Below are 72,089 nucleotides of genomic sequence, written 5' to 3'. Positions count from 1 at the left end.
AAATTTACGAAACTAGAAAGCTCATTCACTTACGAGTCTAACCATATCAAATTTACTAAAATCCGACACCAAATGGTCCTCAAATCCACAATTCAAACTTCCAAATCCCTAGCCTCCAACTTCCAATTTTCACCTTAAATACACATTAACTAGTTGGAAAAATACATGGCAAGGCAAGATTATTGACCAAAAATAAGCACAAGGAACTTACGTCAAGAAATGACTCGAAAATGCTCTCAAAAATCACCCTACCCCGAGTTTGCAAAACCAAAAATGATAAAAATCGCGAAGCCCTTCAGTTTTAATCACTGCCCAGGTATTTCCGCACCTGCAGAACCTGCGCTCGCACCTGCGGGTGCGCTTGTGCAGAAAATGTACGCATCTGCGCAACTCACTTACCCCCTCTGCCTTCGCACCAGCGACGAAAGGGCCGCACCTGCGCGCTCGTGCCTGCGGACATCCCTTCTGCTTCTGCGCATCTTGTGCATTTGCGAACAGCCTTGCGCATTTGCGGGCATACCAGATACGAAAACTTCCTCGCACCTGCAACCCCAGGCCAAATCTCCACTTTCTCGCATCTGCGCCTACAAGCCTCGCTTCTACGAGGCCGCACCTGCGGACTCCCCACCGCAGGTGCGAAAACACCAGAACTAGCAAAAAAAAATCAGAAATTCCTCTAAGTCCAAGCTTTCCCCCGTTAAGCATCCGAAACACACCCGAGGCCCCCGGGACCTCAACCAAACATGCCAACAAATCCTAAAACACCATACAAACATATTTGAGCCTTCAAACCACATCGAACAACACCGAAATTATGAATTAAGGACGGATTCAAGCCTAAGAATTTAAAATCTTCCAAATTCTACAACCGACGCCGAACCACATCAAATCTTGTCTGAATGACCTCAAATTTTACACACAGGTCACAAATGACACTACGAACCTACAGCAACTTTCGGAATTCCATTCCGAGCTTGATATCAAAGTTTTTACTATCGGCCGAAATCGCCAAAAAACTAACTTTCGCCAATTCAAGCCTAAATCTACTACAGACCTGCAAAGCACACTCCGGACGCGCTTCTAACCCCAAAATCACTCAACGGAGCTAACAGAGTCGACAGAATTCCATTCCGGATCCGTGTTCACACAGTTCCAACTACGGTCCAAACTCCAAGGCTTAAACTCATAACTAGGGACTAAGTGTCCCAAAACTCTCAGAATCTCATAACCAATCACTCCAGAAAGTCCCAAAAGTAGAAACAAATATGGGGAAGGCAGATATTAGGGGATCAGGGCTCTAAATCTCAAAACGACCGGCCGGGTTTTTACATCCTCCCCCTCTTAAAACAACCATTTGTCCTCGAACGAGTATAAAGACATACCTGAAACTGTGAAAAGATGGGGGTACCGGCTGCGCATAACCTGCTCGGTCTCCTAAGTCACCTCCTCGACCGGCTGACCTCTCCACTGGACCTTTACCGAAGCAATATTCTTTGACTTGAGCTTTCTGACCTACCTTTCCAAAATGGATACTGTCTCCTCAACATAAGATAAATCTTTGTCCAACTGGACTGAGCTGAAATCCAATACATTAGTCGGATCACCGTGATACTTCTGGAGCATAGATACGTGGAATACCGGGTGAACTCCTGCTAGGCTGGGAGGCAAGGAAAGCTCATAAGCAACCTCCCCAACTCACCGCAATATCTCAAAAGGACCAATGAACCTCGGGCTCAGCTTTCCCTTCTTCCCGAACCCCATGATGCCCTTCATAGGCGATACCCGAAGCAAGACCCGCTCACCAACCATAAATGCCAAGTCACGAACCTTCCGGAATGCATAACTCTTCTGCCCGGACTGGGCTGTGCGAAGTCTCTCCTAAATCACCTTCACCTTATCCAGGGCATCCTGGACCAAGTCTGTACCCAACAGTCGGGCCTCGCCCGGCTCAAACCATCCCATTGGGGACCGACACCACCTACCATACAAAGCCTCATATGGTGCCATCTGAATGCTGGACTGGTAACTGTTGTTGTAAGCAAACTCTACAAGTGGCAAGTATTGGTCCCATGACCATTCGAACTCCATCACACAGGCACGAAGCATATCCCCAAGAATCTGAATCGTGCGCTCGGACTGCTCGTTTGTCTGAGGATGAAAGGTTGTGCTCAACTCCACCCTAGTACCCAACTCCTGCTGTACGGCTCTCCAAAACCATGATGTGAACTGTGTACCTCTGTCTGAAATGATGGATACCGGAATACTATGAAGGCGGACAATCTCTCTGATGTAAATCTCGGTCAATCTCTCCGAAGAGTATGTAGTCAACACTGGAATAAAATGGACTGACTTGGTCAGCCGATCCATGATCACCCAAATAGTATCGAACTTTCTCAAAGTCCGAGGAAGTCCAACCACAAAGTCCATGGTGATCCACTCCCACTTCCACTCTGGGATCTCTAACCTCTGAAGTAATCCACCCGGTCTCTGGTGCTCATATTTAACCTGCTGACAGTTGAGACACTTGGCCACAAACCCAACTATATCCTTTTTCATTCTTCTCCACCAATAGTATTGCCTCAAGTCCTGGTACATCTTCGCGGCACCCGGATGAATAGAGTACCGCGAGCTATGGGCCTCCTCAAGAATCAACTCCCGAAGCCCATCGACATTGGGCACACATATCCGGCCCTACATCCTCATCATACCGTCATCACCAATAGTCACATCTCTGGCATCACCTCGCCGAACCCTATTCTGAAGAACTAGAAGATGAGGATCATCATATTGGCGCTCTCTGATATGGTCATAAAGAGAAGACCGAGCAACCACACAAGCTAATACCCGGCTAGGCTATGAAATATCCAATCTCACGAACTGACTGGCTAAGGCCTGAACATCCAAGTCTAAGGTTGTCTCAGCTGCCGGAAGATATGCCAAGCTCCCCAAACTCTCTGCCTGGCGACTCAAGGCGTCGACCACTACATTGGTCTTCCCTGGGTGGTATAATATAGTGATATCATAGTCTTTAAGTAGCTCCAACCACCTTCGCTGATGCAAATTAAGGTCCTTCTGCCTGGACAAGTACTGCAAACTCCGGTGGTCAGTGTAAATCTCACAGGGGACCCCATACAAATAATGACACTAGATCTTCAGGGCGTGAACAATAGCTGCTAACTCGAGATCATGAACCGGATAATTCTTCTCATGCACCTTCAACTGTCTAGATACGTCGGCAATCACCCTACCGTCCTGCATCAATACCGCTCCAAGGCCAATCCTCGAGGCATCACAATAGACAGTGTAGGACCCCGATCCTATAGGCAATACTAATATTGGGGCTGTAGTCAAAGCTGTCTTGAGCTTCTGAAATATCTCCTCACATTCCTCGGTCCACCTAAACGGAGCACCCTTCTGGGTCAGCCTGGTCATAGGTGCTGCAATGGATGAAAATCCCTCTACAAAGCGACTGTAATACCTCGCCAAATCGAGGAAACTGCGGATCTCCTTAGCGGATGACGGTCTAGGCCAACTCTGCACTGCCTCCACCTTCTTCGGATCTACCTTGATCCCATCACAAGACACTATGTGGCCCAAGAATGCCACTGAATCAAGCCAAAATTCACACTTAGGAAATTTTGCATACAATTTCTTCTCCCTCAAAGTCTGAAGCACGGTCCTCAGGTGCTGCTCATGATCTTCCCGAGACCGGAAATATACCAGGATGTTGTCAATAAACACAATGATGAAGGAATCAAGATAAGGTCGGAACACACTGTTCATCAAGTGCATAAAGGCTGCTGGGGCATTGGTTAGCCCAAATGACATGACAAGAATCTCATAGTGACCATATCTGGTCCTGAAAGCACTCTTCGGGATGTACGGCTCCCGAATCTTCAACTGATGATAGCCAGAACGCAAGTCAATCTTTGAAAATACCCTGGCACCCTGTAATTGATCAAATAAATCATCGATGCGAGGCAAAGGATACCTGTTCTTCACTGTAACTTTGTTCAACTGCCGGTAATCAATACACATACGCATAGAACCATCCTTCTTCTTCACAAATAAGACCAAAGCACCCCAAGGTGATACACTGGGCCTGATGAAACCCTTATCAAGAAACTCCTGCAACTGCTCCTTTAACTCCTTCAACTCAGGAGGAGCCATACGGTAGGGAGGAATAGAAATGGGCTGAGTGCCCGGCAATAAATCAATGCCGAAATCAATATCTCTATTGGGCGGCATGCCCGGAAGATCAGTTGGAAAAACATCAGGGAAGTCCCTCACTACTCGAATTGACTCGACTGTAGGGGTATCAATACTGACATCTCTCACATAGGCCAAATACGCATCACACCCCTACTCAACCATTCGCTGAGCCTTAAGAAATGAAATGACCCTGCGGGGAGTATACTCTAAGGTACCTCTCCACTATAATCTCGGCAAACCTAGCATAGCCAGCGTCACGGTCTTAGCGTGACAATCAAGAATAGCATAATGAGGCGACAACTAGTCCATGCCCAAGATAACATCAAAATCTACCATACTGAGTAATAACAAATCGACTCTGGTCTCAAAACCACTAAGAGCAATCAAACACGACCGATATACGCGGTCCACAAGAGAATCTCCCACGGGAGTAGATACATAAACAGGGGAACTCAAAGAATCCCGAGATATCCCCAAATGTGGAGTAAAATAAGAAGACACATATGAATAGGTAGAGCCTGGGTCAAATAATACTGATGCATCCCTATGACAGACAGGGACGATACCAGTGATAACTGAATCTGAAGCAACAGCCTCTAAACGGGCTGGAAGGGCATAGTATCTGGCCTGGCCTCCCCCTCTAGGGCGACCTCGACCTCCCCGACCTCCACCTCAGGCTGGCTGAGTAGGTGGGGTAGCAGCTGGTTCTGGAAGAATGGCCGAAGGACCCAGTGGAGCACGTGGAGGCTGATAAGTCCGTGGAGGACGCGACGGCTGAGACTGACTCGGACCTGGCCTACTGGACTGGCCGGTAATAGCACCTCGAGTAGGAGGCATACTGGATACTGGCGGTGCATAATAGGGCTCCTGAGGTCTAGGAGGAGCTGGAACACTGCTGGCTACTGGAAGAGCTGAATGAACAGGGCGACTCACAAAACCCCTACCATAGCATGTTGCTGGTGCACGAGCTCCTGAATAATGACCAGTCTCTCGAGACCTCTTGGCCTCTCTCTCCTCTCTATCCCGGGAAAACATGCCCTCCACTCTCCTGGCAATGCTTACTGCCTGCTGATAAGTGATATCCATCTCCAACTCCCTGGCCATACTGGTCCGAATACTGGGGTGAAGTCCCTCAATGAAGAGACGAACCCTCTCTCTGACTGTAGCAACCAGAGCAGGTGCATGACGAGCTAACTCACTGAAACAGACTGCATACTTTGACACAGTCATAGCACCCTGATGCAACTGTTCAATCTCTACGCGCCAAGCATCCCTGAGGCTTTGAGGAACATACTCATGCAAGAAACATCTCTGAAAAATGAGTCCAAGTGAGTGAGGCTACGTCATCCGGACTACTCAGCTCATAGGTACGCCACCACTGATATTCTGCTCCCCTCAGCTAGAAGGTGGTGAAAGAAACCCCACTCGTCTCCACAATGCCCATAGTGCGGAGAATACGATGATATTTCTCAAGAAAACCGAGAGCATCATCTGAAGCTAGTCTACTGAAAGTAGGTGGGTGGTACTTCTTGTACCTCTCAAGTCTGAGCTGCTCTGCCTCAGAAGCAGCTACTCTGGTCTCATGCTAAACTGGAGCCGCTGAGGGAATAGGAATATACTCTAGGGCCTGATCAATCTGGACTCTCTGCTCAGGAGTGCGGGCTGCGGGAGTCTATGCCCCTCCCCCAGCCTAGGATGTAGCGGGAGCTATCAGAAATAGTCCAGCCTGAGCCAGAGTGCTGAACATGCTCAAGAACTGAGCTAAAGTCTCCTGGAGGGCTGGAGTAGTAATAGGGATCTCCGGTGTTGTCCCTCCAACTGGAGCTGCTGGGGGCTCCTCTGACGTAGCTCTCACAGGAACTCGGGCTGCACCGTGTGTTCGTCCTCTACCACGACCTCGGCCTCTGGCGGCTCTGATAGGGGGCTCGGGTGCCTGATCGTCGGTCCTCCCGGTACGGGTCCTCACCATCTGTGATAAAGAATAGAATAGAATCTTAGAATTTTTTATGTCAATAACTCGCACGATAAGGAAATCAAAGAAATATGATTGTTCTTAACAGTTACATAGCCTCCCGAAGATAAGTACGGACATCTCCGCACCGATCCGCGAGACTCTAATGAACCGGCTTGTGACTCGCGACTCCTACGAACCTAGTGCTCTGATACCAACTTATCACGACCCAAATTAACCCTCCGTAAGGGGTCGTGATGGCACCTAGTCTTTACGACTAGGTAAGCCTACTATTGCGAAAACTATAAAGAAAACACAACATTTTAAAGATGAACAACATATTATTAAAATAGCCAAGAGTAGTACCACTCGGCATATACAAAATAATTTCCCAAGACCCGGAATATCACTAAGTCACAAGCTGCTATAATCTATGTAGCTCTATACAAAAGTCTGAAGATAATAAAGAAAGTCTCTAGGCGAGGGAGTAGAAGGGGAATCCGAAGATCTGCGGACGCAAGCAGAAGTACCTTGAAGTCTCCTAGAATCACCAGCATGCGCTAACCCCAAGGCTGATAGCTCGTACCTGGATCTGCACACGAAAACATGTGCAGGAAAGGGCATGAGTACACCACAATGGTACCCAGTAAGTGCCAAGCCTAACCTCTGTCGAGTAGTGACGAGGTCAGGTCAAGGCCCTATCAGAGTAAATATGATAAATTAAACAGTAAAAGATATAAGTAAACTTTACGGTAACATAGTTAAAGCAATTATCGAAAATTTAACGGATAAGGGAGCCCTCGACTCAGAACAAGGTAAACACAGGGGGAAATATCTCGGGATACCGTCCCGTAGTTTCAAATGAATATGCAGTACAGGGGGATCTCCCGGAATACGTCCGTAGTCCTAAAGTAAATATGCAGTATAGGGGGAACTCCCGGAATACGTCCGTAGTCCCAAAGTAAATATGCAGTACAGGGGGATCTCCCGGAATGCGTCCATAGTCCCAAAGTAAATATGCAGTACAGGGGGATCTCCCCAAAATACGTCCGTAGTCCCAATTTAAATATGCAACTCAAGATGCAATGGCAGGTATCGCATCGAGTTATACAGTTTATACTGGACACAGATAAGGCAAATAAGGACTTAACTAAATATGACGCACAGAATGTCAATTAAGCAGCTAAAACACGTAGGCATGCTTCTCTAGTCTAAGTTTCACAATTAAACGTATTAGTGCAATTTAATAAGGAAAACAATTTATGATTTAGAAAGGAAAAACGAAATTTTTGCAATAATAGCCCGTGTACGTACTCGTCACCTTACGTACATGGAGCCCACACATCAATTAATATAAAACACCTTAAGGGAAAAGTCCCCAACACAAGGTTAGGCAAGCCACTTACCTCGAACCGCTCAAATCAACTCGATATCACGTTCTTGCCACGAGTATCCGACTACAAATGGCCCGAATCTATTTAAAACAGAACAATACCATCAATACGCACTAATGGAATGAATCCCACAAGAAAAACTACAAAAATTAGGCCAAAATCCGAAATTGGCTCAAACCTAGCCCTCGGGCCCACGTCTCAAAACCCGACGAAATTCACGAAACTAGTAAGCTCATTCACTCATGAGTCTAACCATATCAAATTTACTAAAATCCGACACCAAATGGTCCTCAAATCCACAATTCAAACTTCCAAATCCCTAGCCTCCAACTTCCAATTTTTACCTTAAATACACATTAACTAGGTGGGAAAATACATGGCAAGGCAAGATTATTGACCAAAAATAAGCACAAGGAACTTACCTCAAGAAATGCCTCGAAAATGCTCTCAAAAATCGCCCTAACCCTAGTTTGCAAAGCCAAAAATGATAAAAATCGCGAAGCCCTTCGGTTTTAATCACTGCCCAGGTATTTCCGCACCTGCGAAACCTGGGCTCGCACCTGCGGACATTCCTTCCGCTTCTGCGCATCTTGCGTATTTGCGAACAGCCTTGCGCATTTGCGGGCATCGCAGATGCGAAAACTTCCTCGCACCTGCGACCCCAGGACAACTCTCGACTTTCTCACTTTTGCGCGAGGCCGCACCTGCGGACTCCCCACCGCAGGTGCGAAAACACCAGAACCAGCAAAAAAAAATCAAAAATTCCTCTAAGTCCAAGCTTTCCCCCGTTAAGCATCCAAAACACACCCGAGGTCCCCGGGACCTCAACCAAACATGCCAACAAATCCTAAAACACCATACGAACTTAGTTGAACCTTCAAACCACATCGAACAATACCAAAATCATGAATTAAGCACGGATTCAAGCCTAAGAATTTAAAATCTTCCAAATTCTACAACTGACGCCGAACCACATCAAATCTAGTCCGAATGACCTTAAATTTTTCACACAGGTCACAAATGACGCTACAAAACTACAGCCACTTTCGTAATTCCATTCCGAGCTTGATATCAAAATTTCCATTATCGGACAAAATCGCCAGAAAACTAACTTTCGCCAATTCAAGCCTAAATCTACTACAGACCTCCAAAACACATTCTGTACGCGCTCCTAACCCCAAAATCACTCAACAGAGCTAACGGAGTTGACAAAATTTCATTCCGGATCCGTCTTCACACAGTTCAGACGACGGTACAAACTCTATGGCTGAAACTCACAACTAGGGACTAAGTGTACCAAAACTCTCAGAATCTCATAACCAATCACTCCGGCAAGTCCCAAAAGTATAAACATATACGGGGAAGGCAGATATTAGGGGATCGGGGCTCTAAATCTCAAAACGGCCGGTCGGGTCGTTATAGTTTATCGATATCTCTTGCCACGGATTTTGAATTTTGAATACCCTACATATACAGATATTTTGTTCTTTGAATCATTAAATGTTAGATTAATTGATTGTTATTATGTAACATTGCATATATTGTCTTAAAATTGCCAATCAATTTTTTCTCGACACCATACTAGGCTTAACCTCAATGCAAACTACTTAAATTGCAATTAAATTCAAATTCGAATATTATATTAGTTTGTTAGTAATAGTGATTTTTTTTAAAAACGACGCACAATGTAAATAAAAAAATATATTCTAAGATATCCTTATCTTATAATCTATGTATTTGAGTTGAAAAAAATATGTAAAATCGATGATATCGGCTTCCAAATTTTACATTCAACAAAGATGAAACAGAAGAAGAAAGTCGTTGTCGTCTCTGTTTTTCGGTTTTTAGATTTTTCATACATTTTTTTATATATTTATTTTCTTTTATCTTATTTTTTATGTCTTTCTTTCTTTTGTTACAAAAAATTAATTTATTTCGTAATAAAAGGATGAGTTTTAATAGAAATTGTCTACATAAAAACTTTATTTAAGTTTTTAGTCTTTGGTTGAAATTCTATCATATATTTCTTTTGGCTTTATCTTATCAACCTAAACACCTAAACAAGTGCTCACCCAACCACTTAAATTAAAAAATTAAGGATGTGTAATTTATATATAATTCATATATAACAGGTGTATAATCGTGTGTAATCGATATATCATCTATGTATATAAGCTATAAAAAGTAAATAATAAATCTGGCCGGATATTTATGTAATAATCAATAAGATTTCGGCTTCTTCATTTTATCCATGATATGACTTGTATTATAATTATTTTAAAAACTCTCTACTAAAATGTAAAAAAACTCTTATCCTTTATTTTAAAAATTATATTATAATTTAAAAAATAATCTCATTTCGAAATAATTTGTTTACATTTTAAAAATAACTATTTCACGTCATACCAATTTTTTTTTAAATATACTTTTTGTTATACTTGAAAATCGCTATAGAAACTATCAATTAGAAACCAATATCCCTCTTGTTGAATTCGAGAAAAAAAATCTTTCACATAATCTAATGATTCAAAACTAATATTCTTCAACAAAAAAAAATACTATACCCTTGCAATGTTGGTTTGACTGCAGCTAAATAAAGAAGTTTTGGCTTATACCCTTCAATTCCTAGAAGGTGTTAAATATAAATTAATGATAGCAATTATATAGCCAAAGTTTTGTTATTTGTTTGATATGTATTTATACAAATTGACTCTTCAAACAAACATTTTTCAAAAAGAAAAAATAACAACTTGTTTTGAATATTGACTGATTTTTGTAATGTTTCTTTCTCTTATATGTAGGTTTACTTCATTATATATGTAAGTAAATTCTTATCAACTTTTAAACTTTTGAATTAAGATAGCAAAAGTTCCTAATATGATTGCATATGATCATTAACCAAATTAAGTATGATAACATGATAACAAAAGATAAATTTCTTTTTTATTTTAATTCAAATTTAAAAACTTTATCTACGTGATGACCCAAAAGGCCATCTTTAAATTTAATAATTATTTTTGTGTTATGAGACCTCAAACATCACTATTCATTATTTTTCGATTTACGTGCGCAGTCTAAATAATATTCCGAAAAGTTTTTATGTGAAAAATTGATTAAAATATGAAATAGAGCCTTAAAACTCAATTAAGTTGACTTTGGTCAATATTTTTAGCAAACGGACCCGGATTAGTATTTTGACAGTTCTGGTAGGTCCGTCTCATGATTTGGGACTTGGGCATATGCCCGAAATTTAATTTGGAGGTCCCAACCTCAAATTATGGCCATTTAACAAAAACTAGAAATTTAAAGGCTAAAGATTTCCAAAGTTTGACCACGGATTTGACTTTTTGATATCGGGGTTGGAATCCGATTCTGAAAATTTGAATAGCTCCATTATGTCATTTACGACATGTGTGCCAAATTTGAAATCATTCCGGATTCATTTAACATGTTTCGGCACAAGTTTTGTAAATTGAAAAGCTTGAAACTCGTAAGTCCGAATCAAGGTATGAATTGTAATTTCGATGTTATTTGATGTGATTTGAGACCCCAAGTAAGTCCGTGTTGGTATAATTGGACGAGGTAGAGTTTCGGACGCGTTTCAGGCCATTTTTGTAAAAATTGCAAGTCTGGTTTTGGCGTGTCGCACCTGCGCAATTTTGGTCACAGGTGCGTGCCCGGTTCTGCGAAGGAAATGATGCTTCTGCGACGTTGAGTCTGGGAACGAAGTTTCGCTTCTGCGAAGCTTTGATCGCAAGTGCAATACCGCTTCTGCGGCCAGCCAATCGCAAATGCGCATCACGTCACTTCTGTGGCCCCTTCTTGCGCTTCTGCGCAGCTGCAAATGCGGCCCATTTTCCGCAGATGCGGAACTGGGCAGAACATTAAGGGGTCGAAAATGGCCATTTTTCTTCATTTCGTTTAGACTTTAAACCTCGGTTTCTGGGCGATTTGAAGGAATTTTTCACGACTTCGGATTGGGTAAGTATTTTTTATCATATGTAGATGATAGTTCATAAATCCATGTCTATACTCATCATTTATTTCGGATTTAGATGGAAGAAATTGAATTTTTTGTAAAACTTTTCAAAAACAAAAATTTAAGATTTGAAGGTCCATTTGATATCGAAATTTGATAATTTTTGTATGATTGGACTCGTCTCGGAACGGAATTTCGGATTTCGTAAGTTTTTTCGAGATTCGAGACGTGGGCACCACTGGTATTTTTGAGATGAATTTCAGATTTTAATCCGAAAAATTAGTAAATTCGTATGGAATTAATTCCTACGATTTGTATTGAGTATATTGAATTGTTTATGACTATATTTGAGGATTTCGGACATGAAATCGCAGGGAAAAATATTTATTGGAATCTTGAATTTGGTTGCAAGAGAGGTAAATGTCGTGGATAGCCTTGACTTAAGAAAATAGAACCTTTGAATTATTTGTTACGTGAATTTCATGTGTAACGATGTATAGGCAAGGTGACGAGTGCCGTCAAATTAATTGTTTACATAATTATTAAAAAAATCATAAATTATTTTTAAGACATGAATTAATTGCCATAATAATTGTTTCTTGTTAAATATTAATTCTTTGTCACGACCCAAATTAACCCTCCTTAAGGTGTCATGATAGTACCTAGTCTTTACGACTAGGTAAGCCTAATATTGCGGAACATATATAGAAAACACAACATTTTAAAGATAAACAACATATTTTTTTAAATAGCCAAGAGTAGTACCACTCGGCATATACAAAATAATTTTTCAAGACCTGGAATATCACTAAGTCACAAGCTGCTAAAATCTATGTAGCTCTATACAAAAGTCTAAAATTAATAAAGAAAGTCTCTAGGCGAGGGAGTAGAAGGGGACTCTGAAGATCTGCGGACGCAAGCAGAAGTACCTTGAAGTCTCCTAGAATCAGCAACACGTGCTAACCCCAAGGCTGATAGCTCGTACCTGGATCTGCACACGAAAACATATGCGGGAAAGGGCATGACTACACCACAATGGTACCTAGTAAGTGCCAAGCCTAACCTTGATAGAGTAGTGACGAGGTCAGGTTAAGGCCCTACCAGAGTAAATATAGTAAATTAAACAGTAAAGGATATAAGTAAAATTTACGATAACACAGTTAAAAGGGAGCCCTCGGCTCAGAACAAGGTAAACACAGTGGGAAATCTCTCGGGATATCGTCCCGTAGTTTCAAATGAATATGCAGTACAGGGGAATCTCCCGGAATACGTCCGTAGTCCCAAAGTAAATATGCATTGCTGGGGGATCTTCCGGAATACGTCTGTAGTCTCAAAGTAAATATGCAGTACATGGGGATCGCACAGAATACGTCTGTAGTCCCAATTTAAATATGCAGTACAGGGGGATCTCCCGGAATACGTCTGTAGTCCCAATTTAAATATGCAGTACATGGGGATCTCCCGGAATACGTCTGTAGTCCCAATTTAAATATGCAGTACAAGATAAAATGGCAGGTATGGCATCGAGTTATAAAGTTTATACTGGACACAGATAAGGCAAATAAGGACTTAACTAAACATGACGCACAGAATGTCAATTAGGCAGTTAAAACACATAAGCATGCTTCTCTAGTTTAAGTTTCACAATTAAACATATTAGTGCAATTTAATAAGAAAAAACAATTTATGATTTAGAAATAAAAAATAGGATTTTTGCAATAATTGCTCGTGTACGTACTCGTCACCTCACGTATACGGCGCCCACTCATCAATTAATATCAAACACCTTAAGGGAAAAGTCCCCAACACAAGGTTAGGCAAGCCACTTACCTCGAACTGCTCAAATTAACTCGATATCACGTTCTTTCCACGAGTATCCGACTCCAAATGGCCCGAATCTATTCAAAACAGTACAATACCATCAATAAGCGCTAATGGAATGAATCCCACAAGAAAACTACAAAAATTAGACCAAAACCCAAAATTGGTTCAATCCCGGCCCCCGGGCCCACATCTCGAAACCCGACAAAATTCATGAAACTAGAAAGCTCATTCACTCACGAATCTAACCATATCAAATTTACTAAAATCCGACACCAAATGGTCCTCCAATCCACAATTCAAACTTCCAAATCCCTAGCCTCCAACTTCCAATTTTCACCTTAAATACACATTAACTAGGTGGAAAAATACATGGCAAGGCAAGATTATTGACCAAAAATAAGCACAAGGAACTTACCTCAAGAAATGCCTCGAAAATGCTCTCAAAAATTGCCCTAACACGAGTTTGCAAAGCCAAAAATTATAAAAATCGTGAAGCCCTTCGGTTTTAATCACTGCCCAGGTATTTCCGCACCTGCGGAACCTGCGCTCGCACCTGCGGGTGCGCTTGTGCGAAAAACGTGCACATCTGCGCAACTCACTTGCCCCATTCTGCCTTCGCACCTGCGACAAAAGGGCCGCACCTGCGCACTCGCGCCTGCGGACATCGCTTCCGCTTCTGCGCATCTTGTGCATTTGCGAACAGCCTTGCGCATTTGTGGGCATCGCAGATGCGGAACTTTCTCGCACCTGGGACCCCAGGCCAACTCTCGACTTCTCGCATCTGCGCTTCCATCTCCGCATGTGCGGCTCGTGCACCTGCGGTCTCTTTTCCGCAGGTCCAAAAACACCAGAACCAGCAAAGATCAGAAATTCCTCTAAGTCCAAGCTTTCACCCGTTAAGCATCCGAAACACACCCGAGGGCCCCGGGACCTCAACCAAACATACCAACCAATCTTAAAAAACCATACAAACTTAGTAGAGACTTTAAACCATGTCACACAACAACAAAAGCAGGAATTAAGCACGGATTCAAGCCTAAGAATTTAAAGTTTTCCAAATTCTACAAACGACGCCGAACCACATCAAATCTAGTCCGAATGACCTCAAATTTTACACACAGGTCACAAATGACATTACTAACTTACAGCCACTTTTATAATTTCATTTCGAGCTCGATATCAAAATTTTCACTATCGGCCGAAATCGCCGAAAAACTAGCGTTCGCCAATTCAAGCCTAAATCTACTACAGACCCCCAAAACACATTCCGGGCGCGCTCCTAACCCCAAAATCACTCAATGGAGCTAACGGAGTCGACGGAATTCCATTCCGATTTCGTCTTCATACAGTTTCGATTACGGTCCAAACTCTAAGGCTTAAACTCATAACTAGGGACTAAGTATCCCAAAACTCTCTGAATTTCATAACCAATCACTACGGCAAGTCCCAATAGCGGAAAAAAATGTAGGAAAAATAGTTATTAGGGGATCGGGGCTCAAATTCTCAAAATAACCGGCCAGCTCGCCACATTCTTGAATTCATGTAATAATTGTTACATGCTTAATTGATTTATGTGTCTTAATTGCTACTTGACATTTAGCATATTAAACATGAAATTGCTTATTTTCTCCTTGATTTCCACAATTAATTGCTACTTATCATTACTTGTTTCCGAAATAATTTATAAATGTTGTGTTCCTTATTGCCTAATAATTTCTTACTGAATCTGGTATTTATGGGAGTATTTGTTTTTTCATATTTAAAAGTTGTTAAATTATATTGTTGGAGCGGGTAGCACGCCGCAACGGAAATGAAAAGGAATATATTGGGGGATCGGGTTGCAGGCCATAACTGATTATATTTTAAGTTTATATTGTCGGAGCGGGTTGCATGCCATAACGGAAATTTATTGAAGAATTATATTGTTGGAGCGGGTTGCACGCCGCAACGGGAATTGATTGAAATAATAATTAGTTATGACTGCCGAGTTGGTTTCAACTGTTGAAATGAGTTATATGTTCTATTTCTCTTATTGTTGTTATTACTATTTTTGTGTACAGGTTAATGTAAGTGACCTGCCTTAACCTCGTCACTACTCCGTCGAGGTTAGGCTCGGCACTTACAGAGTACATGGGGTCGGTTGTACTCATACTACACTATGCACTTCTTGTGCAGATTTCGTAGTTGGTCTAAGCGGCGTACCGTAGACTTGCTCGGATTTCCGCTACCCAGAGAAGACTTGAGGTATAATTGCACAGCGTCTGCAGTTTTGAAGTCCCCTTCTACTTTATTTTAGCTTTGTGTCTTCTTTCAGACAACTTTAATTTATTCAGACCCTTATTTGTATTATTCTAGAAGCTCATGCACTTGTGACTCCAATTCTGGGATGCTATTTAGATATCGCGATTATTATGGATTATTCACTTTATTTCAGACTTTATTTTTGCATTTGTTTCTTTGTTATTAAGTAATTTAAAATTTTATTAAAATGGCTAGTTATATTCTAATATTGTCTTGCCTAGCAAGTGGAATGTTAGGCGCCATCACGGTCCCGAAGGTGGAAATTTTGGTTTGTGACAATCTATAAATTCAAAATTATCCTTTAATATATATATATTTGTATTTGACTAACATAGTCAAATATAGAATAAAGTTACCATATACTATTGATCCGGTTAACAAGTCCGGAGTCGAATCCCACAGGGAATTAACCTACTAAGAACATCTACTAGATTCGCACAAATTCTCGTAATCAATCTTTAGAAATATTAAATAACGAATTGGATGTCTACTAACTAAAGATCAAGTAATGAAAATGCAGTAATTAATAACTAACGACAAACAGGTTGTAGACAAGATTTGAAATGGTCTAAGGTTATGATTTCCCCTATTGTCGGAATCCTTTCCGCTACGTTTCTTATAAATTTGCCTAAGTAACTACCACAATTTACTAGACATATTCTTCCAAACTACGCTAGCTGGCACTAAGTCACGGCTCACTCAAATCACACAAAGGTTTCGTTATTCCTAATCTCACCTTTAAACCCTACGTATTGATCCCTCACATACGTTAGGAGTGATGTTGTTCAACAACTGCCTAAATATGTATTCTCTTCCAAGTAATACACACTAAATAGGAATAGTCGATTGAGAGCTCTTCAATCAACCACAATATAAATGTAGTTGAACAAATAGAGAAAAAGCTACGGCAAATCTATATTAAACGTAATAGGAAAATCATCCTCCAATAGGTTCCATCAAAACCATAGATTAGAAGTTTAGCTACTCATACTCATAGTGACAATTTTCCAAGTATTTTGCATAAAAAAATTACAAAGTAGAGATGAAGGAATGTAGAACTCGATGATTCTTTCCCCCAAAAGTTGTTCCACGAGCTATCCTTGCCTCAGGTCGCAAAACTCCTCAATAGTGGTGTTTAATGACTATTTATATGTGTAGGAAAAAACCTAAACAACATAGCCCAAGTCCAAGTCCAACAAGAAGACGAAATAGGCCTTTAAAATCCGGATCAGGCTCGCTAAGGACCTCGCCTCGCGAGGGTTAACGCGAGCTTCACCTCGCCTCAGGCTGTGCAGCGCGAGGGCTAACACGAGCTTCACCTCGCCTCAAGCTGTGCTACGTGAGGGCTGTCGCACGCTCAACCTTGCCATTAACCTAGCATCGCGCGCTTCTACGCGAGCTAAAGAGCTTGCCTCGCCTGCTCTAACGCAAGCCTCTGAGCTTGCTTCGCCTGCTGCTTCATTTTCCCTCTGCTCAATATTTATTTTTCTTCTTTCCTATTGTTTTCGAGCATGTTTTACACTTTAAATATTCACTTTGCTACAATTTTATCTCCAATGTACCTACACATAAAATAAACTCAATTACGTTCAAATATAATCTAGTTTAGCATTAAAGCACCTAATATGTAATGTAAGTAATGTACTAAAAAATGGAATTATAGCCAAACATCACTATCCCACACTTAAACGTTGCTCGTCCTCGAGCAATGAAACTACACTTTATAGACACGAGCTTTTTAAGCAATTCTCTTAACTCGTCACACCAAGAATCTTTAAAATATACTAAGCACAGAGGTGTAACATCTTCACTTCAAGATTTGACTCACAAGTATCATGCATTATTCACAACTCACTCACTTACTCTAACCTAGAGGTCAATGACATTACCATTCCATCATGAATCACGTGCCCTCACACAATAAAAGAGATTAACTCCACACACAATAAAATTTAAGAACAATTAGGAACTCAAGATAGAAAGAATTCACTCACCCTCAGAAATAACATTCATATGCCACAAAAGATGCTCCATAGGCTTGTCCGTAGTGTACTACTCTACTAATCGAGCCCATTCAGTCTAGGATCAAGTAGGACTTTAATTGGTTGTAATGTAGGCTGCGGGTCGGGTAGGATACATTTGGATATAAGAGTGACTACACCTCCCTAAGCACTTTAATACAAATACTTTAACATTCAAACCCATATTTATGTCAAACCATAACTCCACCTTCCCATTAATATATATTAACTCCATACTTCTTTAAGCACAATTACATCAAGAGTCACCACTTATAAAGGAATATATTTTTTTCACAGCAATACCACTATTGTTTTTTCTTTTCTTTCTTTTTCAATCCAAGTGGCTCTTACTTTTTCAAAACAGTGCACCTTTCTCCTTATTTCATTAGTTCCACTCAAAAGCCAAACCAACCACCCCACACTTTAACTTTTACAAAGTTCATAACAATTCAAGTGCTCATGAGAGGTTAAAACGTTCAAATAGATGGTTAATTCAAACAAATGGGTAAGGCTTGTAATATGGTTGCCAAAGAAATAGGATTACAGGCTCAAAGGGGTTAACTATGATACATAACAAATAGGCGGGTAATATATATATATATATATATATATATATGGATGGCTCAATAAAGAACGCATATATCACTTGTAAGACTGAACAAAACTACTACTTCGCTTTGCAAATACACGGGGCAAGTTCTAGACATCAATTGCAGTGCACAGAATACACACAATCCTCACACACATGGCACATAACTCACTCAGGATTGGGTTAATCTCGACACTCTAGTCAAAGCAGTTAAGCAAATTTAAGAATATACGATTTAAGGTACTTATACTAGAGTCAAACACTGAGCCTATGGTTCACAACCAGAGTACTCACTATTCTCAAGGCATAATAAAGTCAAGAGATATCGCTGCAATTCAATTCATAGCACAGTGATTTCTACTCCTAAAAATTAAAACTAACTATACCCGGTTCAACTAAAACCCTTGGAAAAGAACCGCAGCACAAAGAAAAACCAAGGGGGAATTACTACACTACCTACAAAGAAAATCTTTTTTTAGACTTAATTCCCTCTAGAAAACTGTCTAGGAGATCCATCGTCGGGAAAAGTCCAATTTTTCTATTTTTTTTAAAACTAAGACGACAGTAACTAAAACAAGAAATAAATACAACAAGACTAATATTTATAGGTTACCACCCCACCCTTATTTAATGCAATGTCCTCAGTGCATACACAAACTGAAAAAACAAGAAAAAAGATTTAAAAAAAAAATGAGTAGGGTGTATGAAAACTCCCTGATCAAGCCTCGCCATCGCCCTCATCCTCGAAGGCTTCCCACTCCTCATCTTCCGTTTCCTCCTCATCGTCATCATCATTTGACTGCTCCGCTCGGCTTCAGACTGCTCTGGTGTGTTGACATCCTCATCCTCTGGGAGTCTATAGCCATCACCAAGCCCAACCAGCTACTGAGCATGAGCATTGAGCGGGAAACGCTCCTCCAAGATGGCCCTCTCTTCTGTAGTGGCCGGCCGTCCCCTAATCCGAAGCTACAAATCTATCATCCCATATAAATGGGCCATAAAGCTGTCATCGTGAGCATTGCGCTCGACACCTGTCATTGATGGCATATCATTCTCCTCCTTAACCCGGACGCTTGTAATGTCCATTAGTCGTAGGGGCTGATCAATGATGTGATCGAAAGCTTTCTCCTCCTCAACCTCTTCTTGACTCAATTACTGAGTCAACATGTTTGCAAAGGACATTCGATCAATTCTCTTGCTAGTTCTCATTTGAGTCATTTGGTAGCGGATGAAGTGGCCCACATTCACCCTCTGGCCAGTCATGAGGAAATATAACATGCACGTCCTTTCACGGCTAATAAGTGTGTCATGGTTGCAAGGTAGGAGTCGTGTATTAATCAATTTCAACCACACTTGAGCTTCTGCCTTTATTTTCTTCTTAGGGAATTTCCTATGGCGATTGGTTTTCTTGTCCCGAACCCAAGCCGCCATAGAATTGACACCACAAAGAGTGTGTCTCAGTTCTCGATATGTAGGACGGGCGATGAAGTTGTCCAAGGGTTCCTGGGGAACATCCGACGCACCTAAGAAATTGCATATTGCCGATGCTGAAAAATCGATCAACCTTCCCCTAATAGGCACCAGCTGCTCAGGATCATTTGGATCAAAACCGGCATAAAACTCCCGAACCAGATTGACATCGATATCCCCGCTGTTTTGAAACACATAACTCAACCCCATATCATGAATACCTCTCCAGATTGCTTGGTACTTGGCTTGTAGGTGACGCTCATGAATAGCTGAATCCGGATGTGTATGTCGTGGCCGACAACGCTTGTACCAGTCCTTGACATGTGGGGTTATGCTCTTGATTCCAAATTCCCGTTGTCCCTGAGGTTGTGAACGAGTGGCTGCTATAGCTTCCACTGCTTGCAGTCCTTCAACCTGACTTGAAGTGGCTTTCCCCCCCTTTTCTCTTCTTCGGTGGAGGTGCGGAGGGAGCCTTAGCCTTGGATGGAGCAGTGGATATGCCCTTTCCTTTACCGGTGTCCTTCCTTGGAGGCATGTTCGTACCTACATAGGTGAGCATTAATCAGTTTAAGATGCATTGCAACCTTTCAAAACATGGTCCTGCAACCCCACACTGAAGAGTTCATCACATGATGTTCAATAATTTTCGAGGTTACTCAGACTTCACCTCGTTATTTTAGCATGAGAATCAAGCAGTGACACAAGGATGTTGTCTCCAATTTTGAAGTATCGGCTACCGGTGAGCCACTCCATACTTAAAATTTTAAAGTGGTGCACGACGACATAGCACTAGTATTACAATCCCGGAGACTCGGGCTCCAATGGAGACAAAGAAAGCCTTTGAGATATTTTGACAAACACTTAGCATGCACTAGTGCCATGGGAGTGCTTGTAGGGTTAAGGGATTGCCTCACCCTCCCAAATCGGCTTGGTAATGTCGTGCTACCAATTTTGCGCCCAGCAACAGCACCATTCCTTTGGGGTTTATGGGTTTTGGGACACACAAATACATTGTTACTATAAAGAACAACCCCACAATTTTTATCCACTTTCATTTATTCACCCAATTCAAAATTGCAAAGAATGGAGGTAGAAAGCAAACCTTAGATGTTTAGGAGGAGGGATTGCCCTTGAAGTGATGTTGCAAGTGAAGGAGGGAGCAGAAGAATGCTTGTCTTTAATGGGTTTGTGAGGGAGGGTTTCTTTTTTCTTTTGCAGTGTGTTCTTGAGGCGTGAGTGTGTGAGATTGTTATGAGTGATGTTTGAGGCATTTAGTTTAGGTTTTAAGGAAGGGGGTTAAAAGGAACAAAACAAAAGAATTAAAAGAAAACCGAAAAAAATACTTACCTGGCGACGCGAGGCTACTGGCTCGCTATCCCCCGTGCAAAGCAAGCTCCAACGCGAGCTATGGGGCATGTGGCGCGAGACTTTTTGCGAGATGAACCTCATTGTACCCCATGCGAAGCGAGTTCCCACGCGAGAAACAGGCCTAGCGACGCGAGGCTTTTCGCCTGGCCAAGCGCGCTGGGGACCTGGCGCCGCGAGGTCCAGTGCACGATCCACTAGTACTACCTACAAAATATGTTGGTGCCTACAAACAAAAAAAAAATTCTGATTATGCTAAAAATCAACTACGAATTGGGTTGCCTCCCAACGAGCACCTTAGTTAATCATGGCATGACGAATACAACATTACAATGGGTTGCCTCCCATGAAGTGCCTGATTTAACGTCGTGGCACGACGCAAGCAAACGAACTTAAGGCTCGCTCAACATTTTTGGCTTTTTCAAATGAGTCACCGATACTACTTTCGTCTCATCCATGCCCAAGTAATGTTTCAACCTGTGACCATTGACTCTAAACTTGTGAGATCCATCTTCTGATACAATCTCTATGGCTCCGGTGGGATAAATCTCTAGCACACGGAATGGCTGACCATCTTGACTTCAATTTGCCCGGAAACAACCTCAATCTCGAATTGAATAATAATACCACATCTCCTGGTTTAAAATTTCGCTCAATAATGTTTTTGTCATGCACCGATTTCATTCTTTCCTTATATAACCTTATACTCTCAAAAGCATGGTAACAGAATTCGTCAAGTTCATGCAGCTCTGTGACTCTACTAGTTCCAGCGGCCTCCAAGTCCAGATTTAATTGTCGTAACGCCCAAAAGGCTTTATGCTTTAAACCACCGATAAGTGACATGCCTTTCCAAACACCAATTTATATGGTGACATACCAATCGGAGTTTTGAATGAAGTGCGATAAGCCCATAGTTCATCATCTAATTTTCTCACCCAATCAGTCCGAGTAGCATTTATAGTTTTGGTCAAAATACTCTTGATTTCTCTGTTTGACACCTCTACTTGCCCACTTGTTTGTGGGTGATACAGAGTAGCAACTTTGTGGCAAACGCCATATTTCTCCAATAACTTTGCAAAGGCTCGGTTGCAGAAGTGGGTGCCCCCATCACTGATTATCGTTCTTGGAGTACCAAATCGGGTGAAAATATTGTTTTTCATGAAACTCATAACTGCCTTCGCATCATTTGTTGGAAGTGCCACGGCTTCTACCCATTTCGAGACATAGTCCACCGCTACAAGTATGTACTTGTTATTATATGAGCTGACAAATGGTCCCATAAAATCGATTCCCCATACATCGAATAATTCCACCTCTTGAATTGGGTTCATGGGCATCTCATGTCGATGGAAAATATTCCCCGTCCATTGGCACTCATCACAACTTTTCACCTAGAAGTGTGCATCTTTAAACAACGTCGGCCAATAAAAACCTGACTCCAACACTTTAGCAGTTGTCCTTACACCTCCAAAATGAACTCCATATGGTGAAGCATGACATGCCTGCAAAACAGAAGATTGTTCCATCTCGGTAATGCATCTCCGGATCATGTAATCAAGACAAATCCTAAACAAATATGGTTCATCCCAGAAATACATGCGATAATCATGAAAAAACTTTTTCTTTTGCACAGGAGACAAGTCATAGGGAACAATACCGCTTGCCAGGTAATTTGCAATATCTGCATACCATGGTGTAGCCTCAAAGCTCATGGCTAAAAGTTGTTCATCTGGGAAAGTCTCCATGATCTCTTCCACCTCAACCTTCTTTTCCGCTCCTTTGAGCCTGGACAAATGATCAACAACTTGGTTTTTTGTTCCCTTTCGGTCCCCGATTTCCAAGTCGAACTCTTGTAGCAGTAGCACCCATTGAATTAAGCGCGACTTTGACTCTTTTTTCTTAATTAGGTACCTGAGGGCAGTATGCTCAGTATAAACAATTGCCTTCGAGCCTATCAGGTATGACCTGAATTTATCAAATGTGAACATCACAGCTAGCATCTCTTTCTCTGTCACTGTGTAATTCAGTTGGGCGTCGCTCAAGGTTCTACTTGCACAGTAGATCGTATGCATGACTTTATCTTTCCTCTGCCCAAAAACTGCTCCCACAACATAGTCACTTGCATCACACATCAGCTCGAAAGGTTACCCCCAGTCAGGGGCCACTATGATTGGTGCAGTCACAAGTTTCTTCTTCAACTCTTCAAACGCTACCCTGGAGTCATTAGAAAACACAAAAGGGTGATCTTTTTCAAGTAGTTTACACAAGGGGTTAGCAATTTTGGAGAAATCTTTTATAAACCGTCTGTAGAAACCGGCGTGGCTAAGGAAACTTCTTATTGCTTTGACGGAAGTAGGTGGTGGTAACTTTTCTATCACATCAACCTTTGCACGATCCACCTCAATGCCCTTACTTGACACTAGATGCCCCAAGACTATACCTTCCTCTACCATGAAATGGCACTTTTCCCAGTTGAGCACCAGATTAGTCTCCACACATCTTTTCAGCACTCTTTTCAGATTCTTAAGGCAGTCATCGAACGAGTCTCCCACCACTGAAAAATTATCCATGAAGACTTCCATTATGTTTTCTACCATATCTGTGAAGATTTCCATCATGTACCTTTGAAATGTGGCAGGTGCATTGCATAGGCCAAATGACATTCTCTGAAAAGCATAGAAGCCATATGGATAGGTGAATGATGTTTTCTCTCTATCTTCCGGAGCAATAGAGATATGATTATACCCCGAGTATCCATCTAGAAAGCAGAAGTGGGACCTCCCAGCCAATCTATCTAACATCTGATCAATGAACGGCAGGGGAAAATGGTCTTTTTGGGTGGCCTTGTTCAATCTTCTGTCGTCCATACAAATTTGCCATCCCGTGATTGTTCTTATTGAGATCAACTCATTGTTCTCGTTTTGCACAACAGTCATTACACCTTTCTTTGGAACACATTGAACTGGGCTAACCCAGTTGCTGCCGGAGTTAGGGAAAATGATTCTTGCATCTAACCACTTTATCACCTCCTTTTTCATGACTTCTTTCATGTTGGGGTTCAGCCTTCTTTGATGTTCTCTGGAAGGTTTGTGGCCATCTTCCGGTAAAAATATTATGCATACAGAAGGCCGGGCTGATACCCTTAATGTATGCAATGGTCCACCCAATTGCAGTTTTGCACTCTATTAATACCTGCAAAAGTTGTTCTACCTACACATCTAACAAACCATATGAGAAAATAACAGGTAAAGTTGAGTTAGGTCCTAAGAAAGCATACCTGAGGTGAGTTGGTAGCGGTTTCAGTTCCAACTATGGTGGCTCTTCGATCGACGGCTTAGCTGGAGGAGTCTTTCTTTCTTCTAAGTGCAAAGACTCAAATTAGAGCTCTCTTTTCCAAAACCCTTGGCCTTCAAGAGCCAGCACCCACTCCGCCAAGTCCTCTCCATTTACTTCTTCTAAGTTCATGAGACAGGCTGCTAGGGGGTCTTTAGCATTCAGAGCCTCATCTTCCTCCTCCAAAATTACATCCACAGCTTCTATCAGAGAGCAGTTAGCAAATTCACTTGGTCGCCGCATAGACTTCTGTACATTGAACGTTATTTCTTCATCGTTCAATCTCAATTTTAGCTCTCCAGTTTCACAATCAATTAGAGCTCTACCGGTGGACAATTATGGTCTTCCCAAAATTATGGGAATCTCCTCGTCAACTTGGCAGTCCAGAATGACAAAATCTACTGGATACACCAAATTTCCCACCTGCACTAGTACATCATCAAGGATACCTGATGGCCTCTTCACTATCCAGTCGACTAGTTGTAGTAACATGGATGTGGTTCTTGCTCTTCCAATGCCTAACCTTTTTTAGATAGCCAAGGGCATCAATTTTATGCTTGCCCCTAAATCACACAATGCTTTAGCAAAAGCATAGCTGCCTATTGTGCATGGGATTGTGAAACTCCCTAGGTCTGAGAACTTCTCAGCTATGGGTCTCATCACGACAGAACTACAAGTCCGGGTTAGTGTAATAATGGCCAAGTCCTGGAAGTCAAACTTGGGAGACATCGAATCTTTCATCATTTTGGCATACCTATGCATCTCCCTCAAGGCATCAATCAGTGGAATGTTCACCTGGATTTGCTTCAACATCTCTATGAATTTCTTATACTGCTCATCCTTCTGATATTTGGCCAATCTCTGTGGGAATGGTGTTGGAGGTCGCTTCCTTCCTATGATTTGAGTTTGATCCTACTCGGGCACTGCTTCTACTGTTGTTTCTTGCACTACCTTAGTCTCCTTCACAACCTCTTTTTCTTTGCTTGTGCTCTCTTGTGCATGTTATATCGTTACCTCAGTTAACCTTGTTGAATCATCTACCTCAATGGGTAATGGCACAAGTGTTTCAGTTCGTCGGTTTTCGTGAGCAATTTCTTGCTCTAGATCTAGGTCTAAACCATTTCTTAGACTCACTGCCATAAGCTTCTTCGGCTCTGCTCTTTTGGATTGACATAGGTGTCCGCAAGTAACGTCCCTTGGGGATGATTATTAAGAGTTATCGATATCTTCCCTAGTTGAATCTCAATGCCTTTGATAGCTACGTCGTGCGATACTACCTTTTCTTACATATGATGCGCCTTTTCTTGCATCTGGTGGACGCTGGCTGTTGGTTTTGCTGGTTGTATCCCTGTTGGCTTTGGTAAGGCATAACTTGACCCTATGGTTACATATATCCAGGATTGTTGCTATTATTGTATTGCTGCTGTGCTGGTCTATATTGCTGATTCTGTTGCCCCCAATTCTGACCACCTTGCCTCTATCCTCCATAGTTGGCCACATAGTTCATATTTTCCTGATAGTTCTCGTTGTCACTTTCCGCACTCCACGAGCATACATATGGTTGGTTAATGCATGGTGTGAATAAGCCCCTATTATCACGCCAACTATGTGTACCTGTTGCTTCTGGCCTGATTCATCAATCTTTTTGCTGAGGATACTCATTTGCGTCATCAGAGTGGCTATATTCTCGGCTATGGAGTTCTTTGGGTCCAAATCTACTGAGTGAACTATAGGAGTGATTGTAGAGTCTCTTGTCATCTATCCAGAGTTTTGAGACATTTTATCAAGTAAGATCTTGCATTCTCTGAATGATTTGCTCAAAAATGCTCCACCTGCTAAAGCATCAACATTTGGCCTTCAAACTGTCTACCAATCCCATGTAGAACCTTTGCCCCGACATCTGATCTGGAATGCCATGATATGGACACTTAACCAGCATACCTTTGAACCTCTCCCATGTTTCTTGCAATGTTTCTGTTGGTCTCTGCCTGAAGCTCAATATCTCATCAACTTGTTTGGCAGTCTTATTGGGTGGGTAGAACTTGTTCAAAAATTGCTTGACTAATTCCTCCCAAGTAGTGATGGAGTTTATGGGGAGTGAATTGAGCCAAGTCTGAGCCTCTCCCATCACCGAGAATGGAAACAACAACAACCTTATTGCTTCCGGTGTCACATTTGGTTGCCTTTGCGTTACACATATCGACAGAAAATTTTTCAGATGTTGCTGAGGATCTTCAATGTAAGATCCTTAGAACAGTCCCTTGTTCTGCAACAAATGTAGCATGTTGTTTGTGATTTGAAATGATTCCGCTTGTATCTGAGGGACTGCAATTGCGGTTGCCAGATTTTTGGAAGTGGGTTTTGCCCAATCATACAAGGCTGCTTCTGGCATAAGAGGCGCCACACCCTGATTGTTCGGGTCATTCGCATTATTTTTGTTGTTTGGATTTTCTATTACGTCATCCATGTCTAGTTCGATTCGTTCTGTTGAGTTCTGTTGTTGTTAGTCCTTCTTGTTTGCATGATTCAATGCCTTGAAAACTTTCTCAGGATCTGATAATGCTTTGAACAATTCACCAGATCTTGAGGAGTCTCTAGGCATGCACCTGTAACACCCAAGACTACAAACGTTAGAATTTCAATGTATTTAGTTTAAAATGAAGAAAATTGACTATACTAAGAATTCTAGCACTTCTTTTAGCTGTAATTAAAAACACTGTTTATCCCCCGGCAACGGCGCCGAAATTTGATCACGCCCAACTATGCCTTATAAAAAGGACTAAGCGGTCGTTGTAAATATAATCCGGTTAACAAGTCCGGAGTCGAATCCCACAGAGAATTAACCTACTAAGCACAACTACTAGATCTGCACAAATTCACATAATCAATCTTCAGAAATATTAAATAACGAATTGGATGTTTACTAACTAAAGATCAAGTAATGAAAATGCAGTAATTAATAACTAACGACAAACATGTTGTAGACAAGATTTGGAATGGTCTAAGGTTATGATTTTCCCTATTGTCGGAATCCTTTCTGCTATGTTTCTTATAAATTTGCCTAAGTTTTCTCTACCGATCATGAGCTTTTTGAGTGTCGTAATTCTTTTTCGAGTAACTACCACAATTTACTAGACATATTCTTCCGAACTATGCTAGCTGGCACTAAGTCACGACTCACTCAGATCGCACCAAGGTTTCGTTATTCCTAATCCCACATTTAAACCCTCTGTATTGATTCCTCACATACGTTAGGAGTGATGTTGTTCAACAACTACTTAAATATATATTCTCTTCCAAGTAATACACACTAAATAGGAACAGTCGATTGAGAGCTCTTCAATCAACCACAATATAAACGTAGTTGAACAAATAGAGAAAAAGCTACGGCAAATCTATATTAAACGTAATAGGAAAATCATCCTCCAATAGGTTCCATCAAAACCCTAGATTAGAAGTTTAGCTACTCATACTCATAGTGACAATTTTCCAAGTATTTTGTATAAATAAATTACAAATTAAAGATGAAGGAATGTAGAACTCGATGATTCTTTCTCCCAAAAGTTGTTCCACGAGCTATTCTTGCCTCAGGTCGCAAAACTCCTCAATAGTGGTGTTTAATGACTATTTCTATGTGTAGGACAAAACCTAAACAACATAGCCCAAGTCCAAGTCCAAGAAAGAGACGAAATAAGCTTTTAAAATCCGGATCAGGCTCGCTAAGGACCTCGCCTCGTGAGGGTTAATGCGAGCTTCACCTCGCCTCAGGCTGTGCGGCGCGAGGGTTAACGCGAGCTTCACCTCGCCTCAAGTTGTGCAGCACGAGGGCTGTCGTACGCTCAACCTCGCCATTAACCTAGCATCGCGCGCTTCTACGCGAGCTAAAGACCTCACCTCGCCTGCTCTAACGCGAGCCTCTGAGCTTGCTTCGCCTGCTGCTTCATTTTCCCTCTACTCAATATTTTTTTCTTCTTCTTTCCTATTGTTTTCAAGCATGTTTCATACTTTAAATATTCACTTTGCTCCAATTTCATCTCCAATGTACCTACACATAAAATAGACTCAATTAAGCGCAAATATAATCTAGTTTAGTATTAAAGCACCTAAAATGTAAGGTAAGTAATGTACTAAAAAATGTAATTATAGCCAAACATCAACTATTGACATTTATTAGCTTGCCATTTGGCTTAACTAAAATGTCAATTATATATGGTAACTTTATTCCTTTAATATATATATATATATATATATATATAGATATCAACAAAATGAAAACAGTATTTGCAAATTGTGTCAATCTTGAGTGAACCTAGCCTTACCCATAAACCTACACTATTCTTGCCAAACCCTTTAACCCTTCCTTCCCTACCATTTATCGGCCCCCTATTCTTCAACTTTAACTCGCTACTATTTACGTTGTCATCTTCTTTCAAAATTTACTGTAGCATAATTAACGAAAAGTTACTAATTAACTAAGTCATGATTTGATATACATTTTATATAAGAGCTTAAGTTGTATGCAGTGATTACAGAAAAAGTAATTTCATTATCAAGTCATTTATAAGATAATACTAATAAATTATTACAATAAGAATTAATTAGTAACCTGATAAAAATGATAATTAAAGCTATATTATGTTAAACAACACCCATAGTGATTGTGTAAAAATTATATTTCTCCGTCAGTGAAGTTAAACAACACCCATAGTGATTGATGAAGATGTCACATGCCGTATTGGGTGGGATGGATGAAATGGAGACTTGCTTCCGGTGTTTTGTGTGATAAGAAGGTACGATCAAAACTTAAAGGTATGTTTTATAGAGCGGTGGTCAGACCGACTATGTTATATGGGGCTAAGTGTTGGCCAGTCAACAGCTCTCACGTCCAGAAGATGAAGGTAGCAGAGATAAGGATGTGGAGATGGATGTGTGAGCACACCAGATTAGATAGGATTCAGAATGAAGTTATTCGGGACAAGGTGGGTATGGCCCCTATTGAGGACAAGATATTGGAAGCACGACTTAGATGGTTTGGACATGTGAAAAAAGAGAAGCACAGACGCTCCGGTAAGGAGGTGTGAGAGGTTGACATTGGAGGGCCTTAGGAGAGGTAAAGGTATGCCGAAGAAGAGTTGGGGTGAGGTGATTAGGCATGACATAGCACAACTACAGCTGACCGAGGACATGACCCGTGATAGGAAGATGCGGAGGTCGAAGATTAGGATAGTAGGTTAGATAGTCTAGATTATTCATACCGGTAGTATTAGTACGTACTCTCACATTTGATTGGTAGTAGGCTTATTTGAATACCTTTAGTTTTTTTTTTTTTTACATTTCGATCATCTTACTATCTTGTTGTGTATGCTGTTTTTACATTGGTTTTTCGGTGTTTTCCCGTCTTATTTCTTGTTATTATTGTGGTACTTATGCTTGCCTGAGTCGAGGGTCTATTGGAAACAGTCTCTCTTCTTCCACAAAGGCAAAGGTAAGGTCTGCGTACACATTACCCTCCCCAAATCCTAATACGTGGGATTATACTAGGTATGTTGTAGTTGTTAGTGAAGTTAAATTCAGAATATGCCATTGGTTTTTGCCAGGTTTCATCTGGTTAATTGATAAGCTACAGAGAAAAGAACTAAGGGGAGGGAATATAAGATACTTTCTATGGCCCTTTCTATAACATGCATTTCAATTTTTTATTAGCTGACAAAAAAATGTGGCGGAGATTACAAGCATAGGATCATCTTAGATAAAGTGGTTCCTCGTATTCTTCTTGTCATTGGATTTGTCTTTGATGTACATCTTTGATGGTCTTTTTGTCTGACTTTAGTGTTGTGTCAACTCATATATGATAAACATATATTAGCTCTTATTCTCATCTTTTATATTCGACTCAAAAAGATGACAACATGCATCTTGGGACAACTCCCTGTTTCTTTTTTTAAGTTGTTTTTTATACGCTTGTGAAATCATCTCTTTAACTTTATGCAGCATCTGAGGTCAAGTAGGTAAAATAAAAAAGAGTTTAATTAATATACACTAACAGAACTACATGTAATCTTTTATAGCAAACACAGAGTGGTACTTGCAAAACATGGCAAAGTGACCTGTCACAACTGCATTCACAATGTTAAATTTTTTTACACAATACGTATGATTTAAATCTATTCCTAATCAGAAGGGGAAATGGCAGAACCAGAGAGGAATGAAGCATGCTATAACAGACATGTGTCATACTCCAACATTTTCAGCATTGTCAGCCACAATGCTGAAAAATTCTGGTGATCCGCCAGGATTTGTGGCACAATCCTAACGATTACCATAACTGTTGCGTGTTTTAAAATTCTGGCGACCGAGAAATATCTCGCCAAGCAAACTTTACCTTGTAACACAGTGAGATCTATTAGGTTCGCTTGTACAAATTTCAAATATAGAATTGGAAAGGATTTTGACAATGCAAATCATAACATCTTTTGGCATACTTTGGAAAAAAGCAACGTATATCAGGTGATAAGATTATAAAAGCAAACACCAAAAGCCAAGAATCCAAGTTCAGAGACTTGGATAATAAAAAAGAAGACTATTTAAATGGCAACAAAGAAACGCAAAGGCATCCTCACTAACACAGAAACCAAATATATCTTTACTGTTCCCAGAATAGAACTTAACCAAGATTATTTGCCTGGTTAACAAAGTAAAAGCTCTTTTTTTCCCTTCCTCTTTGCTCTTCTAACGTCTCGCTAATTTGGATTCTTATTATGAGATCACCATAATCAATCTTCAAGCTGACTGTTTGGTGTAGAAGTGAACGCCAAAGGCCACACCTAGAATAATGAGAGGAACCAAGAATTGGAGGAGCTTGACAATGAACTCTGTTGTTTTGTCCTGGTTGTAATGAGGCTGCTTTGGAGGAGTGTATTTGACCTTTGTTGGTATGGTTGAAGAATCAATATCACCTACGTAATACTCGTCCAACATTGCTCGAGCACTACTGCTGTGACCAATATCCTCAAAATCATCGGTAGCATCCTTTCCTGCGAAAAGAAACAATCACGAGCCTATGAACCAATGTCTTCTACAGCAGAGGCGCATCCAGAATTTTTGAAACTTAAGTGGTTTTTTACCTACTGAAAAGTTACGCTGGATTGACCTTTTTTAAACCACCATTTCTATTTTGACCCCGTTAAGAAAAGTTTTGGAAAAATAGCCACGCTCGCCAAAATTTTGAAGCACCAGAAATTATGGCGATCACCAGAATTTTCAGCCGAGCAAACTGTGGCAAAATCCTAACGATCACCATAACTGTTGCGTGCTTTAAATTCTGACTATTGAGAAATCCTGCCGAGCAAATTCTGGCATGGGCTTTTTTCCCAAACTTCTGTTACCGGGATAAAAAAATCAATAATGGCACCGAAGTATCCTATTTCTATCATTCTCCCTTTTACATATCGAAAATATTGGGTTCCGTTAAACTAATAACACATGAGCTACATCCTCCTACATTCTACAGGATTACACAAGTATACTTTACATATTCAGGATTAGAAAACTTGAATACCAAAATACAGAGTGTTTACTGCAGGAAGAATTTGTCAAATTATTTTACCTGTTGCGGACAATAAAACCTCACCACCACCTGGGTGATCTTCCAAGAACTTCGTCACATTATACACCTGTTCAAATAAAATGCACCATATGAAAAAGTTGAGAAACTTGGAAAAGGGAAAATAAGGAAAAGAAAAGGAGAGTGGATTTTCTAGATTACACTAAATACAGGTACATGAAATCTCTAAAATGACTCAAGACTCTTTTCTGGTTACTATTATCAGGTTCAATCATCATTAGCTATATTGCTAAATTTACTAAAACCAAAAGCGTAAAGAAATAGGCCTTGGATTCTGGCAGTAATTGAAAGAAAAGCACCACTGCAGCAGTTTAACATGTAGTAATATTGCAAGTCTGAATCTTATTTTATAACCGGGAAACCCCCCTCAAATGGTGCACAAGTCGAAACTTGCTGGATAATGAGTCCGCCAGAAAGTTCGGCAAAATTTCCATGTATACATGTACTATATGTTAGTGATATATTAGTCATGCACTCTATGTACAAAGCATATTTTGGTTGAATGCAAAAGTGCACGCCACCTCCAGGGTGGATTCGCCTCTTTTTCTACCCTTAGTTACTTAAATACCAATTAGGCATTTACACAAATCATGCAATCCTCGACAAACAAAACAAGAAAATAACACAAAACAAGAGGAGATCAGCTACACTCTATACCACCCCCACCCCCTCTTCCCCAACCAGGAGAACGCAAAACGTAAGTAATAAAGAACGATTTTTTAAAATAAATAAGTGATAAAGATTGAATCTTTAACAGATCCAATTATTTAAAAAAAAAAAAAAAAACATAAAAATGCAGCAACATAGTTAATTACATTAGTAGACGAAAACTTTATTACAAAAAAGATCATGAGATTATTATATATACCTTGCCACTGATAATAAGCCAACAATCCTTGGCATTGTTGTGATTAGAAACCTCAGCTAAAGTGAAGACCTTAGATTGACCACCCATTTATTAGACAATTTTTCTAAGAAAATTGAAACTGAAAGATTAATCAGATTATGATTTTGGAGGAGGAAATGAGATGAGTGGAGTGGAAGAAAAGTTGTTGGGTTTAATAAAAAAGAGAGGGAAGCAGGGGTTTGGTGAGACCATAATGTTGGGCCATCAAATGTGAAGAAGAGGTAAGTTAGGCGGACATTGTAAAAGTTTGGTTTTAGGCTTTTAAGCGGTTAGCATTCATTACTTCGGTATTGATATTTAAGAAATAGGGGTAAGTGCACAAATAGTCATTTTTAGGTATGTTATTTAGAGATTAATCATACTTATTTTGTCCTAAAATTTTAAATTTAAAATCTTAACTTCTGTACAATTCAGAATATTTTTGTCCTGAAAATTTGAACTAAAAAATTAAAATCTAGGACGCACTAGCTAATTCCTAAATACAGCCTATAAAGTGGCTACCTGGTGTCATTTCTACTAAGAAATACGGTTTGGTACTTCGGTATTCGCTAAATCAATTGTACATATTAAATACCGTTCCAAAGTAGTTCGATACGATTCAATATTTCTTGTTTGGTTCGGTACAGTTTCGGTAGCCGCCCAAACAAAACTGAAATGATTTTTGCATTAGTAAGTATAAAACGTTAAACATAGCTGGCCATAACAGTTTTCAACTTTTCATTTCTTTTAAACAGATGATATCACAAGGTGATTAATCTCTTAAACGAAGACAGATCAAATCAAGTACAAAATGGAGAAACAGGTTATGCTTAATAGTTAATACAAACATATCAATAGTATACTTGTTTAGAAAAGATTGCAGTTAGGAAATTAAAATAAAACTTAAATTGACCACCAAATCAACCCGGGTTTAATACAAACATAGCTATATTTCTTTTAACAAACTGCATTTGGAGATTAAAATAGAACATAAATTGACAATCAAAGCAACCCAATAAAGGGTTTAATATCGGATTTTAAGCTAAGGCTTGCTAAAATATTTCGGTATTTCGGTATACCGAAGTATCGAAAGTTTAATATCGAGAACTGTATCGAAATACCGAAAAATTCTTACCGAATCGATATCAAAGAACCCATATATACCAAAATACCAAATTAATTTGTTCCGGTCCGATTTTTTGGTATTTCGGATTTTATGCCCATCCTTTATTTTTCACCTTTTTTCTTTTTCGAGGGTAAAAACATTTGCAACGAATCAAATAATGTAATTTTAGCAACTAAAATTTAAAGTGAAGATACATCACTTGCGAATAAATTATCTTTGAAAAATATTTAGTTTGTATTTATTGATTTTGTGTGTATACAGAGTATGAATAAATTTTAACAATTTCATAATTAATATTGTAAATCAAACATTGATATACAGGGACTAAAGAGTTTGTTTGGTTGATGGTTTGGACTAATTAATCCCAATAGTATTTAGTATATTACAGTGTTTGGTTGGCATGTTAAGATAAATTATTGTCAATGCATTAAGTTATGTGAAAATTTGTGTATTATTATACGCAAAATAAGAGTATGTGTATTAACAACGGGAATAAAACTATTTAAAAACAAAATTCTCATAGTAATTCATATATTATAATCTCTTCATTATTAATCGTTATATTACAATGCTTCACTATTAATCTTGGTATAAACAATTCTTGTATTATAATTTTCGTATAACTAATACGTAAACCAAGCTACTCCTAAATTAAGTTACCATTTTACTAGAAAGGTAGTTAAACCACCTCGTATAATCATCTATGCCTCTTTAAATCCTTAGATGGATTTGTTTCTCTATTCATGTCACTCGTACAGTCTAAAAAGTTATTCACATAAGGGAAGAAAATATAAAAAGAAAGACCTAAAACCAAAGAGTGCTCAACAGATTAAGAAATTTTTTAATCTGGTTGTTGAGTGATGTGACATTTGACGCAGATAAGTTTTACCTAAAAAATAATTTTCACCTACTTGTTTTATTGATTTCCACTTTTAATATTATATTGTAGATGTATTGTTTTCTACAGTAATAACCTTATAATTGTACAGTGTATACTGAGCAGTCTATATTAGGCTCAATGGTTGAAATGATGATCAATTGAACTAATAAATAAAGCTCACGTTAAATGCTTAGCTTTTTTGGTTGAGTCTGTATCAAGAAAATTTATTCGCGCTTTATTTTTACATCAATTCAATATATTTGAAATATGTATTGTATATACATATTTAATATTTAATCATGGTTAACTAACATCCATTTTTACTTTAATGTAACTTCTAAGATTAACTTGTTCAGTGTGAAATAAATATCGAATCAAGTAGGTTTTCTTTCGATAATATTATATTGGCTTAGATTGATATAATGAAACAACAGGTCAAGGTTAACTAATTACTTAAGCTTAGTCATGCAGAGAACAAAAAGAATCATCTGAAATGTAAGCATGCGAGAAGGGAGATGTGTAGTCAAATGAATCAAAGGCAGTAGATTATACAGAACAATAATAGCGTGTTTGGCCAAACTTCTAAAATCTGTTTATTTTGATAAGTGTTTTTTTTTTAAAGTGCTTTTCAAAAAATACTTTGGGTGAGAAGCAATTTGTGTTTGGCTAATTAATTTGGAAAGCACTTTTGAGGAATAATTAGTCTTTGGCCAAACTTTTAAAAAGTGCTTCTAAGTGTATTTTTCTCAAAAGTGCTTCGGGGGAGAAACTATTTTTTTCTGCTTCTCAAACACTGTTTCTGCTTCTATTCAAAAACACTTTTTTCCTTCAAAAAGCTTGCCAAACACCTTAACTTTGAGAAAGAAAAAAAATACTTCTAACAAAAAAAACACTTTTGACCAAGAAAAAGTTTGGCCAAACATACTATAAGACTGCTAAATGACTAAAATGGACACTCGCAATAGTGGAGGATGTTAAATATTTGACCGCTCGTAAAACATATTTACAGTTCCTATCAAATTTTCATAAAGATGACGTGGACGTTATAACAACAACAACAACCCAGTATAATTCCACTAGTGGGGTTTGGGGAGGGTAGTGTATACGCACACCTTACCCCTACCCTGGGGTAGAGAGGCTGTTTCCGATAGACCCTCGGCTCCCTCCCTCCAAGAACTCCTCACCTTGCTCTTGGGGTGACTCGAACTCACAACATCTTGACGTTAGCATACGAAAATTAAAAATCGTCTTGAATTTTTGTTTTATACCCCTAAAATGCCAAAAAAATATGGAAAGCTCATGGGGAGACAATAACTATTGTTCATTAGGTCGTTTCTGATAGGTCCACAAAATTTTAGGTGATTCGAAGTCTGTAACCTGAATTCATGATGATGTCATGGACATTAGGATACAAAAAATCAGAAATCATCGTGAATTCTTGTTTTATGACTCTAAAACGCCAAAAATGAGGAATTGTCCTAGCGAATCAATGTCCATTGTTCATGTGTATTAGTACATGCTGATTTAGCAGATTTTTTTTTGCCGGCTCCGATTGGCATGAAATTTTGTAGGTCCATGGAAAAAATTTTACTGACCAATACTTATTATTTCACCATGACTTTCGGGTTTATTTTATAGTATTTCGGGACCGGTCACCCGGATGCATGCAAATGGTGTGGGCTATAACACATGAAAATTTGGGAATCGGACAGAATTCTAGTTTTATGGCCCTAAAATAACAAAAAATAAAGAACAGTCCTGGCGAAATGATGACTATTGTTCCCTAGGTTGTTTTGATGGGTCGAAAAAATTTTAGGCGATTCGGGTCTGGTTGCCCGAATACATGCAGATGGCGTGGGCTATGCACACGAAAATCTGAGAATCGGACGAAATTTCAATTTCATGACCTTAAAACGCCAAAAACGAGGAACGGTCATGGCGAAGCATCCATCTGTATATCAGCTATATATTTACCTTCTTTTTGTTTTTGACAGACGGCTATTTAAGTTAATTTCTAGCGAGTACACTTAAGGCCTTGGTATATCAACTATGGGCCAAAAGTCCTTTTTAATGAACTTTTGTATGCTTCTGGGCTTTGTGGTCCATTTAAGGTTATCAATAGTTCACCTTTCTCCTGGGCCACCCACTATCTATGGGCACCCATATGGGCTGCACCACCCACCACCAACTACCAAAACAACCACCCCCACCACCGCCATTCACCTCTGTCACCGCCGTCCCCACCCACCCCTCCCCCTCCACATAAATCCACCACCCCCCACCATCCAAATCCCTATTTCTCCCAACACCTAAAAATAACATTTCCACATAAACTCAATATCCATGGCTAGCTCCTCCTCTTCTCCCCCACCACCCCTCCTCCTCCCACCCCCTGAATCAACCCACCCCCAACCCCAAATCTCCCCATCACCCCAGAAAAAAACCCAACCTCTCCCATGGACCCATCAGGAAACTTTCAATTTAATCCAAGCTTATCAAGAAAAATGGTATTCTTTAAAAAAAGGCCAGCTCAAGGCTAGCCAATGGGAAGAAGTAGCCATTACAGTAGCAGCTCGTTGCGGATTCGATGAGCCATCAAAATCCGCCACCCAATGCCGTCACAAGATCGAGAAGCTCCGAAAACGTTATCGGGCCGAAAGACTCAAACCCTACCCGAATTCATGGGAATATTTTGACCTAATGGATCGTATGGAGCGTGGGCCTTTACCTATTTCGGCCCATCCTGTTGCCATGGTGAAATGTCAACAGAATTCGAATTCGAATTCGATATCGAATCTGAATTCTACTGCTGCTGATCATCAGAGGTATTATTATGATAATAATACTGATAGTGATGAAGTTGATGCCCTTAGTTATATGGATATGAGGAAAAATAAGTGTAAAAGTATTAATCATATTGTTCGTGGCGAAATGGGCTTAATGGGTATGAATGTGAATGTTGTTGATAATAGAAATGTGAATAGGATGGTGAAAGATCGAAACTTCAATGTTTTTGAACAAAAAGATCGAAACTTTGATGTCATGAGGGGGATGAGGAATCCAATGATTGAGAAAAGAAAAGGGTATTTTGGGAATGTGGCTCTTGATGATGATGACGAGGATGATGACGTTGAGGAAGAAGTGGATGAGGAGGAAGATGAAGAGAATGAAGGGAGTGTTGGAGGGAGTGAATTGGCTGCTGAAATAAGGGGATTTGCGGAGAGGTTTATGAGAATGGAGAATAAGAAAATCGAGATGATGAAGGAGACAGAGAGGTATAGGATGGAGATGGAGAAGAGGAGAATGGAAATGATTCTTGAGAATCAGAGGAATCTCATTGATACTATTAATAGGGTCGTTGGATCGCATAAGAAAGTGAAGGTGGCTCAAGAATTTTGAACTCGTTCGTTACATTTCATTGGGATGGAGATAGTCTTTGATGCTAAAATGAACAAGAAAGTTCATCAGAGGAAATTGCATTCGACTTGTATGTGTTAGGCATAAAACGATGTTCTTATTTAGGGATATCTTCCATGTTTCTAACGTTTGTATCTTAATGATTCTTAGGAATAATTACAATTTATTTTGCTCTTTTATGTAGGAATGTAGATTTTTCTGTGGTAGAGTTCATATCTGCTGGAGGATTCAGTTTGTAGACAAGATTTGAGTTAACCTAAAGAAATTCAGAAGATCTGTAATTGCTGTTGCAACAGTAACAATGGAATAAGATGGATCCTTTTAAATTGTAAAGTTAAGGATGCTTTCTTTCTGCTCATTTTCTAATAGGTAATACTTTCCATTGGAATCTGCTGTGACATTCAAACTTGTTTGTATGACCCACAGCCCAGATCAAGAATAAAATTTCTGTATATGATTGGAGGGATCTTAGAATTGGGACAGTAACTTTTTTGTGCTTTTTAAAAGTTCAGTTCTTGGTACCCTACGGTAGTATGATTTCACCTTGTGACACTGAATTCTGATGCTTGCTGTAGACAATCTTACTAACAATCCAGTTGCCTAAACTTTTAGTGGTTGATGGTATTGACGGAACTCATTGAGAGTTAGCTTGTTCCTGCATTCATTGTTGCTCTTACTGCTAAATTTGCAGGCAGTTATTTACATATCCTTGATATGGGATTAGGGATAGGTGGATTTTTCTCCATCTGCCATTTGGTGTGGTGCTTTCTTGCAGTGCATATCATATACTGTTGATGTAACTCCTCTTTATTTCGAGGCAACTTTTGTAGATTATGTTGTATGTTCAAAGATTATGCTGCGCAAATGATAAGTATAATTGATATGCAAGCTAGTCAAAGAGTTGAAATGCCATAATTGCTGGCAGTTTTTGGTAAGATCTTCAAGATTGCGTGGGAATTTAGATTTGGCGCCAAATTCTGAAATGTTAAAAGAGCAGTGCACCAAGTTTCAAGTAGTTGGAATTCCATGTTGCTGGATTTGGATTGCATGTTCAAGTTACTATTTAATATTTACGAAGCCAGGGGAAATTTCAGGAATTAAGCTGTTAATTATTTTACGAGAAAATATCTTGTAAATTTTATACATTTTAGTTAATATGACTTTCCTGGAAGTTGGAATACAAATGTTTCATTGACCAGACTGGTAAGAGCATGACAACAACAACAATTACCCAGTATATAATCCCACTAGTGGGGTTTGGGGAGGGTAGTGTGTACGCAGACCTTACCCCTACCCTGGGGTAGAGAGGTTGTTTCCAAAATGACCCTCGGCATCCTTCCCTCCAAGAACTCCCCACCTTGCTCTTGGGGTGACTCGAACTCACAACCTCTTGGTTGGAAGTGGAGGGTGCTTACCATCAGAGCAACCCACCTTGTCTAAATAAACAAATAACCTTTAAGCAATCCGTTACCTTTCACTGTGAAAGTCGTTGCCACTAATGATGCTGAATTTGACAATCACACAAGTGAATTTATATAGCATAATAATCTTTCCTGGCCCTGATATCCTGATATTAGTTGCTTGGAAGGAAGGTCTCAGATTTACCATTGGCATGCATGAGACTTTCTTCCTTTATGTCTACTTGTAATTCACTGAGCCAATTCCAAAAATGGACCCTCGTTACGATTAACAAGAACAAGGTCAAACAGACCAAGATCCAATTCTGCGTACTTTGAGTTCAGTCTTCCGAGGAGCTGTCCTACCTATATGCGCAATTGAATCCCATTTCAAGATTTGCAAAATGCTAATAGGAAAATTACAAGAATTGCACAAGCTCCCAGGAGGGTGAGCAGTCATGACTGATGACTGTTATGACAAATATGAAGTATACACATGCCTAATATTTACAAAATTTTCCACAGCCTTTGGCCATAAAAATGATAGCTATCCCCTTGAATACAAAAAGGGCTATAATACATGGGATGATCTACGGGGACAAAATCAAATAGGATCCCCCTAGTGAGCAGGTGGAACAAGAGGCTTGAAGAAAAAATGAGAGGTAATTGAAGGGGGAAGGGGGAAAAAAGAAGAGGAGAGAGAGCCTGTACACCTACCTCTACATCTGTCCCTACCCTTCCTGAGGCCTCTAGGGCAACAAATACTATACAAAACACATAATTTAAGCGGATGATCCTCTACGACAGCAAAACCTTGAATTTCACCATCTCGTCCTGATGCGATGCCCTCAGGCACAATGAGCTTCGTCTGAACAATAAAATAAGCAAGAATGAACAACTTATACTATATATTATGCCATGTTGAAAATAGGATTAATCAAGAGCCTAAATTATCTCAACCAAAAACTAGGGGAAGTATTAAATCTAAAGCCTCATAAAAGCACGTCACTACATTTAGACTCGTCTTACTGGGATCTGATCATACACAATTCTTGCAGGTGTATTAAGAATTGACATTAATTATGGTATTACGAGTAGAAAGTTATGTTCCTTTGAAAGCATTTCAGGTAGGAGTATTTTTTTTAACCTTCCGATATCAACACCAGCTAATCGAGACCAAATAAAAATTACCTGTAAACTCCTGTTTCAAAGGCATGCCGAAGGAATCGACCAGTCGCGAAAAGAGCAATCCTTGATATTTTGAGTGTGCCTCAATCCGGTCTAGATTCGCTGTGTTTAGCAAACAAACTTCTATTCCCTGCTTGTAAAGCCTGAGCCTGATCTGAATGTTGCAATGGTGGCTGCTGCTGTAGTTGTTGCTGGTTTGACTGGGGCTGGGTCACTGGTGAGGGAGGCTGTAACTCGGAAGACTCTTGCTTCCATTGAACACTAGCATCAGGCCCAATAGGAGAAAAGTTTCCAGAAGATTGCCTTTGGCTTACCCCTTGGATGACTTCTGGCACTGTCTCGCTGCCAGCAGAATTTGTTGGTGGGGTCGCAATTGAATCGAATGATGGGACTGCAGCCTTCATTTGAGCAACCCCTGGGGCAGAAACCTCTGTGGCATTAGTTAAACTGTTGCAGTCCTGCGGGGGTGTTTTACCTATCTGTGAAGTGTCGCACATATTGTGCTGCTCACTTTGAGGTTCACAAGATTGCAACTTTGGTGGATCAGAATTCACTGACCGGCTCCGTTGCAGCCCACCTTGCAGAGCTGCTTGACTTTGAGTCATCAACTTTGGCTGCAGTTGCACCTGCGGCTGTGGATGCATCAACATTCTATGGTTGGAAGAACCTACAACCGAGGATGGAACAGATTGGTGGGGTGATTTAGGACCTAATACACTCGATGATGCAAGAGGTTGGATGGAGGGAATTTGCTGCTTTTTGGATGGAGGCACTTGGCCAGAATAAATCTTAGAGTGGGGTTGCTGCGGCTGACTCACCATTTGCTTTGCAGGCTGGACCAAGCTGCATCCTGGCCCTGAATACACTCCCTGACTTTGCAGTAACTTAGTGGTTTGCTCACCTTTCTCTGCAGATTGATTGAGTTGCTCAGTAGGAAGGCCATCCAATAAAGAGGGATCAATCTGCATGTTCTGATGTGTCATCATTTTCCCTCTCCCGACTCCCTTCGAAACTTTAGCTTGTTTTTGAGACTCTGACTGCTGGCGCTGTGGAAGATGGTGTCTGCTAGCATTTTGAAGCTGCTGCTGTCCTGTCTGATGTGGCCTTTGCTTGCCCATCTGAGTAGTTAAACTACTACCCCCAGTTTGTGCAGTTCGTCCAAGCCCATGAGCTGGAAATGGATGTTTTAGTTGATGCTGTGGCATTGGAGACATTGAAGCTGGGGATGCCAAAGGAGAATGTGATACTGGTGGAGAAGAAGATTGGGAAGTGATTTGAGGACTATTCTGCAGTGAAGATGATATAGGAAGATGGGGCTGCGTATGTGAGAGTTGCTGCTGCTGCTGCTGTAAAAGCCGCTGTTGCAGGTGCCTCTCTCTAGCTAAGCGAATTGCGTAAGCTTGATGGTGTGAGTTCGTGGCATGACTGGCCCTTTGAAGATGAGGGTGATGAGGGCTATGCACAAGTGGCTGCTGTGAAGATATAGGATGTGGTTGCTGATGATGAAGTGGGCGTGATGAAACAGGTGAGGGGGCCGTCTGGTTAGGGAAAGAGGAACTTAACCCACCAAAAGGAGGGACTCCTTGGCTGTTTCCTTTCTGGAGCTCAGGAATTTGCCTCTGAACTTCCTGATTCTGTGAAGGCTGCAAATGCAGGATACATACAGTGTCATCAAACCAAAATCCCAAAGAGGTGAGAGTTAAAGTACACAAGCAGGGAATGCATCAGATTACAGTTCCGAAAATCAGATATACAAACTATACCATCAGGGAGAGCAGAAAAAGCAGAATACTTATGTCAAGCAACAATATGAAAATTATAGAAGAGCAAAATATGTCACAGGACACTAAAAAGTAAAAACTACATCCCTTCAGTATATAAAGGTGAATCCACTCTCCAATGAAAGTCAAAATCTGCATCCAAGGGTATGGCCTAGTGGTCAATGAAGTGGGTGAGAACCATGAGGTCTCAGGTTCAAATCCAGCGGAGGCAAAAACACTAGGTGATTTCTTTCCATCTGTCCAAGCCTTAGTGGATAGAGTTACCTGATACCCATTGCCAATAGGGTGTAATAACCCGAAATACTTTTATATACTTATTAATTGTGAAATTGGAGAATTAATTTTATTTATACCTATTGTGTCAAATACTGAACTAATGAAAGAAAATTTATTATAATATATAAGATAGTGTACCAAATAATTAATTAATGGGCATAATTTATAATTACACATGCTAATTAGCAAGGTAGTAATTTTGAATAATATGAATAAATAAATAAAAAAGGGGGCCCTAAGCCCATATCGTATGCTACTAAGTTTAGGACATAGGGATTGGAATATATTTTGATAGCCTGGTTCTTTGAGAAAGAATAGTATCAATAGACAATATTGGGGAAAGGTTGTGACGTCGGCGTGAATACATAGAAGCTAGACTACTATTTGATTCCAATTACCAATCACTGTGTGAGAATCTTTGTGGAGAAAGCCAAGTTACAAGGTATGGTTATATGTAATTCTTACTGCAACAACGTATTCAATGGGATTGAGATGAAGTGATCACATTTATAATGATAGGTTTCAATGATTCGGTAATGATGGGCTCTTAGAATTAGATACAAAATTGAAGTTCTAACAGAGAATTCTCGCGTATCTATGCGGCAGTAATTGGGAATCTATCGCACCTTAATTTATTTTAAGCTAATTTTTCGAATATCTATTTTATTAGATATAGACAGGTTTTGACTTTTAGTCTGGTTATTATCATTGATATTCCTTACTAATTTATAGAAATTAAAGCTAAGTATCATATTTAGATTGATATATTAGAATATAATTTCACTTTAAAAATTGAGGTGTAAACATTGAGATTTAGCTTTAAGTCTGAAATTATGAAAAACAAGATTGAGTTGTGACCCATTAAGTGATATCGTTTATCAATATTTTGTATAGATTGAGGTCATTGAATGTCGTTTGGTTAGTGTTCTAGACGTTGCAAGGTTGGGAAACTTCTTGTTAGCGAAGTAAGTGAGACTTTAAGCTTTGATGCTTGCTTTTCTAAAACCCGTTTTGAAAATGTGTTTTCTCTGCCTGGTCCATGTGTTGGGACAAGCATGCGCTTGGCAGAATCGGTGGTCTTAGACTAGCCGCAAATATATTATTTTATGAAAAATACAAAAAAAATTATTTTATAAGTCGTTTGATGGCGTGATACGGCTGTGAGCCATGATGTTTTTATAGTTTGATACGGCTATGAGTCATGGTGTTGAGTTTGATAGTTTGATACGGCTGTGAGCCATGATGTTGAGGCATTGTGTATGCCTTTGTACATCACCCAAGCATTGTGTATGCTTCTTGATATATTTGGGGCATTGTGTATGCTTCAGTGAGCATTGTGTATGCTGCTCCGTTACATATTTGAGGCATTGTGGTGCCGTTATGGACTCATAGATGTGTTGGTTAATTTATTTCATTGCAATTATGACAAGTCCTTAGTGTGTACTCTTGTTGGTTAATTCTTATTAACTTTGTTGATACATATATATTGAGCTATTGTATAATTATCGTATTTGCTATATCGTTCTTGTTGTGATGTATTTGTATTTTCTAACACTTGTTCCAGAGGTATTCAAAGTGGCGGGTCGAGGATCTTACTGGGTTATATTTATGTATAACTCACTCCTTACCCGCATCTCTATGCAGGTACTATTGCGGACGATAGAGCTAGTGGCTGAAGAGTTCGTTCGGGCAGATTCTGTTGCTGAGGTGAGCCACCGCATTGTTTGTGGAGGCTGTCACTGCAGCTTTATCTAATTTGTGTTAGTTATTTCCTTCTCTTTGGGGTTTGCATACCTGTCAGTTAAACTCATGTCACTCTGTTAGATGTTCCATGGTCTGTGTGGGATTTGAGTTAGAGTATTATTATTTGAGTGACCGTTGGTCGTTTTATCAATTGACTAAGGTATTGATTGGTAACTTTTTTGTAATTAATTAACGCTTTTAGACCTGCACTTATTGTTCTCTCAGTGTTTGTGTAAATGGTTAAACGTGTGAGAAATGGGTTCGCCTGGCAAGTGGTGTTAGCTAGGTGCCAGTCACGTCTAGGGGGTAGTTTGGGACGTGACAAAGTTGGTATCAGGTATCCCGTGGAATTAGTCGAGGTACGCATAAGCCTGCCCGGACACCACGGTTATCAAAAAATATTAGTGTCACAAAATCTAAGATTCTCGATGGAGCTCATCTAAATCTAACTGCCTTCACCTTCTCCATATTGTTTTTTCCTAATGTGGCAACAGCTTGATTTTTAACAGCATATCCTACCCCTCCTTTGCTCTCCGCGAGAATCCCCAAAAAGAGCTCCACTTTTCAATGGGCATTAATCTATCAAATGTAAATGAACCTAATCGACAAACAATTCATATTGCAGGACATTCATGCTAGTCTAATTAAACTTCTTCAATTCACATGTTGTTCAACACGATCATTTTGACCCAGGCTGCTTCAACAGTGTAGACCAGCTGAAACCATGTTTCACATGGTAACACTGGTATACTTAGGCTTGCCAGTTAAATAAGACAGGCCAAAGAGCATACTGAACGCACAGATGTGTTCTCTTATAAATTTATAAGTATTTTTTCCGTTATAAATTTATACTCTCTCCGTTTCAAAAAGAATGAACCAATTTGACTGGGCACGGAGTTTAAGAAAGAACGGAATACTTTTGAAGCTTGTGGTCTAAAACAATCCATAGATATTTGTGTAGCTATAAATTATTTTATTAAGGGTAAATTGGGAAGTTTAAAATAAATTGTTTCCAAATTTAGAAAGGGCTCATTCTTATTGAAACGGGCTAAAAAGAAAATAGATTCATTCTTTTTCAAACATGGGGAGTACTAACTATTATGCAAAAGTATCAAATACTGTCAAAGAAATTCACTTCAGAACTTATTCAGCATAGATGCCTAAAGTCAGGGTTTACTGGTTAAAAATGACAAGAAACTAACTTAGCTCGTGAAATTTCTTGCAGAGAGGAGAATGTATTTTCACCTATCATTTCATAATGAAGTTTAACAAACTCGAAGTTTTCATATATGAAATGAGTTAATAACTGCACTAACCTGAAGCAGAAAGTCAAGAAAACACAACCAACTATAGCTTTACCAATGGTGCGATAACAGATGTTAACCAGGGGAAAAGAGCAATTTGGAGCCAAAATTGACTTACCCGGATCATGTGCAAGATATCACGAGGTCTCAACATTGGATTCCCTTGATTAGAGCTCACTCCAGAGTGCATATTTACAGTGCTTGGCATTGCTACCATCCCAGAAGAAAGCATGCTCCCAGAATTCAGCACAGATGATGATGCAACTCCCTGAAACCCAGGCCTTGCCATTGGGCTACCTCTATTTAACCCAGACATTGTCCCCATGCTGTTGCCGCTGGGATGTGTACGAGCACCACCACTATCACTGCCTGCAAGAGCTCCAGGAGCAGATATATTGGACTGCATATTTCCTACTGATAACATTTGATTAAATTGCTGCAGTCTCTGATGCTCATCAACTGGAAAAGATGCAGATCTCGGAACAGCATATCTACCATCCCCGAGAGTATGATTACTCATATCAGCACTTGATGAGAAAATAACAGGAGCCAATACATAGTTTTAAGCTTAAACATTCATTACCTGACAGATGCATTTACCGGACTTGATGATGATGGAAAGTTGTTTCCAAGAATCATATTGGGGGATCCTTGCACTCCAGAATTTGCACCAGACGCAGGAACCAATGGTCCTCCACCCTGACTCGAGATAGATAACCCACTTGAGTGTGGACCTTCAAATCCAGCAGAAAGAAAGTCTGGACTAGACGAAGGTGCATCACACAGATCCAGAGGCCTTCATTAAACCAAAATAGTGGACCAGAAGAAAAGGGGAAAAAAGAGTTAACATCCAAGCTTCAGTTTGGCCGAATAGGAAAAGGCCGACTTCTGGATTACACTCAAGATAAACTTACGTAAGAATTGGTCCTCCATTCAGATTATTTGAACAATGTTTGGAAAGAGCAAGCATGTGAGAATCGTGCGGTTGCTGGAGTTGCTTCAAATCATGGTTACCACCCTTCATCAAAAAGAAACTAAACATTATAATCACTTAGAACTCATAAGTATATAAAGCAAATATAAAGAGAACAAGAGGTTACTGACTGTCCATACACACTGAAAAAATGAATCCAGTACTCTTCCCCTAATGCTGCAACTATTTACTCTCTTGTCCAACTATACCCAATTCTCCAATATACACTAGGATAAGCGAAACTGGGAAATTGTAATCGACAATCCTATGACGCTGATTTCTCCACAACAATTTTGATATCTTCGTACCAAAATCTGAAAACTAAACATGATATGTCTAGCCTCCAAGGGGGTGGCCTGGTGATCAACGAGTTGGGAATAAGCCTTAGAACCCAAGGTTCGAATCCCAACAGAAGTGACACTAGCTTAAGTCTTCCCATCTATTTAAGCCTTAGCAAACACACTTATCCGGTACATATACATGTGATGTGAGTAGGGTACGCAATTGATTAGTCCAGGTATACACAAGTTGGCTCCGACACCACCGTTATTAAAAATTTCAATGTCTGTGTCAGAATGTAAAATTTTCCAGTACTTAATCACAGTGATTAACACGATAAGGTTGGAGTAAAATTTTCCAGTACTTAATCACATCGAAATGAGTTGAAAGTATATTATCCAGCAAAATAAGTTATCGTGATAAGTCTTTTCCTTTTTATGATATAAAGCTCCGCAAGCACAGCGTACGACACTCACTCACTCCTTTGCCTGGGCAAGATCTGACAACTCCTGCCCAAAGATGAGGGGTTACAAATTCAGACTAGTGACAGCATCTAGATTAACAGAAAAAACTCTATATGGGAAGCATCAGAGCACCATTAAGGATCTATCTGGACAGCTTTTTGAAAAAAATGTTTGTATAACTAAACATCCAAGAATAGTTGTAGTTTTTGAAGATTTGCAAGTGTTCTATGAGTAGAAGAATAATTTTTCTTTTAAAAAGTCTTCGGAATTTTTTTGCAAGAAAGTTTTACAAAAAACTCAAACAAACACGTTTGAGGAACTTTTTTTTTGCAGGATTCCAAAAAAATTAAAAAAAAAAAAAAAGAAATACTACAGACAAACGCCACCTTTAACTCTAATAGTTTGTAGCCAAAAATTTTAAAACTTGTGGCAGCATCTAGATTATTCTTGTTCGGAAATATGCCAAAAGTTATAAGATAGTTGATGTTTCCTTTTCTGTAACACAGGAAAAAAAAGGTCATCGTCAGGAAAAAAAAAGGTCATCAATATCTGCACGACAAGGCAGGTACTAATGATACCATGTCACTCTCTTCCTTGATTGATGAGTTGACCTATAGCATAATAATTGAAAGCATATAACGCAACATGTTTTCAAGGAAGAATATCCCGAACTAACCTTCGCAAAGGATATAAAATCGTAGGCCAGTTTGCATGTTATGAAGTTTTAGGTCACTTTGCATGTTATAAAATCTTATTCCACTTCTCCGAACTAAGTCGATTATGCTAACACTTCATTTCCTAATTTCCTAATTAGAAAAACAATTTAATCTTCATAACAAAAGTTAAACTAGGAGCTGAATTTATTAGACTTCCGACGACCAACAGAACATATTGTGCATATTTGAGACATTAAAAACCTAAACTATGGCAGAGACTTGACTAAATTATAACGAATCACATTTTGCAACCCTACAACGCTGACCAAAGGTTGCTAAAAAGGCTAAACTGGCAGGCTAGAACTGTTAATTTACCTAACATGGCCAAGACACAATTTATAGATAAATGCTAGTGCAAGAACATACCTGAATCCTCCGTAAAAGATATTTCTTCCCAATCAAGATGATCTTCTCAAAATGCGATTTGAGCGTATCCTCTTCCATTGGCCCCTGCAAACGCTGAAACAGCTGTCTGGCACTTCCCTGCATGTGTTGATTCAAACTGATTTATAAAAACCTTTGAGCTCAAAGAAACAACGGAAGTAAACAAATGTTGAACCTTGGGAATGCCAGGTAATGTTGAAGGATATGGTTGAGAAGATCCTGAATCTTCAGCACTATCAGCGCCATCACCACTAGTTCTGTCCATAAGTATTTTATGGCGTTCCTTGCACTCATTAGGTTTGCGATATATACACTGCATGAATTGAACATGACTGCTTAAAAGCAGTGAAAAGGTAATAAAAAAAGCCATGATAAAAAAGAAACATTAAACACAATAAAGAACGCCAAGATGGGGTAAAAGCGAGTTCTGTGTACGTCTAGCTAAAAGATGGTATGAAAACACGTAACTACCGCTCACCTTGAATTGCAAGGTACTGTTGATGGCATCACTTACAAGCTCCCAATTTGGACCCATGTCGTGCACCAGGACAACAAGTGCCTAATTTGAAGTCAATTCCTTTTATATGCATGCTAGCCAAAAGAACTACAGTACGAATAAGCAGAAGAAGGTCCATATCATATGCATAAGAAACCAACCTGGTCCTCAAATAGTGACCAAGGACTTCCTGAACCTGGCTGTCCTGCAGGCATCTGCATGAGATTGTAGATGATCAAATTCGTTTTCCAGATATTATCTAATATATTTTTCTTTAATCAGCTAAACCTCCAAACCGGCATCCATGCAAACAAATGGGCAAAATTGAAAGAAGGAAAGAGATTCTAGCTGAGATAAACTTAAGTACCTTCAAAGTTTTGGCTTTCCTACTCCGGTCCCTTCCACTAAGCATCCTAATAAGTTTATTCGGGTTGGCCATGTTACTCATCTGGGAGGCAACTGGAGATGGAATAGATCCACCAATAGGGGCATTATTCTCGAAAGAATTTTCAAGTGATTGCCTCAGCATCTTTGGCTTCTTTGCATTATGTTGACCAAATAAACCTTCAAAATGTAGACAGCCCTTAACATGACAAGAAACACACTCCATATCAAGCTCTAAATTCGATGCAAGTTAGAATAAGTTATACCGCTGCTACCATTTGATTCAAGTTGATGGCTCTCCAATCTCTTTCTGGAAGGATCTCTCTGAAACTAAACAGTTCATGATGAATTCAACAAGTATTACATTAAATGTTACATCAAATACATATAGACCATCGACTAAATACGCTACCAAAGAATCTGGTATCAGGAAAATGTACATTAACAATCTCATTCTTAAAATATGGGCTACCAAAACTGACAGCTCTTGAATTGCATCAAGAGGTAATATCACATCTTCTCTAACATACTTTAGTCTGATTATCCAATTGCTCAAGACATTTACTACATTGTGTTTCCTATAACCTCAGTCCCAAAGAGAAAACAAGGAAAATGGGATGGAACACTTTCCAGAAAGCAGTCTAGAAATCTTATTACATTTGAGTACGCTTTTGAAATCGAATTTTAATTTTAAGTATGGTGCCGTCCCTTGTTGGTTTGCCGTAAGAGTTTGAATTGAACTTATGAATAACTTCTGACTAATCTGAACAGCAGAAATCATATGGCTCCCCAACAAGGCTTCCATAGTAAAAGAGGGTATACAACTAATATTCAGAGATATGGGCATAAAATATATGATTCCCAGCCATTTGCAAAGGCACCGTAGCATTCATTCTAACCTTGCTTAATCTGGAGAATCCAGGTATGTTTATGTAAGAAAACAGCTCATTCAAATTCCTTAAGATAAGATGTAGAAAGACTTGCCAAGAAAAGATAAGATGAGGAAAACATGAAACTACAAAACCGATTACCGCCCCCATCAAAAGAGGAATAAGAAAATACGCATACAGATGCATAGTGATAGATCAACAACCCAGCACATCAGAGAAAAAGGGGGGTAGTTATTTCCAACTTGGACAGGAACTTTTGGAAAAAGAGAACAAGATTGAAAAAATGATCATGAATGTTAAGTAATAATACCCCATGCTAACGAAAAAAATACAGAAAAGGAAGAAAAAGATTGAAGCACTATGTTAAAAGAAAACAACTCAATTATAAAGTTATTCTAAGGCAGCAATTAGTGGATCATTTCCTAATAGAGGTCTAACTAGCAAGTTCAGTATCTTCAAAGGGACCTACACATATCACCTAGGGTGCCTAAGCACCCGTAGGCTCAGCAAAAAAATTGTGCATCTAAAAAGCCTATATAAAAGACCTGTCACACACCCCCCCCCCCCCCCGGGTCATGAGTAGCGAAGGGGTGTGGTGTGTTGGAGGCCCTGTTGAGATTTTTTTACACATCGAAGCTTGAGTTCGGATTTACTAAGAACCGGAGTTCAAGTTTATTTCAACCAGGACTCATCTTCTCCTTTTTACTTTTCTTCTTTCTAGTTTTTTCTCAACCAGTAGGACCCCTCTACTTTTATCTTTTCTTTGCTTTCTTCTTTTTTTTTAAAGTCCTTTTGTAGAGTTTTGTCTTTTCAACAAGAAAAACCTCTTTTTTTCCTTTCTTTTCTTTTCCTCCGTTCTTGTTTTCAGTCTATTATTTTTGATAAGGTAAATTGTATTAATCAAAAGGGAGAAAAAAAGCTCCCGCATACAAGAAGTATACAAAAAGTAGAGAATTTACATCAGAACATGATTCTCTACAAATGACGCCAAATCTTCTACACAAGTAGGTGCTACATGTGTGCACCAGAAAGCGATCAAAGATAGAAGACTATTCTTAAGATGTGAAAACGGAGACTCAATCCCCTCAAAAACTCTCCTATTTCTCTCTCCCCAGACTAACCACATGAGAGCTAACGGGGCGAACTTCCACGCCTTTTGCTTGCTTCTACGGAAACCGGCCCAGCTATATAGCATTTCCTTTACAGTGTTTGGCATCACCGATTGAACACCAAAAAGATTCAGGATTGCCCTCCATAAACCCCAGGACACAGGGCAATGCAGCATAAGATGATCAACTTCTTCCCCTGAGCTTTTACACATGTAGCACCAACTAACATGTGTAATTCCTCTCTTTCGCAGATTTTCAGATGTCAAGATCACTCCCCTCGCTGCTAGCCATGCAAAGAAGCACACCTTCGTGGGCGCCTTAGGAATCCAGATCGATGAGTATGGGAAAGTAGCCTCCTGTCTCACCAACATACTCTGGTAGAAGGACTTTACGGTGAACAAGCCATCATCACGCAACCCCCATCTCCAAGAATCATAAGATGGATGGGGCATATCTTGCCCGTATAGCAGTGCCAACAAATTTTGGAGCTCCGCAATCTCCCAATCTTGCATGTTCCTTCTAAAAGAGAGGTCCCATACTATCCCCCTTCATGCTCCTTGCGAATTTGTTGGACCATCAATTCCTTCTGGTTTGAAACTCTGAAGACGTGGGGGAAAGAGACCCTCAGAGTAGCCTCTCCACACCACCTGTGCTTCCAAAAGCTGATTCTCCTTCCATCTCCCACCTTGTAAGTGATGTTGCCATAAAAAGCTTCCCAGTTCTTCATGATGTTCCTCCACATGCCACACCCGAACGGTGCTGTGATTGCCTTGGTCCTCCAACCCCCTCCCGTGGAATCGTACTTTTCTGCTATGACCTCCCTCCATAGAGCATGCTCTTCTACCCCGAATCTCCACAGCCACTTCCCCAGCAAAGCTCTGTTGAATACCCTGAGATCTTTTACTCCAAGTCCACCCCACTTCTTTGGGGAAGTGACTGTCTGCCAATTCACTAGATGAAACTTTCTAGTTCCATCTGCCGCATCCCGGAGAAAATTCCTTTGAAGCCGCTCCAGTTTTTCTGTGATGCTCACAGGTGCTTGCAACAGGGATAAGTAATAGGTAGGGATACTTGACAGAGTGCTTTTAATAAGCACTTCCTTACCGCCTTTTGACAAATACCGTTTCTGCCAGCCTGCTAATCGTTTTTCAACCCTTTCAATGACTGGATTCCAAACAGTAGTATCCTTTTGCAAAGCACCCAATGGTAGACCCAGGTAGGTAATGGGGAGAGAGCCCATCTTGCATCCGAGAACATGAGACAAAGCATCAATGTTAGCAACCTCACCCACCGGGAAAATCTCACACTTGCCGAGGTTGATTTTGAGTCCTGATACTATCTGAAACCACTGCAGTACCTGCTTCAGGCAGGTCAACTGATCCATATCGGCATCACAGAAAACTAGGGTGTCATCCGCAAAAAGCAAGAAACCTCTCAAGAAGCCTCCACTCGCTGCACGATCCATCATTTTACTCAGAGCATCCATCACTAAAATGAATAGTATGGGGATAGGGGGTCACCTTGCCTGAGCCCCCTGGAGCTGCCAAAGAAACCACACGGGCTACCATTAACCAGGACAGAGAATCTGACTGATGAAATGCAAAACTTGATCCATCCCCTCCATCTTTCCCCAAACCCCATCCGTTTCATAATGAAGTCCAGGAACTCCCAATTGACATGATCGAAAGCTTTCTCAAGGTCCAACTTGCACAGTAATCCGGATTCTCTATTTTTCCTTCTGGAGTCTACAAGTTCATTTGCCACCATAGCAGCATCCAGGATCTGCCTACCTTCCACAAACGCATTCTGGGAGGACGAAACAGACACGTCAAGAACCTTCTTTAGTCTGTTGGAGAGCACTTTAGAAATAATCTTGTAAATGCTCCTCACTAGACTGATAGGCCTATAGTCTCTGATACAAGATGCGCCTTCTTTCTTAGGCACAATGGTAATAAAAGAAGCATTGATACTTCTCTCGAAAGCACCATTCACGTGGAAGTATTCGATGGCTTCCATCAACTCCCCCTTAACAGTGTCCCGACAGAGCTGGAAGAAGGCCAAGGAGAAACCATCAAGCCCAGGGGCCTTATCACCATCACAGCTCGACACAGCATCGTGCACCTCCTCCTCCTCGAAAGCTCTTTCTAGCCACTCATTGTGTCCCTCCCCTATGTGGTTGCACTCTATTCCCCCCAAAGTAGACCTCCAACTAACTTCCTCTTTGTATAAGTTCTCATAAAACCCCACTATCGCCCCTTTTACCTCCTCTTCTCCCTCGATCCTCACCCCATCTACAACTAAGGACTCTATGAAGTTTCTCCTTCGATTTGCAATCGCAACCCTGTGGAAAAACTTAGTATTCGAATCCCCCTCCTTTAACCAGAGCGCCCTTGATTTTTGTCGCCAACTAGTCTCCTGAGCTATTGCTAGCTCGACTATTTCACTCTTAACCTCCCCCAATCTCACTTTCTCAGATTCATCTAGCTCCCTCGCCTCTTCCCCTCTGTTTAATTCCCCCAATTCATGCATAAGCTCCCTGATTTTGACCTCCACCCTCCCGAAGACCTCCTTGTTCCACCTAATAATATCTCCCTTGAGCAATTTGAGTTTCTTCGACAGACGGAATGAGGGTGACCCTGATACCCCGTAGTTGGTCCACCATTCTTTCACTTTGTCACAAAATCCTGGCACTTTCAACCACATGTTCTCGAACCGGAAGGGAGCACGGACCCCCCTCCCTCTGCATCCATCTAGCAAGATAGGCAAGTGATCCGAAGTCAGCCTAGGTAAAGGGATCTGCAACACATTCGGCACCAGCTCGTCCCAGGAGGACGATATCAGAAATCTATCGAGTCTAGACCTTGAGTTTGAATCCTCCGCCCTGGCCCAAGTAAACCTTTCCCCCGACAGAGGAAGATCAATGAGAAAGTGATCATTGATGAAGTCAGAAAACTCCTCCATGGCCCTCGAAATCAAATTGCACCCTAATCTCTCCTCCGGGAATCTAATTGTGTTAGTCTTCCCCTAGAACCCATAGAATGTCCCATTCCCCCATAATATTAGCAAGTTCCTCCCAGAAAGACACTTTGGACTCTTCCCCTACCGGCCCATACACTCCCCCAACTCCCCACTCCACCCCACTCACTCTATCTTTGACGAGAGCTGCCAAAGAGAAAGCTCCCTTCCTAATCTCCTTTACCTCCAAACTTCTATCATCCCACATAAGTAGAATGCCCCCGGCACTTCCCGCTGCAGGGACCCAGTCATATTTCACCCAACTACCTCCCCAGACACTTCTCACGATCGCATCCGACAAAACTTCCATTTTGGTCTCCTGAAAACAAACTAGGTTGGCACCCCACTCCCTAACTCTCACTTTGATGATGGCCCTTTTGTTTGGGTCATTCATCCCCCTGACATTCCATGAAAGGATCTTAACTTCCATAAGCAACAATAGCCCCCATTTCCCCACCCCCCCTTGACGAGGTCCCTTTCTCCATGTCACACACTCGACCCCTTCTCTGATACACCACTACATCCCCTATTTTATTTTGATTAACACCTTTACCCAACTCCCTCCCCGCGCCTTCGTAACAAGGTTGTTGCTCAATCTCCCTCAACAGTTCCAGCACCCTTTCTTCCTTCCCTTCAAAAGAAACACCTAAGAACTTCCCAAAGTTTAATAGTTTATCCTCCATCCATAAGGACATGTCCACTTCTCCAATCCGTGACGAAATTGGACATGCGTCTTCTGTAATTACCTTTTCCTTGCCCCTACCGGAGGAATGCAAGATCATAGCATTGCTAGTAGTAGGAACTCTAGTTGCAAGACAAAGATTGAATTCTTCAGAATTTGAGATAAATAAATATATCAACAATTTAAAGGTCAATTAATTTAACTGAAACAAAAAACGTACCAAAATTGAGTTATTCATTTCATCAAATTATCTAATTGATAGAGGAACTTGCTTGGCTTGTTATTTTTTCTATTCAATATATGTGAATAAAGAGAGAGAAAATCGAACTTATTGTTATTCTGTAAGGGTTAAGCTAATAACATGAACAGAAATTAATCCAAAACTGACAAACCCAACAAAATGCACGGCCTTATCTGGTTTCTATGGTAAATGATAGATTTACACTAAAAGTGGTGGTGCATTAGCGACTTCGAAATCCTTGGTCCGCCTCTGAATATCATCACATTTCAGCGGATTACTGAGTCTCAATGTTGAATGGAAAAAGGAAATTACCTGGTTGGTTTGATAATTAGAATCAACATGCCATCTCTGCCCATATGCAGAACCCTGCAACAATGAGAATGCAAACAGCTGGCAATCTTAGAAAAGGTGCACGGCATATAATTCAAATTCCTTAATTTATCTTCTGAGACATAGCAACTTGTCAAGTACCAGATGCTTTGCTTTTTTCTTCTTTTTAGGTTTTGATACTTCAGCAGAGTCGAACAGTAAATGCTTTTCATAGTCACCCTCAGATTCAACTTCCAAGCTATTCATCTGAGATCCACCATGCAATGTACTGTGATCATCCTGAAATGAACCGCTATCACCACTTGAAGCATCTGTTTTGGTTGGAAACTGAACACATCCAGCTGTTGATGCACTGAAGGGACTAAGAACTCTCTGCCTTGAAGCAGTACGCACACGCTTGGTTGGAATAGACACATTAACATTGCTTGCTGGTCGTTTCCCCAGAAGCATAGATTGATGAGGGCCAACTCTATTTTCCACACATTGAGTAAATAGTGAATCAGCACCAACATCATATGGTCTACCACTGTAAGCCTTCAGGTGGATCTTCCGTGTCTTCTGGGGAAGTCTTGATGATTTGCTACCTTCTAAGGCAACTGACCTATGATATGCACTTGTTTCTCCTTCATCCCCTGCACAATCTTGAGATCCAAAATATGCATGCACAAACTCATTGGTCAAAAAATTTAGCAACTGGAAAAAACAGAACGAGCAGGAGACAAATCACCAAAAATACAAAAAATAAAAATAAATAAGATACCTGCAACTGCATCACATGCAGATGTCTCCACCTCCTCTTGCATGCTACTACCTGTCCTCTGGAATTTCAAATATTATACCAGAATCAACAAGTACGGAAAAAACATAAAAGCATACAGCAAGAGGTAGCATAATCCTTACAGGAACAAGGTTGGATTGTATACACAGCATCAACAAGTAAGATGAAAACATAAAAGCATACAGCTAAAGCTAGCATAATCCTTCAAGGTTACAAGGTTGTCCATATACAGTAAAGTTGCAACTCTTTCTACTTTATCTCTAACAGCTTGTAGCTGCTGGCATGGTGGTGTTTTTAGTGCTAGGTATTGATAAACCAACTCATTCATGTAAGATGTTGCTGTCCAGGATTAGCAGTCTTAAAAACAGATATTACCACCAGAAGAACAAAAGCATACGCATGCAGTGGAAGAAACTCATTAAGTTATAGCACACAAGTAGGGAATGCATCAGATTAGAGTTCCGAAAATCAGACATACAAACTATACCATCAGGGAGAGCAGAAAATGCAGAATACTTATGTCAAGCAACAACATGAAAATTATTGAAGAGTAAAATATGTCACAAGACACTAAAAAGTAAAAACTACATCCCTTCAGTATATAAAGGTGGATCCACTCTCCAATGAAAGTCATAAAATCTGCATCCAAGGGTGTGGCCTAGTAGTCAATGAAGTGGGTGAGAACCATGAGGTCTCAGGTTCAATTCCCAGCGGAGACAAAAAATACTAGGTGATTTCTTCCCTTCTATCCAAGCCTTGATGGACCGAGTTACCTGGAACCTATTGCTAGTGGGAGGTAGCAAGTATCCTGTAGAATTAGCCGAGATTCGCGCAAGCTGGCCCGGACACCACGGTTATCAAAAAAAAAACATTAAGTTTCGGCCTTTAGTACTAAAAACATATTCCCCATGTCCAAAAAGTAAATGTAATTTTCAAGTAAATGACGTCTAAGATGCTAGAGCTTTTGCCGCTCACCAGAACGTCAATTGGGAGCAAGAAATGCAGCCACACAACTACCTTTTTCACAATTCGTAGCCTAAGTGCAGAAAACCAAACAATCAAAGCTGACTGGATTAAGCTGATATTATATTTTTGTTTTCCTTCTATAATAACTGAGCTTATCAATTATAAAATAGATCTTCAAGAAACGTCAAAAAGATCTCAACCAAGCTACTGACCACAAACCTAAAGACAATAAAAGTAAGCTAGGAGTAGTTTTTTTATATTATTTGATACATGGTGAAGTAGGAAAAGTTATTCTCATTGAAACATACTGCCAGAGCAAGAGATCACATTTCCCCATGTTTTTTCCATTACCAATCAAAGGTACATTGCATATTTTTCATGCATCCTGGTGTTATGCCAAGACTAAATTCTCAAAGACCAACACTAGCCAAAGATTTTTTTTTTTTTATAAGGAAAAATATATTAAGTGTGAGACCATAAAACACAGCCAACTCAAGAATACTGATCTAACTTGGTTCCCTTACTCCAAGACCAATTTCTCCCCAATACATAAGCTACCTTATTTAGCAAACCATCATTTGTCAGCAAGTTCAATTTCAAGAAGTGCAGCCCATCATAAGATCAAAGAAAGCAAGTATACATCTTTTCCCCTCTGTCCACTCATTACTTTAGGTATTAGCCTCTTGGGCATGAATAGATAAACTTCTCCATATAGGGATAATCGAGCAAAAGACTAAAACAGTAGGATGGCTCCATCCAATACCAATTAGAGCCAACTTGAGTAACCAAGCAATGTCCTCACAACAAGAATGTAGGTCAGTTCAGTTGGATTCCCTTCCTGAAAAGGCCTTGGATAAAAAAAGTTGGATGATTGATTATGAGTCGCTGATACTTGTTTTCACACAAAGGTCAATAAATTGTTATGATTGGAGCACAAGTTGCTATTCAATATTGCAGAAGATGTAAAAGTAAAGCTGGCCAAATTATAATGGTCTATATGCTTACCTCACAGAGTTGCACATGAGATTCGATAGATATTCTATAAGCATCCATTGCACCAAGCGGGACAGAGTAGAAGAGGTTCTCCTGCATGAAAGATTATGAATATCAATTAGAATGATAAGCCAATAAAACAAGGAGCAATGAGTATAACCCCAAGAAGGAACTGATTTAAGCCGTAAGGAAAAAGTCTAAAATATTTTCATGCCACAACAAAACGAGATTTAAAGAGATCAGTGGAGCACAAGAAGAGAGGCAGGTTCAAGTTTAACATGTAAACACATTCATACCTCTGTCAAATGGTCTTCCGATGATGTGTCCACAATTCCCCCGTCAAATATCCTATCTGGAGTCAATGGCGCCGCAGCTTGACTTTTTGGAACATCTGAGTCATTGTACTTCAGAAATCCCATAGCATACTTCCCAATAGCAATAGGGTAATCTTTTTTAGTTCTTGGGAACTCCATTTTTTTGCTTTTCCCCTGCCATAAGATATGAAATAAGCATAACAAGGATCAAATGATATCCCCCTTTCCTCTCTTCCTTTGGATAAAAACTACAAAAGGAACTTCTAGAAGTTCTACTTAGTTCAATTCGTAGCTTACATTTGCTCTAATTGTGTTTCATTTAATTTCGACAAGATGGACAGCTAACAGTGTGAGGAAACAAACCAAAAGCCTATCCCAACTAATATAAATTTCATTTGCCTAGAAATCAGATCACACCTGCTCTTCTATCCAAAGAACTTTTAATCTACCAACTCAAAGTTAGTCCACCCTATTAAATGAATGGAAAGATTTACATGGTAAGTAAATCACAAGATTTAGGATCCTCGGTCAAATCCTACTAAATAGCATACCAAAACCAGATCTAAGCATTTAAAAGGGCAAGGAAAATCCTGTGAATGCTATAATCAGACTTTTATTTTTAAGGATTATGTGAAAAGCATACATAATTAGGCAACAAAAGATCCCACAAACACAATTTAACCTATTGGTCCTCCCTATCTTTTTTTCCTAATCATGTGTTTAAGCATCAACTCAAAACCAGAGAATGCTAAATGCCTACATATGCCTACATCAGAGAGATTAGAAAGGAGCATATCATATCAACTACTCAGCAAAATATGCACTCAGAAATGAAGGAAGCTACAACTGTCCATATAAACAAATAGGGATATTAACCCGATGGGCATAAAACAATTAGCAACGAGATAACAAAGACCAGTGATGAGCCCTTTTCGCCTCCTTAGTGCATGTTCTTCCTGAAAAACACATAGACGTTGGGAAGAAAACAGAATAAGCTAAGATTGTGCTAAATTACCCTATATACCTCGATAGAATGCCAGAAATCCATGACATCTTTGGCCAGGTTGTGAGCTACTCTTTTTTGCTCCCAACTACGATTTTGTTCTTGGAATCTCAACCGTGAGCTAAAAGCAATTTGGTGACATATTTGACCTGCAGCAGTTATCTTCCAAAGACGTTCCTACATGAAAAAATATTCTAAATCAGGTAAGTGCCTAAACCTGGAAAGAAATAATGAAAATACTATTCCAGAATCAAAAGAAAACTAAATCCTGTTCCAACAATCCAGGACTGTGCATTTTGACACATAGCTAGAAAAGAAGAAAGGGGAAAGAGACATTAGAGGCGAAGATCTACTAAGCTCACACCTGAGCAAAATCATTTGCCAACCAAGCCATTTCTTCAAGTACATAATCCCATTGAGATTTTCGACAATTCTCAGGTTGACAGGCTACAGCAGATAATTCTGCAATTCTTTTACGCTTCGCCTGTTTGTTACATTACATTAGATCTACAACGTCAGATAAAAAAGTAATAGCAAGATCTCTGCAAGCTTGAGTAGATGAGGATGTGAATTATTTTAAAGGTCAAAGAGAACAACCTCTATAACATGTGCCTCTTTCAAGATCGAGTCTTCATCAACCTGGATCCTAGGTGCTTGTCCCTCGGGAGCAAGATTTGAAACTCTAGGCTGTGATACACACTCAGAATGCTTTGGTATACAGGAACCAATCGTACCTTGAATACCGACATTACAAATATTTTGGGAGTTGGAATCGTCCCTTTTAAGCACACTATATTTTCTTACGGTTTCCGATTCAGATGGGCCAACTTCTTCCATTCTTTCCAGGATATGTTTATCTTTTACCTCACTTTGCAAATTAGATACAATACTGACACGTTCTTCTGGTGATTTAGGTAAACAACCATTACTTTGGTGATCGCGTTGACCAGGATTAAAATCCTCATTATTTAAACAAGTATTGACATCAGCCTTCATCTCGTTCTTTACATTAACATCACTTCCGATAACTGGCGTCCCTTCTGGCACTACCAGTTGTTTGTTTAAGTCGCCGTTGGAATCCAAAATACTCAAATTGGTACACATTTCACAATCATTATGTCCATCTAGACTGAGGCTAGTCTGGGTGCAAGAAGATTCTGAATCTAAACCCTTTGTTCCCAATATTACACCACTATTTTCAGCTTCATTTGGGAAGCTTGGCTTATTATCATTTCCACTACAGAACCCATTCATTTGGACGGAGCTAGCTTGATTATCAACCTCCCTTTCAGATGTATGTGGCTGACAATCAAGACCAGCAGAATCTACCCTTTCCTTTCCCAATGACAATTGAGGCCTTTCAGGAGCTTCTTGGATAGGCATTTCCTGGACACCAGTGAGTGAGTTCTGATCATGTTGTCCATCAGGCAAACCTCTGGAAGCACTGGCATCAGGAACAGTATCCAACATATCGTCTTTCTTAAAGCCAGTATTTGACTCTGGTTTAACACCATCTACTTCCAAGTGCACCTGATTATCAGAAGGCATAGACTTGAGAGATATACCACCATTTGGACTAGGCAGCCGTGAAATGTTCAAAGAAGAGTTCTGGTCTTTATCTGAATCAGAAACCGGTCCTTTTAACTCTTTGGGAAAATGTTGTGAAGGCAAAGACGTGCCGTGACCACCACGAGCTATATCAGATGAACTTGATCTAGCACTGTCGCGATTCGGTCGGGGCCTGTATCTTCGCTTGTATGCTTTTCTGGGGATGTCAAAAGCAGTAGCGTTACCCAATTCTTTTGCATTTTGACTTTCATTAAACTTAGAGGACTGCCCTGATGGAGTAACATTGCTCCTACTGGGATGTCTACAGCCCCTATCACTACCAACAAATTTATTTTCCCCGTCAAACAGCATGAGATTGTCAGCACTGTTGGGTTCACAAAGCTGAGGAGCCCCAGGTCGACCGCTACTTTCAGCCGAGTCTCCATGAGGTGAAGCGGTAATTGCACGACTACCTTTTACTTCACTGCAATGCCAAAGGGAAAATTAGACTACTGTAACCAATACAGGATTAAGAAACAGTAACACAACACCTGAGAGATTACCTGGTCACGAAATGATCCGGATGTTTATCTGGCAGTGAGGTGGATTGAACACTAGGTGAAACAGCATCCCCCAATTTGAATTCCAGGGGATCGCCACCCTGCAAGAAGTATCCAGTCATGTCAAAGCTACAAGAAAGAATATCTGAACATCTAACAAGAATTAGACAGCCTTCCATACTTCCTCCAGAAATTCTAACTGCCTCCTCCTTTCCTGTAGGCCATCACACTCCTGCCTGTTAACAAGAAAGAATCTCACCATAAGTATGGACAGAGTACTTTCTAATCATAAAACTCGACATAGGCAGGTGAAAAAAACAGAGTATGCTAGCATTACCTTAGCTTTGCATGGACCTTCTCAATTGCTGCTGTGCGCGGAGAACTTTTGGTACCAATACCAACTCCGCCTTCAACAAATCCTCCCATGGAATCAACCCCGGCATTGACTACGAGATCAGATCCAATACTACATCCACGCATTACCTCCTTAAAAGCTACAGGGTGTTGCCCTCCATAACATAATCCTTAATCAAATACCTACAAGCAAGAGAATAGTAAGATGCCGTTGAAAAATTAAAATAACACCAATGGAAGTAACAATGGTATCATTATATATTAGCAACAAATGTTTTTGATTTGTATCATTACCTATTAGCAAAATTGTACGTCTTCTTTGGATATGATAAGGGGAATGACTTGCTTTAAGAATATGTTTGGCTGTAGCATACATGAAAATTTCCAACTTATCACTTTCTGTACCTCCATGAACACGATGGCATTAAAGTTTACAGTTAAGAGTGTTTAATTTGACAAACACATAAGCATGGCCTAATGCATTTCCTTGGACATACAATTGCAGTGCTGCTTTTCCCTTCCCATCTCACCTAGCTTTATTAAAAAGTTGTATAGCCAGCAATTTTCACGCTCATGAAATTGAGAAACCCTTTGAACATACCAAGAAAATCAATGACATCATGACTTCTGATAAATTACCTTAATTTGTTAATAGAAGTTCGAAAGAACTGTTCAAACACAGGGGATCATAGAATTTACGTGCTAAACTATTGCTCTCGGATGCAGCATGGTATAAGCAATAAGTCCCTATACATCATATGTAACACCCAGTTTTTATTCCCAGCATAACTCAACACATTGGCCGAAGTGCTTGTTTAAGCCAAAAAAAAGAGAGCATGTTTTTTTTTGATGACCGAGAAATCCGTCTGGGGCCGATCCTTTGGACCAACCGCAGCCTTCGAAACTCGGTGGATAATGGGCCCGCCCCTCTACCCTTCTCCACTTAAATACCAGGCTTTGCTTTGCATGGTGTGGGGGCTTGAACCTGTGACCTAAGACACAAATCCACCACCCTTTGCCACTTGAGCTAGGCCCTGGGGGCAAAAAAAAAAAGAGCATGTTCTTAACTAAAGTATATAGATTGGACGAAAGGTTGAATTCTTATGAGCAATCCACATATGGCTACTATCTCAGAAACACCTTTACCAAGGAGAGAAAAAAATTAACAATATGTTTCAGAAGGAATTATAATTATAGCAGATCTATGGCTAACCTATTACATAATACTTGCTCAGGCAAAAGACATACTAACAAAATCAACTCCTTTGGACATAATACAGTGAAATGTTTCTCTTTAGTGGTGTTGGGAGAGGGGAGGGGGAAGCAGCACATGACCACATGCAAGCAAGAGACAATATCCACAGGAACAAATCTTTGGAGTTAATACTGCACAGAGCAAAGCAGTTTTATGTCGGACAACTAGGCATGTGCTACGAGGAAGAAGAAAGAACAGATAAAACTTAAGGAGAAATAAAACAGAACAAAATATAAGTTACTAAATGTAAACAGAACAAAAAATAAGTTACTAAATGTGCACATTCTCGAACAGGTTTCCTTTTTTAGCATTTCCTGTTAACATGATAAAAGAGAAACTCTGCATTCGGGTGCAGGTGCATTTACATGGATTTGATTGCTCATAGCTGTAGTTCATAGATATCTGTTAACCGTTCAATCTAACAAACAGTTACTATATCTCAATCTCTCGAATGCAGCTGTTGGAGAAAAGCTCATTATGCTGCATGATTGGACAGTAAAGCAGATCGCAATTTTAAGACACAAAAAGGGAGCATTTTCCGCGCACTAGTGTTCATATCTCATTCATTTTCTGCAAGCACATTCATTTTGTGATCAGCAGCTTCAACATTCTGGATAAAATCCCGCGAGAAAGACGAGTCTTAGCTACGAGATATCTCACTTTTTATCATGCTCACACAATAACTCCTCGCATTAAATTAAGCTCTTATTACCACTGAACATGCAAAACTTAGGAACAATTGAAGCAAAATGCAAAACTACAGATTGAAAATTCAGAACTTTACATTCCCCAATTAACAAATAAACCCTAAAAATACCAATTCGAAAAATTCTAGGGTTTGCACGAAAATGAACAGAGTCCAAATTCTAGGGTTTGTAATGCTTGTGAACCAAAATCAATACCTGAATTGCAAATAGTTATACCCGAATTGCAGATGGGGCTAGCAATGGATCGCCCCGAAAACTTTCTCCAATTTCTAGGGTTAGGTACTTCAATTCAAAGCAGGACACATTTGCCCTAGAAATTGAGAAGCCATGGAAAAAAATTAAACTCTCCTATAAGGTTCCTATCTTCTATAACTGCAAAATACGTGCGTATAAACACATAAATACGTATGTTTGAGCGTATTTGATCATTGAAAATGCTCCCTGGATCGTCTTCTCGTTCGTTTTTCTTATTTTCCTCTTCTATTCGTCCTCGCAGAGTAGTGGGCTGGATATTCAAATCGGGTCAATTTGGGCCGTTTTTTGCCTCGCTAAATTTATAAATTGCATAACATAATGTCCTTCTATAGTTTATTTTTTTATATAACACACTATCCTTCTATAGTACTATTCTCTTTTTCATGTTCCTTCTTTTCCATTTTGGGAATAATACTCTTACCATCATTTGATTGATAACATTTTTTTTTATAATAATTGGTAGGGTATTTATGGTTCGGTTTGGATCGATTTTTTTCTAAAAAGAAATCAAACCAATTAAGTTAATTTTTTATCGATTCGGCTTTTTTTGATTTTTTGATTTTTTCGGTTATTTATCGGTTCTTTTCTTAAATATGAGATATACACTACCAAACACATATTTCGGCGACTATATTTTCAACGTAACATTATCAAACCAATTGCTCTTTGAGAAATCTATCATTTATCAAGATATATTGATGATAATTGAATCAAATGGTGATGAATAATTTAAGTACTCAATTAAAAATTAATTATTTTTAACATGAAATAAATTCTTGTACTTAGCAAATAAAAACTACCAATCGAACTGGAATGTAAAGGCAAAGAATTATATTATTATAATAGAAAATTAAAGAACTAGACTAAAAATACAAACGACTAATACGTACCATAAAATTTTAGAAATTTTATATAAAAATCTAAATAGCTACTTCTATAGTCGGTTTGGTTCGGGTTTTTTCATTTATTTTTTTTATTAAAATCAAACCCAAACCAAATTTGATCGATTTTTAAAATTCAAAACCAAAACCAAACCAAACCTAAAAAGTATCAATTTTTTTGGTCAGTTTGGTTCGGTTTTCGGTTTGGTTCGATTTTTCGGGTTTTTATGAACACCCCTAGTAATTGGAGTGTTCGGATCATTTTGCATGCGCTCCAAGCCTCCAACTATTTGATTTGATGATTGGCGATTTCTCACCAATATATGCATTAGGCAGATAAAAAGGAATCATCTAGCACTTATATTGAAATTTAATATAGTGATATTTGAGTCACTTTGCATACACCTCAGCTATTTGGCCGAATATCTTCTACCTCTTATTAGTATAGGTATTGGATAACTCTACCTACCATGTCGCATGTAAGAAAATATCTATAAAAAAAAAATTATTATATTAGAATTTCAATTCTAATCTCTCGAAATTTTCATTACTTCCACTAGAGATGAACCTATTACGCACTCATTTATTTATAACATTGTATATCATAGTACATTCTATATTAGAATTAATATATCTGTGTATCTAATATTTTTTTTGAGTTGCATTAAATTCTAGTTTACATTTGATCACGCTCAACTATGCCTTATAAAAATGACTAAGCGGTCGTTGCAAATATATTCTAGTTAACAAGTCCGGAGTCGAATCCCACAGAGAATTAACCTATTAAGCACAACTACTAGTCTCGCACAAATTCACGCAATCAATATTCAGAAATATTTAAATAACAATTTGGATGTTTACTAACTAAATGTCACGTAATGAAAATGCAGTAATTAATAACTAACTACGAACAAGTTGTAGACAAGAATTGGAATGGTCTAAGGTTTTGATTTCCCCTATTATCAGAATCCTTTTCTGCTACGTTTCCTATAAATTTGCCTAAGTTTACCGATCATGAGCTGTCTGAGCGTCGTAATTCTCTCCCGAATAACTACCATAATTTATTAGACATATTCTTCCGAATTACGCTAGCTAGCACTAAGTTACGGCTCACTCGGATCGCACCAAGGTTTCGTTATTCCTAATCCCACCTTTAAACCCACCGTATTGATCCCTCATATACGTTAGGAGTGATGTTGTTCAACAACTACCTAAATATGCACTCTCTTCCGAGTAATACACACTAAATAGGCACAGTCGATTGAGAGCTCTTCAACCAACCATAATATAAATATAGTTGAACAAATAGAGAAAAACTACGGCAAATCTATATTAACGTAACAGGAAAATCATCCTCCAATAGGTTCCATCAAAACCCTAGATTAGAAGTTTAGCTACTCATACTCACAGTAACAATATCTCAAGTATTTGCATAAATAAATTACAAAGTAAATATGAAGGAATATAGAAATCGATGATTCTTTCCCCCAACGGGTGTTCAACGAGCTATCCTTGTCTCCGATCGCAAAACTCCTTCAAAAATGGTGTTTAATGTCTATTTATATGTATAGGAAAAGACCTAAATGACATAGCCCAAGTCCTAGTCAAACAAGGAAACAAAATAAGCCTTAAAAATCCGGATCAGGCTCGCCTCAGACCGTGCCTCGCGAGGTAAAACGCGAGATGAACCTCGCCCCAGACCATGCGACGCCTGCCTCCATGCGAGATCAACCTCGCCTTATTCCTCGCGTCGCCTACTCCCACGCGAGCTTAAAGGCTCGCCTCGCCAGCTCTAACGCGAGCTCAATAGCTCGCTTCGTCAGCTTCCTCATTTTTCCGCGGCTCACTTCTTTCTTTGTTCTTTTCAATTATTTTCGAGCACGCTTTAGACTTTAAATATTCCTTTTGCTTTACTTTCATTTCCAATGTACCTACACATAAAATAGACTCCATTACGCGCAAATAAAGTGTAGTTTAACATTAAAGCACATAAAATGTAAGGTAAATAATGTACCAAAATATGAAATTATAGCCACACATCAATACCTCACACTTAAACATTGCTCGTCCTCGAGCAATCAAACTACACTTATAGGCACGACCTTTTTAAGCAATTCCCTTAACTCGTCACACCAAGAATCTTTAAAATATACTAAGCACAAAGGTGTAACATCCTCACCTCAAGATTTGACTCACAAATACCATGCATTATTCATAATTCACTTACTTACTCTAACATGGAGGTCAACGACATTACCTCTCCATCATGAATCACGTGCCCTCATACAACAAAAGAGATTAGTTCCACACACAATAAATTTTAAGACCGTAGGAACTCAAGATAGGAAGAATTCACTCGATATCAGAAATAACATTCATATGCCACAAATGATGCACCATAGGCTTGCCCATAGTGTAATACTTTACTAATCGAGTTTATTCAATCTAGGATCAAGTAAGACTTTATTTGATTGTAATGTAGGTTGCGGGTCGGGTAGGATATATTTAGATATGAGAGACTACACCTCCTTTAAGCACTTTAATGCATATACTTCAACACTCAAGCCTATACTTATGTCAAACCAAAACTCCACCTTCACATCAATGTATATTACCCCATACTTCTTTAAGCACAATTACATCACTAGCCACCATAATCAAGAATTATTTTTTTATACAATACAACTATATGTATATTTTTTCTTTTTATTTCAATCCAAGTGGCTTTTATTGATATTTTTTTTTCTTTTCAAAACGGTGCACCTTTCTCCTTATTTCATTTGTTCCACTCAAAAGCCAAACCACCACCCCACACTTCAACTTTTACATAATTTATCACAATTCAAGTGCTCATGAGAGGTGACAAGGTTTAAATATATGGTCAATTCAAATAAACAGTCTTACTTGTAATGTGATTACCAAAGAAACATGATTACATGCTCAAAGGGGTTAACTACGTTATATGATATTTAGGCGGGTAAACTATATACATTTGGCTCAACAAAGAAACGCCTCTATCACTTCCCAGACTGAACAAGACTACTATTTCGCTTCGCACATACACGGGCCAAGTTCTAGACATCAACTGCAATGCACAGAATACATGCAAACCTCACACAGACATGGCACATAACTCACTCATGATTGATTTTATCATGACACTCTAGTCAAAACAGTTAATTAAATTTAAGAATCTACAATTTAAGGTATTTATACTAGAGTCAAACATTGAGCCTAAGCGTCACAACCAGAGTACTCACTATTCTCAAGGCATAACAAAGTTAAGAGATATCTCTGCAATTCAATTCATAGCCCAGTGGTTTCTACTCCTAAAAATTAAAATTAACTTCACCCGGTTCAACTAAAACCCTTGAAAAAGAACTGCGGTACAAAGAAAAAATAAGGGAAAATTACTACACTACCTACAAAGAAAATCTTTTTTTTTCCTTTAGACTTAATTCCCTCAAGAAAACTGTCTAAGATATCCATCATCAGGAAGAGTCTAATTTTTCTACTTAGCAAGACGACACTACATATTTTTATCATTTTTTTTTCTAAAAGGCTAAGACGACACTAACTAAAAAAAATAGTACATTATATAAAAAAAAAAATAACTAAAACAAGACTAATATTTACAAGTTACCACCCCACCCTTATTTCATGTAATGTCCTCAGTGTATAATCAAATAGACAAAACAAGAAAAATAACAAGTAGGGTGTATGAAAACTCCCTGATCAAGCCTCATCATCGCCTTCATCCTCGAAGGTTGCCCATTCCTCATCTTCTGCTTCCTCCTTCTCCTCCTCCTCCTCCTCCTCATTATCATCATCATCATCCGACTGCTCCGGCTCGACCTCGGACTGCTCAGGTGTGTTGACATCCCCATCCTCTGGGAGTCTGTAGCCATCACCAAGCCCAACCAGTTGCTGAGCATGAGCATTGAGCGGAAAACACTCCTCCAATATGGCTCTCTCCTCTGTAGTGGCACAACGTCCCCCAATCCGAAGCTGCAAGTCCATCATCCCATAAAGATGGGCCATAAAGCTGTCATCGCGAGCATTGCTCTCGGCACCTGTCATTGATGGCATAGCAGTCTCCTCCTTAACCCGGACACTTATAATGTCCATTAGTCCTAGGGGCTGATCAATGATGTGATCGAAAGCTTTCTCCTCATCCACCTCTTTATGCCTCAAATATTGTGTTAACGTGTTTGCAAAGGGAATTCGATCAATTCTCTTACTAGTTCTCACTTGAGTCATCTGGTAGCGGATCAAATGACCCACATTCACCCTTTGGCCAGTCATGAGGAAATATAGCACACACGTCCTCTCACGGCTAATAAGAGTGTCATGATTGCAAGGTAGGAGTCGTGTATTAATCAATTTCAGCCATACTTGAGCCTCTGCCCTCATCTTCTTCTTGGGGAATTTTCTATGACGATTGGTTTTCTTATCCCGAACCCACTCCGCCACAGAATTGACACCACAAAGAGTGTGTCTCTGTTCTCGATATGTAGGACGGGTGATGAAATTGTCCAAGGGTTCCTGAGGAACATCCGGAACACCTAAGAAATTGCATATTGTTGAGGCTAAAAAATCTATCAACCTTTCCCGAATGGGCACCAGCTGCTCGGGATCCTTTGGATCAAAACAGGCATAAAATTCTCGAACCAGAATGATATTGATATCCCCGGTATTTTTGAACACATAACTCAGCCCCAACTCATTAATACCTCTCCAGAATACTTGGTACTTGGCTTGTAGGCAACGCTCATGAATAGCATATTATGGATGTATATGTCTCAGCCTACAACGTTTGTACTAGTCCTTAACATGTGGAGGTATGTTCTTGAGTCCAAACTTCCTATGTCCTTGAGATTGTGGGCGAGTGGCTGCTATAGCTGCCACTGCTTGCAGTCCTTCAACTTGACTTGAAGTGGCTTCACCCCCTTTTCTCTTCTTCGGTAGAGGTGCGGAGGAAGATCTTAGCCCTAGACGGAGCAATGGATGTGGCCTTGACTTTACCGGTGTCCTTCCTTTGAGGCATATTTGTATTTACACAAGTGAGCATTAATCAGTTTAGGACGTATTGCAACATTCAAAACATGGTCTTGCGACCCCACACTTAAGAGTTCAACACATGATTTTCCATATCTTCCGAGGTTACTCAGAATTCACTTTATCTTTTCTTAGTATGAGAATCAAATAATGACACATGGATGCTTCCTACAAATTCAAAGCATCGGGCTACCAGTGAGCCACCCCACACTTAAAATTTTAAAGTGGTGCATGGCTACATAGCACTAGTCTCACAATCCCGGAGACTCGGGCTCCAATGGGGACAAAGAGTGCCTTTGAGGCATTATGGCAAACACTTAGCATGCACTAGTGCCATAGGAGTGCTTGTAGGGATGAGGGATTGCCTCACCTTCCAAATTTGGCTTGGGAGTTCCGTGCTACCCCTTGTTCACACAATAACAACACCATTCCTATGGGGTTCATGGGGTTGGGACACACAAACACATTGTTACAATGAAGAACTACCCCAAAAATTTGTATCCAATGACATGCATTCACCAACTTCGAAATTGCCAAAGAATGGATGTAGAAATCATACCTTAGATGTTTTAGAGGAAGGATTGCCCTTGAATTGATGTTGCAAGTGAAGGAAAGAGCAAAGAATGCTTGTCTTCAAAGGGTTTGTGAGGGATGATTCTTGAGACGTGAGTGTGTGAGATTGTTATGAGTGATGTTTGAGGCATTTAGTTTATATTTTAAGGGAGGGGTTTTAAAAGGAACAAAACAAAAGGATTAAAAGAAAACCGGAAAAAAAAACTTACCTGGCGATGCGAGGCTAATGACGTGCTATATCCCGTGTGAAGCGAGCTCCAACGCGAGATGTGGGGCGCGCGAAGCGAGACAGTACGCACGTTTCACCTTGCTGTAACCCATGCGAGGCGAGCTCCCACGCGAGAAATAACGCTGGAGACGTGAGGCTTTCCATTTGGCCTAGCTCGCTGGGGACCTAGCGACGCGAGGTTTAGTGCACGATCCGCCAAAATTGCCTGCAAACATGTTAGCTCCTACAAATGAAAAGAAAAATTCTAATTACGCTAAAAATCAACTACGAATTGGGTTGCCTCCTAATGAGCGGCTTAGTTAACATCACGACATGACGAATACAACATTACAATGGGTTGCCTACCATGAAACGCCTGATTTAATATCGCGGCACGATGCAGGCAATCGACTTAAGGCTCGCTTAACATTGTTGGCTCTAGCAAATGAGTCACCGATACTACTTTCGTCTCATCCATGCCCAAATATTGTTTCAACCTATGACCATTGACTCTGAACTTGCAAGAACCATCTTCTGAAGCAATCTTAGCGGCTCCGGTGGGATGAATCTCTAGCACACGAAATGGTCCTGACCATCTTGACTTCAATGTGT

The 72,089-nt window shown here is 39.8% G+C and overlaps 3 protein-coding genes across 6 annotated transcripts; 1 reads left to right on the top strand and 2 right to left on the bottom strand.

Annotated features, from left to right (window-relative positions):
* Nucleotides 1–30,885: 30,885 nt before the first annotated feature.
* Nucleotides 30,886–33,198, bottom strand: LOC104104876 (cytochrome b5, seed isoform). Its single transcript, XM_009613063.4, has 3 exons — nucleotides 32,932–33,198; nucleotides 32,046–32,112; nucleotides 30,886–31,473 (listed from the first exon to the last, which is right to left on the bottom strand). The coding sequence occupies exons 1-3, from the start codon at nucleotides 33,016–33,018 to the stop codon at nucleotides 31,220–31,222; spliced, it is 408 nt and encodes a 135-aa protein (XP_009611358.1). The 5' UTR covers nucleotides 33,019–33,198; the 3' UTR covers nucleotides 30,886–31,219.
* A 3,891-nt stretch (nucleotides 33,199–37,089) lies between these two features.
* Nucleotides 37,090–38,705, top strand: LOC104104877 (trihelix transcription factor ENAP1-like). Its single transcript, XM_009613064.3, has 2 exons — nucleotides 37,090–38,442; nucleotides 38,557–38,705. The coding sequence occupies exon 1, from the start codon at nucleotides 37,299–37,301 to the stop codon at nucleotides 38,352–38,354; it is 1,056 nt and encodes a 351-aa protein (XP_009611359.3). The 5' UTR covers nucleotides 37,090–37,298; the 3' UTR covers nucleotides 38,355–38,442; nucleotides 38,557–38,705.
* Nucleotides 38,706–40,157: 1,452 nt separating this feature from the next.
* Nucleotides 40,158–65,046, bottom strand: LOC104102087 (chromatin modification-related protein EAF1 B-like). Of its 4 annotated transcripts, XM_070177980.1 has the most exons (24): nucleotides 64,698–65,046; nucleotides 62,835–62,903; nucleotides 62,524–62,723; nucleotides 62,368–62,422; nucleotides 62,190–62,287; nucleotides 60,676–62,110; nucleotides 60,443–60,562; nucleotides 60,091–60,255; nucleotides 59,058–59,249; nucleotides 58,774–58,854; nucleotides 56,785–56,842; nucleotides 56,166–56,665; nucleotides 56,007–56,060; nucleotides 50,024–50,087; nucleotides 49,741–49,937; nucleotides 49,535–49,588; nucleotides 49,356–49,436; nucleotides 49,053–49,190; nucleotides 48,860–48,976; nucleotides 46,976–47,079; nucleotides 46,645–46,857; nucleotides 46,180–46,552; nucleotides 40,961–42,600; nucleotides 40,158–40,637 (listed from the first exon to the last, which is right to left on the bottom strand). In XM_070177980.1, the coding sequence occupies exons 3-23, from the start codon at nucleotides 62,664–62,666 to the stop codon at nucleotides 41,041–41,043; spliced, it is 5,802 nt and encodes a 1,933-aa protein (XP_070034081.1). In that variant the 5' UTR covers nucleotides 62,667–62,723; nucleotides 62,835–62,903; nucleotides 64,698–65,046; the 3' UTR covers nucleotides 40,158–40,637; nucleotides 40,961–41,040. The 4 variants fall into 4 exon arrangements, with proteins under 4 accessions (XP_070034081.1, XP_070034080.1, XP_070034082.1 ...); XM_070177979.1 differs by lacking the exon at nucleotides 62,835–62,903; XM_070177981.1 differs by lacking the exon at nucleotides 62,835–62,903 and having other exon boundaries at nucleotides 50,024–50,081.
* Between the last annotated feature and the right edge of the window lie 7,043 nt (nucleotides 65,047–72,089).

Source organism: Nicotiana tomentosiformis, chromosome 6, assembly GCF_000390325.3.
Source record: "Nicotiana tomentosiformis chromosome 6, ASM39032v3, whole genome shotgun sequence".
Taxonomy (NCBI): Eukaryota; Viridiplantae; Streptophyta; class Magnoliopsida; order Solanales; family Solanaceae; genus Nicotiana; species Nicotiana tomentosiformis.
This window is presented reverse-complemented; position numbering and strand designations above follow the sequence as displayed.

Coding starts and splice junctions, on each gene's coding strand:
- LOC104104876 (XM_009613063.4), bottom strand. CDS start 33,018: ATGGGTGGTCAATCTAAGGTCTTCACTTTAGCTGAGGTTTCTAATCAC. Junction 32,113..32,931: donor GGCTTATTATCAGTGGCAAG/GTATATATAATA, acceptor TTATTTGAACAG/GTGTATAATGTGACGAAGTT. Junction 31,474..32,045: donor GGTTTTATTGTCCGCAACAG/GTAAAATAATTT, acceptor TTCTTTTCGCAG/GAAAGGATGCTACCGATGAT.
- LOC104104877 (XM_009613064.3), top strand. CDS start 37,299: ATGGCTAGCTCCTCCTCTTCTCCCCCACCACCCCTCCTCCTCCCACCC.
- LOC104102087 (XM_070177980.1), bottom strand. CDS start 62,666: ATGCGTGGATGTAGTATTGGATCTGATCTCGTAGTCAATGCCGGGGTT. Junction 62,111..62,189: donor CCGGATCATTTCGTGACCAG/GTAATCTCTCAG, acceptor TTGGCATTGCAG/TGAAGTAAAAGGTAGTCGTG. Junction 46,858..46,975: donor AATGGAGGACCAATTCTTAC/GTAAGTTTATCT, acceptor GGTTTAATGAAG/GCCTCTGGATCTGTGTGATG.